Source organism: Tachysurus fulvidraco, chromosome 18 (genome assembly GCF_022655615.1).
Source record: "Tachysurus fulvidraco isolate hzauxx_2018 chromosome 18, HZAU_PFXX_2.0, whole genome shotgun sequence".
Lineage (NCBI taxonomy): Eukaryota > Metazoa > Chordata > Actinopteri > Siluriformes > Bagridae > Tachysurus > Tachysurus fulvidraco.
In genome coordinates, this window is record NC_062535.1 from 16,614,027 (window position 1) to 16,684,873 (window position 70,847).

The following is a 70,847-nucleotide window of genomic DNA, read 5'->3' on the forward strand; positions in this document are numbered from 1 at the left end:
TCTAATTTGGAATGCTTTGTGGTATTTAAGAGGCAAAAAACATGGACAGGAACTAGGACCTAGAGGCCATGCATGTGTGGCGGGAGCGGTGTGGTGTGTTAGGAGGTACGAGTGAGAGCCGTACAGCTTATCACACACAAACCCAAGTTTATCTATTTGGAACCAGTTCGACTACGCCACCTGGGAGGGTTAAACCCAGGAAATAGAAGTAAACCCCAGTGTTTGTTATCAGATCACACAAGTTCGATTCTCTTAAAATAAGTGTAGGCAAGAAACATGGGCATCATAAAAAAAATAAAGTACAACGTTTATTAAATACTTGCAATTAAAATAAAAAAAACTCCCTTAATATGCTCAATCCTAAAGAGCCCTTACTAACGGCTCAAACCAACATTGCAAAAACAACAAAAAGAAAAAGATGTCTTCACTGTTAAAAAGGTGCAGTGACAGACAAATACACAAATAACGACGATCAAATGAAAGAAATAAACAACCACTTTACGCAACTTCTAAACAGACAAAACAAAATATCACAATTAAATACAGGGCTGGGGTTATCCACCGAGGCAATCACCAGGGTTAGTTATCCAACCGCACACTTCCACACACACCTCACCGTGAACTCAGAGCACGCACTCGTACACTTCAAGAATGTCACACAGCACACGTTGGAATAGCACCACCACCAAAAGGTCTTTCACCCGTGGGACCCCCAGCTCCTGAAGGAAATCAAAACCAAAATAAATACATATAAAACAGAAACAGAATGAATGAAAAGCAAATAGAAGTCACGATTCAACGCAACCGAAAACTTTATAAAAAGTTTGAGGGAGACAGGACTCAAAAAGGAGTGGCCACGTCGTTCTTAGGCCGGCCCCAAGAAATACCCGATCGTCCACCCCAAAGTAGACCAGAACAGGTCAGTTAAAACTATCCCAGAATCCAGATGGTAGCAGCAGAAGTCCCTTTAAATGATTGTAGGCCAATATTAGTCACTCGGCGCGCAGTGGAGGAAAACGTAAACTGCAGTGATAATGGCCAGGACGAAAAGAGAATCCTATAACAAATAGTACAAAAACAGAATTAATAGTAATTGCACAATTACACGCCGAAATTCCCTTTAGCAAAACCGACAACTTACCAAGTGCGGATAAAGGAGTTCACGAGGATCAATTCGCCGCTCAGGATACGCAGCCCTCAAATAACCCGCTGTTAAACCGAAGTACAAGGACTGCACATTACTCACGCCACCCGACCCTCATTAAAGCTAGACATGATTTATAATGCAACTTCCTCATACCTGAAAGGTGGGCAGTAAACAGATCTGAACAGCATCCGACAGGGACACACACAGTGATGAAAAGACAGGCTAAGGGTGCAATAAACGAGCCATTAGTGCAACGAGTAAAGATAACTAAAAACGAATTAGCCAACGCTACATGCTAACAGCACATACCTGAAATCGCTAGAGTAAACGAAAACGGGGAGGATACGGACGTGACGCATCCCAGGCTCAAAACCAACCCGCTCTAAATAGTGCCTGCTCGACACTGATTGGTGGTCATGAGTGTCAATCACCACTCGTACCTCGTTCATACGGTCACACATGGTTTACCACCAAGTGCTTTAAACATATATATATATATTAATCAGAATATAAAAATCTCTCTCTCTCTCTCTCTCTCTCTCTCTCTCTCTCTCTCTGTACGTGTGTGCTTTAAAACTCTTTAAAGGAGCATGTGATTGCAACGAAAAAAGGATTCAAGATGCTCAGAATTGAGGCTTGCCCTGCGCTTTGAAGAAATGTTTCCTGCTGCTGAAAACAGACGCTCTGATAGTGTCCCAAAACTTGGACATTTTCTGTCATTTTCTCCTGTTTGTTTCTTCTCTTTGCTCATTGACATTGTTATCGCACCCTTCCATTTTGCAGCCCGCACTAGCACGCACCCTCAAATCAAAAGACCGCTAACTCCTCACGTCTCCTTCTGCTTATATGTAATTGCGTGAGCTTTAAAATTATTTAAAAGAGGCTTCAAACACAGAGGCATTTGCCTCGAACAATTTTTGTAATCGAGTTACTCGGAATCGTTTCAGCCCTAGTTATAATATCCAAAAAACTGCCACACTGGCAAGCTGAATTTTCCTCTTTCATTTACAATTTCCTCTGTCGCTGTGGCTCATTTTCTGCTTATCAGTCGCCAGTTACTGAAAAGAAATCCAGCACCTGCACACAACAACAATATTGTGCAACCAAACATGATACTGTTACATGATTGGCTGTTAGAGTGTCACTCCCCCAGGTTGCTAGATTACCAGAGAGTGAGCTCCTTTGTTAATGCAACCAAACTTGCTTCGCAACTTCTGTTTCCTTTTGACAAAGAATAAAAAATATCATATATATTAATATTATCGATTAAATTTTTTATCACTATCGATCACGTCTCTATCACGATACACTTCGTTATCATTTATCGCCCAGCCCTAAATAAAACCCAGCGGATCATACAGTGAAGCAACTGTAGACAGTATGCCGCGGCGTGTTGCTGGTTGATCTTTGAGGTTAACAGAGAATCTGAATCTGTCAGAATCAATGTGCCAGTGGAGCTCTCTCTAAAGTTGTGTCATCAAAGTTGAGATCAAGCTCCTTCACTACAATGGCTCGCTCAGAAATGGGAATGCTGTTCAGGACATCTTTGTCATTTGAGATAAATTTGTGCAGTCTAAGACCACAGATGTCGAGCTTCTCTTGGTACCTGAACAGCTTCTTTGCTGGCTACACTGGTGACACCGTCATTTACATAAAAGTTTGTTGTGACGAATTTTGAGCCAAGAGGATACATAGCCTCACTCTCCTTAGCAAGATGTTTTAGAGCATAGTTGGCGCATCCAGGTGATGAGCTTGCACCGAAAAGATGGACATTCATGTGGTATTCTTGTGGGTGTGAATTTAAGTTTCCCTTTTTCCACCAGAGAAAACAAAAGGTAGTTCCGGTCTTCTTCTTTCACATGAAATTGGTGAAACATCTTTTCAACATCACACATAAGAGCAATGGGATGTTGTCTGAATCTTACAAGAACACCAGTTAGATTATTAAATAAATCTGGGCCTTGGAACAAGTGATCATTGAGGCTGGTCCCCTGGTACTCAGCAGAACAGTCAAGGCTTCTTCGGATGATACACGCGATGATGTGGCATGTACCACTTCTCACCATCCTTTCCTTTATCTCGAACTTCTTCTGCATCACCTCTCTCAATGACTTCTCCCATAAACTTCAAATAATGTTCCTTACACCTTTCATCTTTTAGCAGCTTTCTTTTGAGATGATCGAGCCTACGATGGCCATCTGCTTATTGTCAGGCAAATGGGGTCTTATTTTGAAAGGGAGAGGCATTTCGTAATGACCTTGGTCGTTCTTCCTTATGCTTTGCTGCAGTTTGGTCAAGAAGAGGATGTCGTCCTGTGACTCAGTTTTGCTATGTTCACCAGCGTCTTTGAAGTCAGACTCCAATACTTTAATAACCTCTGCTGGAGTCACTGGGGGGAGCTCTTTAATGTCGACTCTATGACAGATGGGGTTAGAGCGTTGCGATTCATGGTGTGAACACAGGTGACCAACAATGCTCCATCCCAGGTCTGTGTGGACTGCGTAAGGTTCATCGTCTACTTCCAAAATCACCTGTTTTGGTGCCAAAGCCCTTGGGCAGATGTAGCCGATCAATCTCACAGTCCTGCAGAGGTGGAATTTTGTCCACTATTGTAGACAGATGCTTCCACTGTCGTGCTGTGTCACAAGCAGGGATGTGAGTATGGCTCACTGGAATGGAGTCCTTAGTGTAGGCAGGGGGCAAGCTGAGGACAACATTGGAACTGTAGCCTATTACATTGAGACCCTTTCCCTTTTACACACCCTTTCACTTGGCATGAAAACATCCTTTGCAGTCATGGTTGTCAATTTCAGTCACACAGGACAGGATATCTTGTAGCTTGTTGCTCAGCTCAAGGTCGATAGACACAGTATCACTCTGGGTGTCAAGCAGAGCGTAAACAAGTATTTCAGAGCCTGGATTACTCTCAGTTGATACCCACACTGGCATGATCATGGAAGTATTGGTGGATGGCTCAACATTCTCTACTTTGTGAGATGTACTAGTAGTTATCTCTGTGTCACTTTGGTTTGAGACTGGTGCAGAGTTGACTTTCCTTGTGTAGTTTTCATCATGTAGGCATGTTGGATGTCTACATCTACAGAAGTCACAGGATAAACGGTTAAGGCAATCTCTTGCGCTGTGTCCTGGCTTCATACACCCATAGCAAAGTTTGTTGTCCCTTACATATTTTCTTTTTTCTTCTAATGATTTTTCTGTAAATTTAGAACAGTTGTAAATCTTATGTTTTCTGTCTTTGCAAAAGAGACACACTTTAGAATTACCTTTAGTGGACTTTTGTTCGTTTTCGTCATTTTGGTTGTTTTCTGTAGCGGTCTGAACGTGAAAGACTTTAGCCTTGTTCCTTTTACTGTCCTTTGGGTTCCGTTTTTCAGAAGTGGGGTCAGAGACACGAAGAGTGTGGAATGAGGTGACTGGATTACAAGAAATCTCTGCTTCCATTGACAAAGGTTATGAAATCTACAAACTTTTGAAAGTCATGAGTCTCAATCAATGTCTGTGTGACCTGATGGTTCCACCATGATGCTGCCCAATCTGGTAACTTGCATACAAGCTTTTGATTTTCATCACAATCGTTCAGTATTTCAAGCCCTTTGACATGAGGCATAGCTTGATGACAGGCATTCAGGAAGTCAGAGAATTCTCTGAAACCTTCAGAGTCCTTAGGCTGAATCTTTGGCCATTTGGCTAGTTTTTCTCTGAAAGCCTTTTGTATAGCAAATGGCTGCCCATAACGTTTATTCAACTTGTTCCATGCATCCTTACAGGCCTCATGCCATTCCTGTAGAAGATGCCATCAAGAGACTTGCGAGCTGGCCCACTAACATACCTTTTTAAATAGTGCAGCTTGTCGGCAGAAGGAATTGCTTATCCTCCAAAGAGCGATACAAATGCAGACTTCCACTCAATAAACTGGATAGGATCACCATTGAACACAGGTGGTTCTGTTGTAGGAAGCCTGTTCAGGGTTATGCTATCTTGCATGGCTCCTGTGAGATACAATATATCAGATGTTGGAGGTGAGAATGTTGCTGTGATGTCAGTAGGACGTTGGATGGGAAATGGATCAACATGTTACGGCACCATTATTTCAATATCATGTTCTGCTGCATTTGAGTCTGAAGAATGAGTGCTGCCTTCCTGTGTCATTTCTTTATCATAGGCCTGCAGTCTAGCTCTCGCCACTTTTAGATCCTTCAATTTTTCGAGTTCACACTTGCGAGCTTCGATCTCCTTTATCATTGAGTATTGGGCTTCTTTGGCTGCTAATTCAGCTACTGCATCTGCCCGCTTGGCTGCAATGGAGGAAACTGTAGACTTTGATGATGTGGAACCATAGACAGAAAGAGCAGAATTGTATGAGTAACTCGCAAAGGCTGTGTTTTACATTTTCTCTGTCAAAGTCCTCAAAGCGTGCCATTCTGCCAAAAACAATCTTTGATATCTTTATCTTTTGTTACAGCTTCACAGGTATCAATCCTGTGTCTAGTGTCACTGGATGGAGCAATGTAATCTCTGATTTCCAAGTAAACATTCATGACATCATCCCTTGCCTTCTGCAGTGAATTAATAGTGTTACCTGTTGGCTCTCACTGATGTCTGTTTTAAGCTTTTCCATTGTGTTGCGAGCCAAGTCCTTCCATTGTTCATATAGCTGAGTCAAGCTTCTCTCCTTTTTCATGGTCTCCTCTTTTTTATACAGTATGCATGTATTTTCTCTGTGAGGTTACGTTGTCGATTGGAGCGGTGAAGCTCATCCTCTTCCGTTCCATTATGAGGGGCCTCTAGCTGCTGGTTTGTGTCCTTATTTTCAGAAGCATCCATTTTCTTTACAGGAGTTCCAAAAGTCCTCTTATTCAAGTTCAAGTTCAAGTTTCTTCATTTGTCATTTCGCTATATGTTGAGACATACAGTGGAACGAGATGTCGTGTCTCACAGGTCAAACGGTGCAACATCCATACAGACATTAAACAATTTAAACAAGACATTTATAATTTAAATACGCAAGAGAATATACACTCAAGCAGTAAATATAGGTATGAAGACTCTACATTGCTTCCTTGATATTGTACACGTGCAACAGGAGGCATTCAAGGTCAGCAACTGGTAGCAGACTAGTGCAAGATGTGGTGTGAAACATGAGCAAGTAAACATTTAAACATTTTTGATGTGCCAGTGTGCTAATGCTGAGGTGAGTGTGACTGGTGGCAGTCAGGTGGGTCACGTCATTAAACAGCCTTCAGATGTGTGCAGGATGTATTAGGTGAAGCCGTTGTCCTTCCGGGTAAAGCGTTTACTCTACAGAGTAAGGGCAAGCTCTTACTGTAGCATCCCGAGCTGAACAGATGCACTTTACTCTTGATTACTAATTTATATATTTTATCAAACAAATAAACAGCAATCAAACATGACTGCAATCTGTGTACATATACAGGGCTCTTAAGTTTTGAAGACAGGCAAGCATGACATATCCACCCCCACCCCCCACCCGGGGAGAAAAAAAAACAATGGTGGGAGAGTTGTTGTGTTTGGTAAGGATCACTGACCACAATTTAAACAAATACAAAGTATTAGTTTAATTTCCATTTATTAATTTGTGTGTGTGTGTGTGTGTGTGTGTGTGCGTGTGCGTGTGTGCGTGCGTGTCAGGACATATGTGTTGTGTGTTATGAGTTTGGTGACCTTACAGTGTAGTACAGTAAAGTTATTGACTGTTTTTATAGTATTTATAGAAAATCAGTAATATCAGAATGGCAATCAATACGGCCTCATATTGTAATGTGGTCAGTCAGTCCTCACTACAACAACCTCAAAAATTTGTCATTTTCTCAGAATTTGACATAATTGATATAAAAACCCTGGAAGAAACAGTACAACATCTTAAAGCATCAACTTGCAGCCTTGACACCCTCCCCACATCCTTTCTCAAAAAGGTACTTAACTGCTTAGAAACTGTCCTCTTAAAAATAGTAAATACCTCTCTGCTCACAGGCACTTTTCCAGAGGCCCTAAAAATGGCAGTTGTTAAGCCTCTCCTAAAAAAGAGTAACCTAGACAAAACCATACTTAGCAACTACAGACCAATCTCTAATCTTCCTTTTATAGGCAAGATCATTGAAAAGGTTGTTTTCAATCAGCTGAACAAATTCTTAAACTCAAATGGCTATCTGGACAATTTTCAATCTGGTTTCCGCCAGCATCATAGCACAGAGACAGTGCTCATAAAGATAATACATGATATTCGCTTAAACTCTGATTCGGGTAAAATATCAGTGCTGGTGCTACTAGATCTTAGTGCTGCCTTTGACATGGTAGATCACACCATACTCTTACATAGACTGGAAAAATGGGTAGGGCTTTCTGGGATGGTCCTCAAATGGTTAAATCATACCTAAAAGAGAGAGGTTACTATGTGAACATAGGTAACCATAAATCTGAGTGGACATCCATGACATGTGGAGTCCCACAAGGCTCAATTCTTGCACCGCTTCTCTTTAATTTGTATATGCTCCCAATTGGTCAAATAATGAAAAAGAACCAAATTGCTTACCACAGCTATGCAGATGACACCCAGATATACTTAGCCCTGTCCCCTAATGACTACAGCCCCATTGACTCGCTATGTAAGTGCATTGATGAAATTAACAGTTGGATGCGTCAAAACTTCCTCCAGTTAAACAAAGACAAAACCGAAGTCATTATATTCGGAAATAAAGATGAAACTCTCGAGGTTAACACACAACTTGACTCTAGGGGTCTAAAGACACAAAATAAAGTCAGAAATCTTGGTGTAATTTTAGAGTCTGACTTTAATTTAGTAGTCATGTGAAAGCGATAAGCAAATCAGCGTACTGCCATCTCAGAAATATAGCCAGAATTAGATGTTTTGTCTCAAGACAGGACTTAGAGAAACTTGTTCATGCTTTCATCACCAGCAGGGTGGATTATTGCAATGGACTCTTTACTGGGATCCCAAAAAGACCATTAGACAGCTGCAGCTCATACAGAACGCTGCTGCCAGAATTCTGACCAGAACCAAAAAATCTGAGCACATCACTCCAGTCCTCAGGTCCTTACACTGGCTTCCAGTTACATTTAGAATAGATTTTAAAGTATTGTTACTGGTTTATAAATCACTTCATGGCTTAGGACCGAAATACATTACAGATATGCTAATTGAATATAAACCAAGCAGACTACTCAGATCATGAGGATGAGGTCAGTTAGAGATACCAAGGGTTCACTCAAAACAAGGTGCGTCAGCATTTAGTCATTATGCCACCTATAGGTGGAATCAGCTTCCAGAAGAGATCAGATGTGCTTCAACAGTAGACACTTTTAAATCAAGATTAAAAACACATCTGTTTAACTCTGCATTTACTGAATGCGCGCTGTGCTGCTTCACACTGACTGCACTTTTTATCCAAATCACTTTTACTCCTGTTTTATTCTTTTTAACATATTTTAAACTGTTTTTATTAAAATCCCATTTATTTTCTTTAATTGTTATTTGTTTTTGTTATGATTTTATCGTGTTTCTTATTTTTCATATATATTTCTTTTTCACTTTTATAAATTGTTTTCTAATTTCTATGTAAAGCACTTTGAATGACCTCTGTGTATGAAATGTGCTATACAAATAAACTTGCCTTGCCTATTCACTTTTCGGGTTTTGCACTTTGCAGACGGTCCCTTGGAATCTGTTTCTCAGTTGTCTGCACATAGAGACTTGTGTACTTTGTCCACCGTGGAGGAAAGCCAATTTTGAGAAAAATTTGTTTGTAGCTGCCTCTCTACATTACTACGATAAAAACGAAGTGTTATTTGTGTAGTAACACCCTTTAGTTCAGGAGCTATTGACTCGGGAAAATCGAATCTGTGAATATGAGGCCAACTTTACTTAAGTCACTTTGCATAACAATAATACCGAATTAAGTGTTGATGACTGAAATTCTAACCATGTGTTAACGACCTGTTAAACGTTAGCAAATAGCATCAGCTTGTAATAAAAATAAACACTTTAAAAGTCTCAAAGTTTATCTTAAAGCTGTACCTTGTGCCCTTCATCGGCCAGAACTAAGAGGTAGAACAATATCCTTTAAAATCGTTTGTACAGTGAGCACACAAAAGTTTTTTAATCCGTTTTAATTACTCAAAATGGCGCTTGCCGCTCAGAACCCAGGTTACCGCCCCCATACACAAACAGCGCCGCTAAACTTCCTTTCTCGAACTTCAAAATAAAGGTATATGTGAAAAGAAACTCACATACTCAAATATAACAAATAAAACCACAACGTCCACATAAAATATAGGCGGAAGTATCGTTCAACAAAAAACACATAAATAGTCTCCTTTTCTTTGTCTTTTCTCCAAATTCAACTGAATATTTGTCTTCAAATTATGCAGATGGGGGGGAAGAACCACTTCAACGGAATTTAATGGTCATTTACATAATGCACTCATGCAATGTTAAGTGTAAAAAGGGACCTAACTGTAATGTGTCTGTCTGTGTTTTCCCCTTGTTTCTGTCTGCCGTCTCTCCCTGATGTTTATTGTTTTGCTCCGCCCACTCATTGCTCACCATGGACACTAATCACATTCCATCTCTTCCCCAGGTGTCTTGTCTTTGTCTCTAATCATCTCTGCTTTGTTATTGGCTCCTGTCCACTATATTTACTCTGTCTGTTCACTTCCCTGTTGTTGGTCGTTGTTTGTGTTTGTGTTTGTGTTTGCATTTGGTCTGTGTCGTTCTCTGTTCCTGTTCAGTGTCCCGATCTGTTTTGCCTGCCTACTGTTTGTTTGTGTTTTGTTTATTAAATCCTTAAACTGCATTTGGATCCTCACTCACCTTTGTCTCACCGTGTCACACCGTGACACTAACCAACCAACAAACATAAACTCATAGATGAACACATTACACAATGCTTTAAGTCACCCCTGATTAAATTATCTTCAGTTTCAGTCTCCTCAAAAGGTTTTGGTGAAACAAAACCTTCTTCTTGGAATGCCAAATAACTTGTTTCTTTAACTTTTTCAGTAGCTTTTCTCTTTTTTCTCTATTTTGCATCAATTTGCTTCCTGGAACATCTTGTAAATCCTTAACATCGCAGGTATTTCAGGTATGAAGATCCTGATTATTGGCACGAGAATGCACTGGGTGCACATGCTCAGCCCAGTCAGAATACACAGTACTGCTCTTGACCAGTCAGAACACATTTTGATTATGAAACTAAAAATTAAATAACTAATTAATTTCATTAAAAAAGGACACAACATATCATGCTGATACAGTAATGTTTAATTTTGTTTTGTTTTGTTTTCAGAAGATTATCTGTGAGATTATCAGTTAAACAAACACTTTTGTCAGACATGAGAATGGAGGCATCTTTCTGGAAATATTTCTGGAATGTCACAGAAAGCGTTCCCATCATTTTATACCCTTTCCTCTAAACTAGAATTGCTGCAGAGTCTGGTCTTCAGTATCATCTTGAACCTGGACAGTTTTGGTCAGGGTAATGAAAGACTTAATGTTTGAATTTTATCTCATTTGACAAGAAATAATTTCATTTACTGACCTAAAGTCATGGCTAGAAAAGGTTTTTAAAGACGTTGAGCTTGAGCCTCACTTTCGCTTGATCTCGACCTGCTTTAGACTCAATCTTGACTTTAGAATTGAGCTGCTATTCATTATTTATATTCAAGTATGTGAATATTTTTGAAGCAAGAAAAGTTAGCAGTAAGTAGCAGTATTTTGCTAATCGGTTGAAAGCGTAATCTAAAAGGTTGAGAATATATATAAAGTTCCTTCTTTCTATTCAACGGTCTAGTACAGTGTGTTCTGATCGGTATCAGAACATTCCTTACTGCTCTTAGCCAATCAGAACACACTGTACTGTTCTGAATACTTAACTGATGACTTTAGAAAAAAATTACCTTAGAGTGAAATAATAAAGCAATAGTAGATAATTAATACATACAATATTTATTATTGGTTTATGAAATAAATATTATGTATTAGGTATGTAATAAAATAATTCAAGCCAAATTTAAGATGAAATTAAAGTCCATCATTTTCCTAAAATAATATGATCATTTTTTATATGTATTTTCTGAAAAGCAATTTAATGGTAACTGTCTGATTATTGAAAGTTTTTTCAAGTGAGAACATGCTGAGTGCACAGATTTCAGTAACTCCAGAGACAGTGCAAAACATTCCTGTGAATAATATTTCTAATTTATTCACTAACGGGATTCCATTTTATTATTATTTTGTAAATGACAGCCTTTTATTGGTTTAATGATGTTCTCCAGGTTTTACTTTGTGAAACATCTCACATCCGTTTGTAGACGTAGATGACATTGTTGCAGCTGGGGCAGGTGTGTTTGATGTTCCTGCAGGACGACACGCAAAAAGGAATCAAGCAGAAGGGCCAGATGCTGCGGAAGAAAGAGTGAGAGAAAGTGTGAGATAATGTAATAGTGTGAGGTAGTGTGTGTGTGTGTGTGTGTGTGTGTGTGTGTGTGTGTGTGTGTGTGTGTGTGTGTGTGTGTGTGTGTGTGACTGTGCGAGTGTATGAGAGTCTGAGTGTGTAAGAGTGAGATAGCGTGTGAGTGTGTCTGAGTTTGTGAGATAGACAGAGAGAGAGAGAGAGTATGTGTGTGTGAGTGTGAGATAGTGTATGATCGTGTGAGATAGTAAGAGATAGTGTAAGACTGTAACATCTCACCAAAAGATAAAGAGTACCGCAAAAATGATCCAGGTGAGGAGTCCATTGACGGGTTCAGTCATTGTAACAACCTGCTGCTGGCATAAACGACACCTCGTTTGTGTGGGAGTAGATCTCATAGGAGAAGCAACAACTGCAATCACACACACATACACATTGTGTGTTTGGTTGGTCAGTGTGTTGGGTGTTTGTCCATATACAATTCACTCTACATTATGAGACACTGTAATGAAATTTTGCAGAAATCTTACCCACAGGACCCTGGACAACTCCAGGATTTGAAGCTCGTTCGATGATGACATGTGGAGGTGGAGGTGGAGCTTGTTCAATGTAGACAGGTTGTGAAGGGACATCAATAATATACGCCATGCTGTGTGGAAGACTAACGTGCACTGATTCTGCTTCAGCTGTGGAGAAAGATGAAGGGGAAAAAAAAAAAACAGAAATACTGAAATGCAAACACAGATGTGACGGATCCTAGACAGTGAGATGCAATGATGATGGACCCATTTACAGAACAATTTTACAACAGGCTCACATGTGTGTGTGTATGTGTGTGCATTTGTGTGTGCGTGCGTGAGTGTGTGCGTGAGTGTGTGCGTGTGTTGGTGGTGGGAGGGGGAGAAAGAGAAAGAGATAAAGATAGAGAGTGAGGATAAGGAGAGAAAGAAGGCATGAATGTAAATCTGCAGGTTGTGTGTGTGTGTGTGTGTGTGTGTGTGTGTGTGTGTGTGTGTGTGTGTGTGTGTGTGTGTAGTATCCGTGTGAACATAAGAACACAATGAATGTAACAGGTTACATTCACAAAATGTGGAGACTTCTCAAATAACACACCAATAAACACAATCATATCATCACCTTAATAATAATAATAATAATAATAATAATAATAATAATAATAATAATAATAATAATAATAATAATAATATAGGAGCTGGTCAATAAACAGATAGATAGATGAGCTTAGTAGTTGATCATACAAATTGTAATATTTATTTGTTTGTTTGTTTGTTTGTTTGTTTGTTTATTTTAATGTACTTTTGAGTGGAATAAATCAGAGTGAAATTTGCATATCTGCAAACTCTCGAGTGCTTCTTAATTATTAAGAAGATTTATTCAGATAGCATTTAATAAATAATTTAAAAAATCAAGATCAAATAAAAAACAAAACAATAAAAAAGACACACAGTACTATTAAATGAAACTATTAAAGTCAGTACATGGTTGGTTTGAAGAAGGCAACATACTACTTGCAAAATGAAACTATTAAAGTAAGTACATTCATTACTTCAGTACTAATTTAAAAATGTGCATTTTGCAAGTAGTATGTTGCCTTCTTCAAACCCACACATACACACACACACACACACACATGCACACACACACACACACACACACACACACACTTTCCTACCTTTATGCTCCGTGGCAGTCCTTTCTGAGTGATACTTGCGACTGAACCTGAATACAGACACCAAGCACAGGCCCACAGCTGACTTTAAAGCCACTCCTTCTGATCAGGGATCAGGACCTTTCACACATTCACTGTTTACTGAAACAAAGTTTGTGTGTTTTTTGTTTTGTTTTGTTATTTTAGCTACAATTGTCACAACCTATTTCAGAAGGTTCCTGAGTAATTATACTGTATAATTCTGGACTGTCACTGACACTTTAACTCTGGACTTGCACAGCACAGTGCCACTTTATACACTTTATACACTCCACATACTATTTACCTTACCTTACCTGGACATTCTAAGGACACTTTAACTGGACTTGCACAGTACAGTGCCACTTTATACACACACACACCAGTATGGACACTTTAAGGACAATCTTCAAATACCATACACATTTATATATATATGTATATTATTGTCACAACCAAAGGAGGAAGGAGACAGACCCGTATGCAGGATAGCTTCAAATGAAAGGGGTTTAATAAATAATGAATACAAAGACAAAAAGACAATAACTGAAACAATACAAATGACGACACTTAACAACGACTAGACATGACGAAGGGTAAACGTAACTAATGATTCCGTTTGGTTGCTCAGTGTGTTGTGTGTTTGGTTGGTCAGTGTATTGTGTGGCTGGTTGGTCAGTGTCTTGTGTGTTTGATTGGTCTGTGTATTGTGTGGTTGGTTGGTTTGTTTGGTTGTCAGAGTATTGTGTGGTTGGTGGTCAGTGTATTGTCTGTCTGGTTGGTGAGTGTATTGTGTGGTTGGTTGGTCAGTGTGTTGTGTGTTTGGTTGGTCAGTGTATTGTGTGGTTGGTTGGTCAGTGTATTGTGTGGTTGGTTTGTTTGTTTGGTTGGTCAGTGTGTTGTGTGTTTGGTTGGTCCGTGTGTTGTGTTTTTGGTTGGTCAGTGTGTTATGTGGTTGGTTGGTCAGTGTATTGTGTAGTTGGTTGGTCTGTTTGGTTTTCAGAGTATTGTGTGGTTGGTTGGTCAGTGTGTTGTGTGTTTGGTTGGTCAGTGTATTGTGTGGTTGGTTGGTCAGTGTGTTGTGTGTTTGGTTGGTCAGTGTATTGTGTGGTTGGTTGGTCAGTGTGTTGTGTGTTTGGTTCGTTAGTGTGTTGTGTGATTGGTTGGTTGGTCAGTGTATTGTGTGGTTGGTTGGTCTGTTTGGTTTGTCAGTGTGTTGTGTGGTTGATTTGTCAGTGTGTTGTGTGTTTGGTTGGTCAATGTATTGTGTGGTGGGTTGGTCAGTGCCTTGTGTGCTTGGTTGGTCAGTGTATTGTGTGGTTGGTTGTTCTGTTTGGTTGTCAGAGTATTGTGTGGTTGGTTGGTCAGTGTATTGTGTGGTTGGTTGGTCAGTGTATTGTGTGGTTGGTTGGTCTGTTTGGTTGGTCAGTGTGTTGTGTGTTTTGTTGGTCTGTTTGGTTAATCAGCGTTTGGTTTGTCAGTGTGTTGTGTGTTTGGTTGGTCTGTTTGGCTGGTCAGTGTATTGTGTGTTTGGTTGGTCAGTGTGTTGTGTGGTTGGTTGGTCAGTATATTGTGTGGTTGGTTGGTCTGTTTGGTTGCTCAGTGTGTTGTGTGTTTGGTTGGTCAGTGTAGTGTGTGGCTGGTTGGTCAGTGTCTTGTGTGTTTGATTGGTCTGTGTATTGTGTGGTTGGTTGGTTTGTTTGGTTGTCAGAGTATTGTGGTTGGTGGTCAGTGTATTGTCTGTCTGGTTGGTGAGTGTATTGTGTGGTTGGTTGCTCAGTGTGTTGTGTGTTTGGTTGGTCAGTGTGTTGTGTCTTTGGTTGGTCAGTGTTTTGAGTGTTTAGTTGGTCTGTTTGGTTGGTGAGTGTATTGTGTGTTTGGTTGGTCAGTGTGTTGAGTGTTTGGTTGGTCTCTTTGGTTGGTCAGTGTGTTGAGTGTTAGCTTGGTCTGTTTGGTTGGTCAGTGTATTGTGTGGTTGGTTGGTCAGTGTGTTGTGTGGTTTGTTTGTCAGTGTGTTTGGTTGGTCGGTGTGTTGTGTGTTTGTTTATATACAGTTCACTCTACATTACGAGCCACTCTGTTGAGATTTTGCAGAAATCTTACCCACAGAAGTAGGAGCCTGGACAACAACAGAGGGCGGAGCTTGTTCAATGATGACAGGTGGAGGTGGAGCTTGTCCAATGATGACAGGTTGTGCAGGGGCATCAATAACGAACGCCATGCTGTGTGGAAGAAGAGGTGGAGACTCATGCACTGATACTGATTCAGCTGTGGAGAAAGATAAAGGAAAATCTTTTAAAAAAATGAAAATCTGTCTAAATTTTATAGATTTAAATTGTAAGCACATGATCTGCATTTCGCTCATCACATGTCTCTCTCACTAGTGTCCATGAAGAGATCTAAAGAGATGTAGCAGAGAATTCAAATAGGAGATGCTGTGAACTCAGTTGAGCTGGTGAGGTGACACTTTCAAATCAGTTGATTGATAGAATATTGATAACAGTTACAGTGTGTGTTTGTGTGTGTGTGTGTGTGTGTGTGTGTGTGTGTGTGTGTGTGTGTGTGTGTGTGTGTGTGTGTGTGTGTGTGTGTGTGTGTTTGTGTGTGTGTGAGGTCCCTCTGCTGGCCCAAAGCTGCCATGACGTGAGCTCCATTTATACCGCTGTAACAGTCCATTTCTCATTTTTCCCCATTTTCTCTTCACACTTTTCTTTCCTCTTCCTTTATTGTAAATATCTTATTCATACTTCACTCAGCGCTTTCAGAGAAATTCACTCTGGTGAAATTCAATTAGAGTTTTATTACAATGTAAAAAAAAATAGGAATAAATCAGCAGAAACAACAAGACTTACTTCATAAAAAAAGCAACCAAAAATGATGGAATAACCATTGAGTATTAAATAAGCATGGTAAAGTCAATAACAACTAAAACTAGGACATCTATATGTATATGTCTGTATTTATTTGCCTGAAAATTTGACACAAATGAATGAATATTCTCTGGGTAAATTTAGACTGTCTGATTCTTTACACACACCTGAGATGTGGATGAGGTCTCACACTTGAGAAAAGACCTCACTTCTCACACCTCTGTCATAGAGCTCAGTATCATCCGAGTTTTATTGTGTTCGGTTCATCTGTTTCTTGTTGTGGCATGTGGTATGAGAGTTAAGAGGGGAATTTGACTCTTACTTTCTCTCTCTCTCTCTCTCTCTCTCTCTCTCTCTCTCTCTCTCTCTCTCTCTCTCTCTCTCTCCTCATCTCTCTAACACCATAAAGGTTTTGTCAGTTTCCTGATAGCTTGCTTCGGAAACACATCCAAATATCTGCTCTTGATCTGTCTTCATTATCGAAAACACAGGTACGTGTGTGTGTGTGTGTTGTGTGTGTGTGTGTGTGTGTGTGTGTGTAGTAGTAGTAGTAGTAGTAGTAGTAGTAGTAGTAGTAGTAGTAGTAGTAGTAGTGGTCTATGTTTAACTGGTGCCATGTAGTGAAGTTAGAGTTAAATGTAACTTTATTGGAAGATTTTTATTATAATGAGAGCTTTTTATTAAAGAATTTCCTTAGAGTTATTAATTAAAAATTATTGCTAATGTGATGAAGTTGAGTTCCTGTTATCTTCCCCACACGGAATTAGTCTGAAGGTATTTTATTCCTTTGACACTCCAGCTATTCAGCAGTCTCGCTTTTTTCTCTACTGAGGTTTTTTTTTTTACAAAATGTCATGTTACAGAGAAAATGCAAAGAAATGTAAACTCCTCTATTCTGAAGCTACAGCAGAATTGAGATAATTAGTTTTGGAACGAAAAAATAAAGAACACAAACATACTATAGGCAATTGACAAAGTGAGTATCTGCGTTATCACTAATCTGCACTTAATCTGCATCATTTTAAACGTTTCTCAGCTTTGTCGCAGCACTTAATCTGGTCTCCTGGATGATAGCTGAGACTTGCGACAACATGAGCAACATCGAATGTTGGAGACCAGATTAAGTGCTGCGACAAAGCTGAGAAACGTTTAAAATGATGCAAATACGGAGAAAGTGAAGACAGTAGAACAACACATCGCACAATGCTTCTCTTTTAGCTCTTATGAATGTTATACACAAATCTCCCTCTAGCAGCTAGTTCATCACCGCCACCTGCTGTCATAAAAATGTTATAACTTTACCTCAGCCTGTTTCAAAATTCTGATACTGGAGACTCCTTCCATCCACATCTCCTTACAGAAAGCTTTGACATGTTAACAGTTGCACTCATTTTCCATATCCCAATGAAAAATGTTATTACAGTAGAGTAGGGTAGTAAAGATGTGTTCAAAATAATCAGATTGTTAAACCTCAAGTTCCAAAAGTTCTAGACTGGTAGTGTGGTGCTTATAATCACCAGTCTCCTGAATGTCAACACCATAAGTATGTGTCCTGCTCAGTGTCTTGCAGTGTCTTCTAGGGGTCTGCGCTCAAGACATATTCTGGATTGAGTTATTGGCATTTGTACTCAGACTTGCCTTGATAACGGTCATTGGTATCCCTAAAATGTTCTTGATCTAAAAAGAGAGTTTCTACAAAATATTGTTTGTGGTGTTTTCTGTATTGTCCAGGTTGATTCTGTAAGGTTCTCCATCATTCTCAGAAGAATTTACAAATTTGGTGTGAAATATCTGAAACAAAAGGGCTTGAAAAGGAATTGACAGTTTATGGTTTTGATCTTGACTCTGTTATGAGTCGGTCTGGACTTGATTTTGGCTAGCCCTGGTCTTGGACTTGACAATGGTGGTAATAACAATGTCTAGACAAATGTACATCCATACCAAGTGTGGTTTGGGTAGCATAGATCTAGACATGCTATAAATTCTTAAAAAATTCTAAATGATAACAGACCGGCTTGTTAGGATGGTACTGTCAGAGAGCTCCCTGATTCTCCTCCCGTGCATGCCCACCCGCAAGGAGCTGCTCGCCAGCTTACTAACTACACACACCTGACTCTCGTTACACACTCATCACCCAACCATATATATACCCCTTTCTCACCCTCACTCACCATCCATTATTATCTATGGTTTGGCTGTGCATTCCTTGACACACCCGTGTGTATGTTCAGCTTCGCGCTTCTTAGAAGCGCTCCCCAGGATTTTACACAGACTGCATTTCATTCTAACTCAGAACTTTGTGGGCTTCGCTTCAACGGCGCACCACCGGATTACACAGTTACTGCGAGTTACGTATTTTTCATAATAAACTCTGTTTACTTTCAATCCGGCTTTCAAACCAACCCCAGGGGCCCAACCTGGACTAACTATCGCCTCCAACACCGAACCGATGCAGCTGGACTGTCCCGGAGGGAAAATAACAGCCGTCTGGCTTCTGGCAATTGTCTGTATTGTGGGAACCCGTGCCACTCAATCACCAGATGCCCCACGCGTCTTGCTCGTGCAGCAGTGAGTACAGTAGAGTTTTCTACAGACATATTACTCTGTCCACACTCACTGTGACACTTCTACAGTAACTCCCACTCTCTCTATCTCTCTCTCTGAATGCTCTGGTGGACTCCGGCTCGGCAAAGAACTTCATCTCTCAAGCCTGCCTCAACAGCTTACGGCTCCCCCGAGAGAGGGGTTCCCAGGACTTAGCCGTCCAGATGCCCACTGGGTCTGGGCTAGGTAAAGTACTGTGTGCCGGTAGTGTCTCTACAGGTGGGGCTGTTCCATCGTGAGGAAATCTGGTTCATGGTGCTTCACGATTCAACCATCATGCTCCTGGGACCCCTGCGACGTTCTGCAATGGAGTACACACTGCCTAGAACACTGCCTCTCCCAGCTTCCATCAAGGTTCCCCAGAGCCATGAAAGGCACCACCAGGGTGGAGGAAGCCACGACATCGACACAGGCAGAGATCCCCAAGGAGTACCAGGCCTTCAAGGACGTGTTCTGTGCCCAGGCGGCTACTCGTCTCCCCCCTCACCGGATCGGGGACTGCTGCATCAACCTGCTGCCCAGGGCTAAGCTGCCCAAGGGCCGAGTCTACCTCCTTTCCGTTCCAGAACATTGGGCGATGGAGGAGTACATCCAGCAGGCCCTCCAGCAGGGGTTCATCACCAAATCATCCTCCCCGGCTGCTTCGAGCTTTTTCTTTGTGGGGAGGAAGGATGGGGGCCTGCATTTTTGCATAGTTTACAGACAGCTGAACGCCCAGATCTCTCCTCGCCCTTACCCTCTCCCGCTTTTTCCAGCAGCTCTGAAGGCCCTAAGGGAGGCGTGGGTGTTCACCAAACTCGATCTCCAGAGCACTTATAACCTGGTACGCATCAGGAGGGGTGACGAGTGGAAGACAGCCTTCATCACGCCCTCCGGACACTTCGAACATTGGATCATGCCGTACGGCCTATCCATCGCTCCAGCTGGGTTCCAGGGGTTTATGAACGAAGTGCTTCGACCCTACCTACAAAAGTATGTCATGGTTTACATCGATGACATCTTGATCTACTCAAAGAACCTGGAGGAGCACCACGTACGTGAGGTCCTAGGGGCACTTCGTTCCCTACAGCTCTACCTTAACCTCTCTAAGTGTGAGTTCCACCGGGAGGAGGTGCAGTTTCTGGGCTGCATCATCAGTACACGGTTAATACAGATGGACGAAGGGAAGGTTAAAGCAGTAAGGAACTGGCCCGTCCCAGAGACGATTAAGGAGCTCCAACACTTCTTGGGCTTCGCAAAGTTCTATCATCAGTTCATCCAGGGATACAGCCAGATCACCGCTCCCCTCACTTCTCTCCTCAAGGGTAAGGCGCGAACCCTGAAGTGGACCAAAGAGGCCCAGGGGGGCATTCAATGAGCTCCACCAGCGCTTCTGCTTCACCCCCGTGTTACGTCATCCAGACCCCCGGAGGCCCTTTGTGGTTGAGGTAGATGCCTCCTCGAAGGGGGGGGGGGCTGCTCACTCCCAGCGGTCAGGCACCCTACCACAACTCCAGCCATGCGCCTTCTTCTCACACAAGCTCTTGGCAGCAGAACAAAACTATGACAGAGCACCCGTTTACCGTGATCACCGATGACAAGAATCTCCAGTACCTGCCGGAAACTCAATCCCAGGCAGGCTGGCTGGGCGCTCTTCCGGTTTCACGTCACCTACTGAGCTGGGGCGCTTAAATGGAAAGGCCGACGCCCTGTCCAGGGTGTTCGGGACTGAGGAACACAGCGATCCGGCCCCGTCCTTCCTCCTACGCTCGTCATGGGGCCTATTGTCTGGGACGTGGACAGCAAAATCTGTGCAGCCTCCATCCAGGAGCCCGCCCCCGGAGGGTGCCCCAAGGGACGTGTCTTTGTCCCCACCTCCTGCCATTGTGGGCTAATCCAGTCGGTCCATGAGGGACCGGGCACAGGCCACCCAGAGGAGAAGAGGACAGTTCAGCTCATTCAGGAGTGTTACTGGTGGCCGAGGATGGCAGAGGAGGTTACCCGCTACGTCCAGGAGTGTGCCACCTGTGCCATGGCCAAAGTACCACACCACCTGCCCGTCCGGCAAGTTGGTGCCACTCCCCGTCCCTCAGTGCCCCTGGTCACACCTAGGGATCGACTTCATGACTGACCTGCCATGGTCAGGGGGTAACACGTGCATCTTGGTAGCGGTGGACCGCTTCTCCAAGGCCTGCCACTTTTTGCCTCTGAAGGGCCTGCCCACGGCCCTCGAAACAGCCGAGGCCCTGTTCCACCATGTTTTCAGGAACTTCGGTCTCTCAGAGGAAATAGTTTCAGACCGTGGGCCCCAGTTCTCGTCTCAGGTTTGGCGTGCTTTCTTCCAGCTCCTAGGGGTTTCAGTGAATCTGACGTCAGGTTACCACCTGCTGTCCAATGGCCAGTCGGAACGTGAGATTCAGGAGCTGAACCGGTACTTGAGAACTTACTGCAGCCAGGATCAGGGGGATTGGGCTTGTTTCTTGCCCTGGGAGGAATATGCTCAGAACTCGTTCCGGCAGGACTCCACGGGCCTCACCCCTTTCCAATGCGTTTCAGGATTTCCAGGCAGATCAGTGACGTGTCCTACCAGCTCGAGCTGCCATCAAGGTACCGCATACACCCAACCTTTCATGTGTCCCTGCTGAAACCATATATCTCGCCTATCTCTCGTTCTCCAGGTGGCCCCGCGGCGCTCGTCCAGCCAGAAGTTGTAGCTCAGCCTGGCATCTACACGGTGCAGGAAGTCCTGGACTCCAGATGGCGCGGGCGTCACCTCGAATACCTGGTTGCCTGGAAGGATTTCGGCTTGGAGGATTGGTCTTGGGTGGCCCGGCAGAATGTGCTGGACCATTCCATTTTTATAAGTTCCATGCTGCCGACCCGCGCCGCCCGACACCCAAAGCTAGAGGTCGTCCTCGTCACAGGGTCAGGGTGTCCAGTGCTGCCCCTGGGGGAGGGGGTGGTGTCAGGGAGCTCCCTGATTCTTCTCCTGTGCGTGCCCCGCCCGCAAGGAGCTGCTCGCCGGCTTACTAACTACACTGTAGTGTCTTGTACCAGTCATTTTAGATTTCATGTCCCAGGCACCCTAAATTTCAACATCTGCTCTTCAATTAACCGATGAGCAACCCAGTTTTACACCCACACCTGGCTCCCGAATGTCTGGAGTCTCCACAAAGACCAGATAACCTCATGCGGATCATTGGGGCCAGCAAACAGAACACACACACACACACAACACAATGAGACATTCCGTTTACTAATAAAACCCAAGATAAGGTACTCTAAGGTTCTCATTCTTATAACCCTTTTTGTAATGTTTTTCTTCTTTTAAGGCTTGCCTGACTTAAAATTATTTGCTCCTTAATTTCCTGACAAGGGTGTATTTTATTCATGTGTCAGAAAACAACATTGTATTTTAACATCCGTTATACTCTATCATCATATCATACTGATCATGGCATGTTAATGTATACCTGTTCTAATGCCGTATGACCCTTTAAGGTCTGATGTCAGAATGTATACGAAGCTATTGTTTTCTTTTTACTTCCCTAATGAAAGTGCATCTTGTTCATGTTTCATTTTTGTTTCTTTGCCTTTATCTTTGCCTTGATTAATGATCTATGTATGTAATGTACCGCTGCCTTCATACCGTCATTACCCTTCATGTTTAGTATCCAAATGACCACAAAATTATCGGTTACTCATTTTTCAAGCACTGGTGTATTTTATTTGAGCACGAAAGGCACCATACCATCTTAATACACCCTGGATCAAACTTTAAAGTCATCTAAAAGTTTGATAGCTAAACCACGCCCACAGACACCTGAAACAAAGGGAGTTTTTCCCTTTAAAATCCTGACCGAAGTATTGGTCATCTTCCCAAAGATGGGTGGAGTTCGTGACCTTTAAATTGTCACAAACACCACTAATCCGTGGTCAGACTTTCGGAACAGCTTCAAGACGACTCCATCTTCCTTCAACGAAGTTCCAGCAAGCTTCACTTCCAAAAACAACAACTGCTCTGATCTTCAGGAGAACTTGGAAGAACGTCTGACCCCGCCCTAACTGACTTTTCAGAGATTTCTCTGTTGCATCCGGACTCTTGTGCAGTAAGCCAATGCAAGTAACCGTTTCCTCTACCAACGTAATTTTAAGTAGGAATCTTTCATTGAATCTTAAGGTGAATTTAAGTTTCTGTGACGATTTCCCAGTTAGGGTGTGATTTAATTTTGAAGTCTAAGCTTACCACTCCTTTCCTTCCTTTCTCTAGTTTCTTCTTTCCAGTCTCTTCCTCCCTTTCCCCAATTTTAATTTCTTTTGCTTTATTTTATTTTCATTTTCGTTTTCCCTATTTCTTTTGTTTGTTTGTGTAGTTAGTTTTATGTTGTGTTTGTCTCATTCATTAAATGTCATAATTTTGAGTCACAGGTGATTTGTCTCTGAGTCTCGCTCACAAATTAAGGTACCTGCAATATCTGGTCTGAACTACATGCTCTATTAAGTTAATTTAATTTAAATTACGGTATACAGTAAAAGGAGAGCGAATCTTTCTTGGCCGGGAAGATACCGCCTTCATAGAATTAACAAAGGTACATGGCCTGTTCGCCGGACGAACAGACCAAATAAGCGTAACCTTAATTCCAGTACCGTTAATTTCAACTTAGGTTAAAATATTTAGAAGTCACTATAACACGTTATAGTTGCTTATAAATATTTACCTTGCTTCGCGAGCCAAAATCGCTACAACACACACCTGACTCTCGTTACACACTCATCACCCAACCATATACAGTATATACCCCTCTCTCACCCTCACTCACCGTCCGTTATTATCTATGGTTCGGCTGTGCATTCCTCGACACTCCCGTGTGTATGTTCAGCTTCGCGCTTCTCCTAAGTGCTCCCCAGGATTTTATCTCGCATAACAGGTACCATGTTAGAAATATGTATAAGAAAGAGATAGAATCACCAAAACAGTGTATATAATCTAAATTAAACCCCCTTTTTTTTCTTAAGTTCTTTGCCCATGGAAAACATTCCTGTTCCACCATATCCTGGCCCACCTCTGTCCACCAGTTCTCTACATCCGAGAGCTTACACCCCTCAGACAGCTTTTCACATAGACCCTGTCCTTTTGGAGATAAACCTCAGTCAGTGGGGTTTATAGAGTTCACCATGATCTTCTCATTTCTCTCCTGCCAGACAACCCAAATGCTTGTAAACCACACACTGTCTCACTGTCTCTGTCTATCTATCTTTGGGATTTAGGGTGGTCCCCATAGTCCACTACACTCTCCTGCTCCTCAGTGCCAAAGGTTTGTGTCCTAAAAAGCATGTCCATGACTTGGCACACACTTGGGTTTTTTGTGTGTCAGCTGAGATGTTTTTTAGTTTGCATAGACTTAGATGTACCTTTGTCATTAAATGGAATACTGAGTGAAAATGTTACCAGAAAAATGCTACCAGACCTGTTTTCCAGGTTTCACCATACTCATCTGCACTCTCCTCATCCTCTAAACCCCTGCCAATACCCAGAGTCATTGGGAACATCTGGAAAAAAGCAATCCTGTTTTTTAAGGGGACCTAGTGTTCAGGCATGACAACACCTGGAATGAATGTTTACTGATAGACTAGTAGGTTTGGTCTTGGTGTCTTTTAAGACCACCGAGATAACTCTTCACAGTAATGATGACCTCCACTCTTATGTAAAATAACATTCTGGTATGTTGAGAAGACTCCAGTTCCAATTCATCCCATACGTGTTCAGTGGAGTTGAGTCAGAGTCAGTGCTTGAGTTCTTCCACTCCATCCCTAACCTCCAAACCATGTCTTCATGGAGTTCATGGGGCTTTGTGCACTGGGACATTGTCATGCTGGATTAATGTGAAGCACAAAAGTCTTGTGTTAAAAAGTGAAACTTGTCTCTCTCTACTCTCTCCTAAATTCAGCATATCACAGGGGCAAAGGGCCGGTGCTCACTCACGTGACCTGCTGCTTGAGGTAAACAGGCCTTTAGTTCTTTCTCTAAAGTTCTCTGATGGAATTCACTTCCTTCTGCAAAAATGCTGAGGAACCTGTTCAGCAACATAGCACTGAGGCATCTGACTTTCTGTTTCAATACGGAATCTACCTGTGACCCACCCACTCATCACTACAAACACACACACATACACAAAAGGTTTATCTGTATTATCTTTTAGTCTCGTTATAGCTCTGAGAAGAGTACCGTCAAACTCTCTACTGAACAGAACGTAAAAGCCAGGTAAGTGTGTGTTTGTGTGTGTCTGTGTGTGTTTGTGTGTGTCTGTGTGTAGCTATTTGACAACAAAATTTTCAAGATCAAGATGATTATTAGTGAAGTTTCTGTTAAATGTTTAATGTCTGTTTTTGGTTAAAAAAGTCATTAAGGATGAAATGAAATATAAATTATATATTACACTGGACACAAATTATTTCTTATGTATGTATAAAGATCCAGTATTGATGTTTTGAAAAGGAAAATAATTATTAAAAACATGATGATACATCAGTATAACCATGTAATTCTGGATAGAGTTTACTATAGTGTTACTATAAGGAGTAACAATGCAATATAATTATGCTGCTTTGACAATATTTGTTTTTAAATGTGCAGTAAAATGACGCACTGGTCACCTGATATTATAAAATGAAATTTGTTAGATTCCATTTCAGCAGGATCATGTTCTTTTTTCTTTTGCTAAGGTGAAAGCAAGGGAATGTAGCAGAAATCGGGTTAGCAGTTAGCCAAGCCTTGGCTATGACAGCACAAGCTAACGGCTAACCCGATTTCCACTACATTTACATCCACCTTGCTTTCATTGTATTTTTAAAATGCTTTTATTGCATTTTAATGCTCATATTGCTTTTATTGTATTAAAGGTAGGGCCTCCGATATTTGAGAAATGCTTCTGAAAACTGCTTTAGGCCACCAAACAAAACAAAAATCAAAACAAACGTGTAGCCAATGAGCAGAAAGGGGCGGGTCTTGTCAATATTGGAGTTATTGACTCGGGAAACTCCAATCTGTGAATATGTGGCCAACTTCCTGCTCCTTCAGATCTCTCTAGCGCTGGAAAGCTGATCCTATATTAACATGTCCTACTTCTTGTCCTTATCGTAAGCCTTTCTTCGCTTGCTTTATTTGTTTTTATCCTCCAAGTCAATGTTAAAACCGCTTTCTGCTAATGTCACACATGCGCACTGAACACTCTCTCCGCTCATATTGACAAGACACGCCCCTTTCTGCTCATTGGCTACACGTTTGTTTTTATTTTTTTTTAGCTTGTGGTCCCGACTCAGTTTTCTGAGCATTTCTCAAACATCGGAGACCCTACCTTTAAGTTTTGAAAGAAAAAAAATAATTTATTATTATCCTAATTGGTTGAAATAAAACAAAAAGTATAAACTTCATCTTCCTCCTCCATGTCTTTTTCCTTCCCCAGTACAAAGACATGCACTATGACAAACCGTCCAAAGTGTCCCTTACCCTGTGCCCGAGTCTCCTCAGATAGACTCCAGGCTGCCTGTGTGATGAGTGAGACAAAACTGCGATGAACTACGTAAAAACTGTAATTGAGTGATTTTGTTTGTCTGGCTGTTTTTTACGCTTATCCACAGGCACATCTGCATCCATGTATTCTTATAATTATAAAGTGGTCCATGCCGGCGGGAGTCAGGTGGTAACCCATCACCAGAGGCAAGTAGTGGTCCAACCTGCTCCTCAGCAACCTGTGGTGCTCCAATCTCCAGCTCCAGCTTATCAAGTCATCCAGCCTCCAGCTCCAGCTGTCCAAGTCGTCCAGCCTCCAGCTCCAGCTGTCCAAGTCGTCCAGCCTCCAGCTCCAGCTGTCCAAGTCGTCCAGCCTCCAGCTCCAGCTGTCCAAGTCGTTCAGCCTCCATCTCCAGCTGTCCAAGTCGTCCAGCCTCCAGCTCCAGCTGTTCAAGTCGTCCAGGCTCCAGCTCCAGCTGTCCAAGTCGTCCAGGCTCCAGCTCCAGCTGTTCAAGTCGTCCAGCCTTCAGCTCCAGCTGTTCAAGTCGTCCAGGCTACCGCTCCAGCTGTTCAAGTCGTCCAGCCTCCATCTCCAGCTGTTCATGTCGTCCATTCTCGAGCTCCAGCTTATCAAGTCATCCAGTCTCCAGCTCCAACTGTTCATGTCGTCCAGTCTCCATCTCCAGCTGTTCGATTCATCCAGTCTGCAGCTAATGCCATGGGTGAGTGTAGAAGTGATGGAGCGCTTTTACGTTCATCTTGATTACCAGAGAAGTTTTAATAAACAAAACCTGTAACACACATGACTCATTTTGTGTTCCTCTGATGTTCCTTTACAGTTTACCGTCGTTATTACTGAAGTCATGCTCTGTGCCACTGAACAATCCAGGACGACGTGTACGACCCTCAACGCACTGCTATGAAAACTCCAGTGGGATTATTTTTACGGCGAAATTCTTTCAGGAAATAAATAGCCTGTATTCTTAATCATATCGTATCCATGGTGATTATATACTTGTACATTTACAGCAGCACATGTGCTGCATATGCAAATGATAATAGGGCAGATGTCAGTGGGGCTAATGCTCATTACAATCACTTCTTTTTAAGTTTGATGAATAAATCATGTTAAATTATTAGATTCAAATCTCGTTAAGACTGAGCTTTTGATAACTTTGGGAAGGTCTTCTCAAGGCTTTATTTTATGGTATAAACAGCAGACTGAGGAAACGAGACCGATAAACACAAACCTGTTTCTGATTAAAGGCTGTTACTGGCTGCAGAAAATCCACAATGTGAATGTTATTCAGGACTTAAAGGTGTTATGAAGGTGTCACAAGGCTATTAACATCTTACAAACCCTGACATGAGCAGTAAGACTTTATGAAGTGGAACATGTTATAAAGCATTCATAATGCATTGTATACACACATAATGATTCACGAACAGGCATTTTACACTTCATAGCTATATTTATTATTCTAAATAATTAAAGATTATAACATTTTATAGCACACGTACCAAAAACAAGTTTTCCACTTCTACATTCCACTTCTATAATATTTACATAATGCAGCTTATGAGTTCTTTTAAACACTCGTTTATCGCTGAGCATCAATACATCAGTCTGCAGTTCTGCTCTATATTGATATTGTTGTTTATAATGTGTTATAATGCATTATACTGTTAACACTTCATTTAATGCATTATAAATATGGCTATAAAATCAAATTCCTTTTCATAAATTATTATAACCTTATGTGCCTTATGTCAGCATTATGAACATGTTATGCAGGTTGTAATTACAGGTCATTACACATATAAGCTACACAGCCAGTTGATCATTTTGACACGAGATTGAATATATGTATAAATGTGTATATTTCTGTGTATATTTGTTGTCTTAACTCTCATGTGGTATTAAGATCACAGTGACTTGTTGTTTGTGTCACAGAGACTTTGGTGGTTTGTGTATAACCTTCTATTAATAATTAAAAAATTTTGCTGAATCATGAATCTTTTTTTAAGATGAGTGAAATTTACACTCTGTATGATCCAAAGCATAATAAGTGTGGGAATGACTGCACCGTGGACAATGTTTGACAGTCTGAACAGGTTTGAGCCTCGTAGTTCCAGTAAACAGTAATCAAAATGCCATAGAATACAAAGACAATTTAGATATTTGCATGCTTTCAGTTTGGCATAGTGTGTGACATTTGCACATATTTCATAATAATTAGTCAGAACAGGCTTACGGCACTCAGCCAATCATACCGTACTGTTCTGGACCAATCAGAACACACTATACTGTTCTTCTTCTTCTTCTTCCGTATTTTTCCATTAGGGGTCATCTGTCTCCACCTAACTCTATCCTCGTCATCCTCTACTCTCGCACCAATTACCTTTATGTCCTCATTTAACACATCCATACTGTATATCTCCTCTTTGTCCTTCCTCTTGACCTCTTACCTGCAGCTATATCTCCAACATCCTTCTACCAATTTAACCATCTCCCTCCTCTGTACATGTCCAAACCATCTGAATCTAGACTCTCTGACGTCCCCAAAACAGCCAACCTGAGCTGTCCCTCTGATGTCCTTGTTCCTAATCCTGTCCATCCTTGTCAGTCCTAAAGAGAACCTCAACATCCTCATCTCTGCAACCTCCATCTCTGTCTTTTCCTCACTGCTACAGTCTCTAACCCATACAGCAGAGCTGCTCTCTGTACTGTCTTCTACACCTTTCCATTCATTCTGGCTGACACTCTTCTGTCTCACACACACACACACACACACACACACACACACACACACACACACACACACACACACACACACACCCACACACAAAACACCCCTGACCCTCTTCTATCACACACAACACTCCTGATACTTTTCTCCACCCGCTCGAACGCCCCTGCACACGCCTCTTCACCTCTTTTCCACACTCCCTGTCGCACTGGACAGCTGACCCCAAATACTCCTGCACCTTCTTGACCTCAGTCCCTTGTGACCTCACTGTTCTACTTCCCTCCCTCTTATTCATACACACGCATTCTGTCTTACTACAGCTGACTTTCATTCCTCTTCTTTCCAGAGCAGACCTCCACCATTCCAGGCGTTCCTCCATCTGCCCTCTCCTCTCACTACAGATCATAATGTCATCCACAAACATCATTGTCCTCGGAAATTCCTGTCTGACTTCATCTGTTAATCTGTCCATCACCATAGCAAACAAAAAGGGACTCAAAGCCGATCCTTGTTGTAGAAACACCTCCACCCTGAACTCCTCTTTCTGACCAATAGCACATCTCACTGCTCTCATACGCCACTCCTGACATACTCATACAGTGCCATAGCTCCTCTCTCAGCACCTGTTATACGCTTTTTCTAAATCTAAGATGGAGTGCAGCTTCTTCTGTCCATCTCTGTACTTCTCTATTAACATTCTCAGAACAATGATTGCATCAGTCGTGCTCTTTCTGGGCATGAAGCTGTAGCGTTTGGTACAGGTCATTTTAGATTTCATGTCCCAGGCACCCTAAATTTCAACATCTACTCCTCAATTAACCGATGAGCAACCCAGTTTTACACACACACCTGGCTACAGAATGACTGGAGCCTACACAAAGACCAGATAACCCCATGCGGCTTCTCTTATTAGGGGCCCTCAACACACACACACACACACACACACACACACACACACACACACACACACACACACACACACACACACACAACACAATGAGACATTCCTTTTACTAATAAAACCCAAAAATAAGGTACTCTAAGGTTCTCATTCTTATAACCCTTTTTGTAATGTGTTCTTCTTTTAAGGCTTGCCTGACTTAAAATTATTTGCTCCTTAATTTCCTGACAAGGGTGTACTTTATTCATGTGTCAGAAACAACATTATATTTTAAAATCAGTTACACTCTAATTACTGATCATGGCATGTTAATGTATACCTGTTCTAATGCTGTATGCCCCTTTAAGGTCTAATGTCAGAATGTATACGAAGCTATCATTTTCTTTTTACTTCCCTAATGAAAGTGCATCTTGTTCTATGTTTCATTTTTGTTTCTTTGCCTTTATAAGAACATAATAGCGTATTAACATCAGTTACCCTTCAATTACTGATCTGTGTATGTAATGTACCGTTGCCTTCATACCGTCATTACCCTTCATGTTTAGTATCCAAATGACCAAAAAATTATCAGTTACTCTTTTTTCAAACAATGGTGTATTTTATTTGAGCACGAAAGGTGCCATACCGTCTTAATACACACTGGATCAAACTTTAAAGTCATCTAAAAGTTTGATAGCTAAACCACGCCCACAGACACCTGAAACAAAGGGAGTTTTTCCCCTCCAAAAACTTGACCGAAGTATTGGTCATCTCCCCAAAGATGGGTGGAGTTCACGACCTTTAAATTGTCACAAACACCACTAATCCATGGTCAGACTTTCGGAACAGCTTCAGGACGACTCCATCTTCCTTCAAAGAAGTTCCAGCAAGCTTCACTTCCAAGAACGACAACTGCTCTGAACTTCAGGAGAACTTGGAAGAATGTCTGACCCCACCCTAACTGACTTTTCAGAGATTTCTCTGTTGCATCCTGACTCTTGTGCAGTAAGCCAATGCATGTAACCGTTTCCTTTACCAACCAATTTAGATGCGTAATTTTAAGTAGTAATCTTTCATTGAATCTTAAGGTGAATTTAAGTTTCTGTGACGATTTCCCAGTTAGGGTGTGATTTAATTTTGAAGTCTAAGCTTGCCATTCCTTTCCTTCCTTTCTCTAATTTCTTCTTTCCAGTCTCTTCCTCCCTTTCCCCAATTTTAATTTCTTTTGTTTTATTTTATTTTCATCTTCATTTTCCCTATTTCTTTTGTTTGTTTGTGTAGTTAGTTTTATGTTGTGTTTGTCTCATTCAGTAAATGCCATAATTTTGTGCCAAATAAGTGATTGTCTCTGAGTATCGCTCACAAATTAAGGTACCTGCAACATCTGGTCTGAACTACATGCTCTATTAAGTTAATTTAATTCAAATTACGGTGTAAAGTAAAAGGAAAGCGAATCTTTCTTGGCCGGGAAGATACCTCCTTCATAGAATTAATAAAAGTTACACGGCCTGTTCGGTGGACGAACAGACCAAATAAGTGTAACGTTAATTCCATTACCGTTAATTTCAACTTAGGTTAAAATATTTAGAGTCACTATAACACATTACAATTACTTATAAATATTTACCTTGCTTCGCAAGCCAAAATCGCTACAAAGCCATACTGCTGCACAGAAATATCCACTTTTGTTCTTAGCCTAGCTTCCACCACTCTTTCCCATAGCTACATTTGTCATAAAAACGGGTGTTGTCACAGAGAAAATTCAGACCCAAACATGGGGAAAGCTAAAAAAACACGATTTATTACATAAAACAACACAAAAATTGGGATAAAATGAAACCAAAACTCAAAGAACAGAGACACAAAAAAGAGACCACAAAGACAACACATTGACGAGGGATACAATTAGACACATGAAGAACAGGTGTGCTGAGGCGGAAAGGAACTAGACAAAGGCAAGACAGACATTTTTAAACAAAATTTAAACAAAAACGCATGGGACAAAAGACAACTGCTGGAACGCCCCTAATGTTCCAACAGGCAAAATGTCTGGGTATAATTCCTATAGTACTCCACCTCAAGGCGCAGCACTTGGTATGCAAATCCCACATCATGCCCAAAAGTCCGGGGTAACCATGATCCAGGCAAGATCCAATAGGGGGAAACAAGGCACACGGTGATGTAGTTGCGGGGAGGGAGGCACATGGCAGGAAGATGGGGGAGCGAGGAATGCTGCAAGGCAGATGGGAGAAGCAAGGCACATGGCAAGGCAGGTGGGGGAAGCGAGGAACCCAGCGGCATAGCCAAAGTGGCCAAGCGACATCCACAGCCGAGCAGAAATCCAAGCTGTAGCCAGACCCATGTCCAGGAAGGGAGGGAGGGTGGGAAAAGTCCTCCTCCACCTACATGACACAAGCAAAAAAAATAAATGTCCACACACAAAAATAAATAAACAAATAAATAAAAACAGGAAAGGCAAACCAATACAGGCCTGCAACATCCCCTGTGGACAAGAAGTGAGGCGATGTCCCCCACAGGATGTCACAGGGCACCAAGAAAACAACAAAAAAATCAGCAAATCAGGCAAGAAGTGAGGCGGAATCCTCTGTAGGAAGCAGGAAGCAGAGTGTTATCCCCCACCGGTACAGATGCAAAGCCATGTCCACCAAAAAAATAAATAAAAAAAATAAAACCAAAATTCCAGGGAAAAAAGTTCTAAAAGGGCAGAAAGAATAGACCAAAAAGATGCTCTTCCAATTATTCAGTGCTAAGCTGGAGGCTATCCTACTGGGTCTGTGAGTGGTGGAATCCTTCTGTCAGAAAAACCGGTGAAGTCACGGGTAAAATTCATACCCAAACGCGGGGATAGCTAAAAAACATGATTTGTTAAATAGAACATAACACAAAAACCAGGAAACACTGGGAAAAAGAAAAGAAACCGAAACTCAATGAAACCAGACTGTCATGGATTGACACAGGCGAATGCGGATCCATATGCCAGAGGCCAGAGCAGGACCGGAGACCAGGGTGGTGCTGGAAGCGGAGCCAAAGACCAGAGCAGGACCGGAGATCAGAGTGGTGCTGGAGGCAGAGCCAGAGACCAGAGCAGGACCGGAGACCAGGGTGGTGCCCGAGGCGGAGCCAGAAACCAGAGCAGAACCAGAGACCAGGGTGGTGCCGGAGGCAGAGCCAGAGACCAGAGCAGGACCGGAGACCAGGGTGGTGCCGGAGGCGGAGACCAGAGCAGGACTGGAGACCAGGGTGGTGTTGGAGGTTGAGCCAGGGACCAGAGCAGGACCGGAGACCAGGGTGGTGCCGCAGGCAGAGTTAGAGACCAGAGCAGGACTGGACACCAGGGTGGTGCCGCAGGCCGAGCCGGGGAGCATAACGGAGCTGGCGGCCAGGGTGGTGCTCTTAGCCTGTAAACAGGGACAGGAGGTAGAAGGGCTGGCAAATCCAGCGAAACGAAACACAGGACAGATAAAACAGGAACATTAATAGGTTCAGGCCAGGCAGAGAGTTCAGGGAGTTTGGGTGTCGACCCGGTTGGCCCATCTGGTTCTGTCGACCCAGTCGGTTCTGTCGACCCGGTCGGTTCGGCTGGTTCCGTCGACCCGGTCGGTTTGGCTGGTTCCGTCGACCCGGTTGGCCCATCTGGTCCGTCGACCCGGGCAGTTCGGCTGGTTCCATCGACCCAGTCGGTTCCGTCGACCCGGTCGGTTTGGCAGGTTCCGTCGACCCAGTCGGTTTGGCAGGTTCCATCGACCCGGTCGGTTCTCCAGGTTCCGTTGACCCGGTCGGTTCCGTCGACTCGGCTGGTTCTGGCTACCCGGTTGGTCCAGCTGGTGGCTTAGGGATGCCGGCCGCCCGAGCCGACCTCATCGGGGTATCCGCATGTTTGGAGACCAGCCGGTTATCACGGGCCTCAGCCGAGCTTGCCGGTACGGTAGCCATGAGAAATGGCTCGGTCACAGGTGTGCACGGGACTGGGCTGGACAGAGACACTGTAGGGCATTCGGGCGTCCGTGGCTGGTTCAGCTCTGTAGCCCACGGTAATAACAATAATAACAACACCGTCGCGTCACAGTTTGCATAACAATAATAACAAATTAAGTGTTGATGACTGAAATTGATGACCTGTTAAACGTTAGCAAATAGCTTCAGCTTATAATCAATAAAATAAACACTTCAAACGTCTCAAAGTTTGTCGCATAACATGAAATTACAGCTCTACCTTGTGCCCTTCATCAGCCCGGAGCTAAGAGGTAGAACAATATCCTTTAAACTCGTTTGTACAGGGAGCACACAAAAGTTTTTTAATCCATTTTAATTACTCAAAATGGCGCTTGCCGCTCAGAATGCCAGTTACCGCCCACATACACAAACAGCGCCGCTAAACTTCCTTTCTCAAACTTCAAAATAAAGGCATATGTAAAAAGAAATACACATGCTCAAATAAAACAAATAAAACCACAATGTCCACATAAAATATATCCGGAAGTATCGTTCAACAAAAAACATAATACAAAGCAAATAAAGAGTCTCCTTTTCTTTGTCTTTTCTCCATATTCAATTGAATATTTGTCTTCAAATTATGCAGATGAAGTGAAGGACCACTTTAACGATTGGGGAATTAAATGGTCATTTACACTCCCACCAAATCATGAGTGAATTGTATGATGTTAAGGAATATAAATTACAAATGATTTTCAACAATTTCAGAAAATGGACAAAAGTGTATATACTATAGTAAACAAATTTAAGTAGTATGATGAAAAGGATACACTTGGTTGATCTTGGAAGCAGCTAGATGGTCTCTAGTAACAGGATCAGCTTCTGGACTAGGCGTTCAAAGATAGTAAGCCTGTTGAGTCGACGACCATCCCTTTCCAGTTTTCGGTCACCAAGGCATATCTTAACTTTTCTTACAAGTCCGTCTTTATCTGTAGTAGTCTCTGTAACTCTGGCCAACCGCCACTCATTTCTGGGCAGATCATCAGTCTTTTCCATGACAATATCTCCCTCTCGCAAGTTTCTCTTTGCTGAGTGCCAGCACTGCCTTATGGCAATGTTCGATAGATACTCCTTTTCTTTGTATAGATGTCTTCACTGATAAATTTGCCTGGTGGTGGTAATGCTGGAGCAGACTTCATGGTAAGCAGGTTATTGGGGGTGATATGTGCAAGGCTGTTGGGGTCATTAAGATTGTCAACTGAGAGTGGTCTACTGTTTAAGATGGCCATAGCTTCGTTCAAGAATGCCCGCAGTGATGCATCATACAGTCTGTCAGAAAAGAGTGAGAGCACTAAGCGAAGAACACTCCTTACTGTACTGTACTGATTTGTCTCTCCCATACCCCACCTACATGACTTGAAAGGGGCGCGTTCAGGACAAAGTCACACTGCTTCTCAGCCAGAAACACAGACAGACGATCTGCATCAATTTCCTTTAGTGCATGCCTTAGCTCATTCTTGGCTCCTACAAAGTTTGTGCCTCTGTCACATCTGATTTGACGCATTGCTCCTCATAATGCAATGAAACAGCGCAGGCCATTTGATAAAGGCATCTGTAGACATGTCATTTAGCATTTCTCTATGGATAGCCCTGCAGCTAAAACATGTGAGGAGGAGGCCATAACTTTTATAGTCTTTCCAACTCTGTTTGGTGACAAAGGGACCGAAGCAGTCCATACCACAATATGTGAATGGTGGAGATGGATTTGTACACTCTGATGGGAGATCGGCCAATTTGTTCCTCTGTGGGTCTCCTGAGCTTCCGAAATGTCACACAGAAATGCAAATGGGATGCTAATGCTCTATTCATCCCTGGAATCCAGTAGCCTTGCGATCTGATTTCATTACTTGTGAGACCCTTTCCTTGATGCTTGACATTCTCATGACATTGAGATATGATCAGCTTTGTTATGTGGTGATCTTTGGGGATGATCACTGGGTGTATGACCAAGCTGGGTAGAGGTGCATTGCAAAGCCTTCCTCCCACCTTGAGTACTCCTTCTTCTAGGAAGGCATCAAGGAAGGCATCAAGACGATACAGCTTGCTGCCAAGTGACAGCCATGCCCCCTTTCTTAATAACTTGATATCCTCCGGATAGGCGTTTCTTTGCAGGTCCTTAATGATGATGCGTTTAGCATCGTCTCGTTCAGCTACCATATTGTGACTGCTGGACTTATCCCCTTTTGCTCTGCAAATGAGCCGAGCCACAGCTTGAACAGCTCTCGACCATGAAGTCAGCTTTGACAGGGAGGCTAACTTCTGTTGTTTCTGCACTCAGTATTTGAACCTGTCTCACTTCAGGACCTCCAATCGTTAGTGCTGTATCAATATCTGCAACAAGAGGTATATCCTTCTTCCATAAAAATCTTGGCCCTGTCAACCAATTGGATGAAAGAATCTCGCCAGCACTTAAACCTCTTGACGCACGCATGGTCAGCAGGATTTTCATTAGTGGGAACGTATCTCCACTGTTGAGGAGTAGTGCTAAGATGTATCTTTTGCACTCTGTTTGCCACGTACGTATGAAAGCGCCATGCTTCATTGTTAATATATCCAAAAAACACCTGTGAGTCAGTCCAGAAGTGCTCCTCTACATCTGCATATTCCAGCTCCTGTGTAAGCATATTGCTCATGGCAACTAAGATGACAGCTGCTGTCAGTTCAAGTCTGAGAATAGTCTGGACCTTAGTGGGAGCTGGATTTACCTATGACCAGGGTACAATGGATGTTTCCTTCTTCATTCATGGGTCTTAAATAAGAACACTGGCTGTATCTGCTGTTGCTGGCATCAGAGAAGTGATGAAGTTCTCTTTTGGTGACCTCTGCCTGTAGGCACATAGCAGCGGGGTAGATTGATCCTTTCCAAGTTCACAAGACCCACCTTCCAATGCTCCCACTATGGCTGCAATTCTTTAGGAAGAGGGTCGTCCCAGCCTGGTCCAATTCTGCACATCTCCTGAAGCACTAATTTTCTTTTGAACATGAAATGAGCAATATATGAGCATACAGTGAAGCAACTGTAGACAGTATGTCACGGCGTGTTGCTGGTTGATCTTTGAGGTTAACAGAGAATCTGAATCTGTCAGAATCAATGTGCCAGTGGATCTCTAAAGCTCTCTCTAAAGTTGTGTCATCAAAGTTGAGATCAAGCTCCTTCACTACTCAGGCTTGCTCAGAAATGGGAATGCTGTTCAGGACATCTTTGTTATTTGAGATAAATTTGTGCAGTCTAAGACCACCTGAGGCACACAGCTGTCGAGCTTCTCTTGCTACCTGAACAGCCTCTTCTTTGTTGGCTACACTGGTGATAACGTCATCTACATAAAGGTTTGTCAAATTTTGAGCCAAGAGGATACATAGCCTCACTCTCCTTAGCAAGATGTTTTAGAGCATAGTTGACACATCCAGGTGATGAGCTTGCACCGAAAAGATGGACCTTCATGTGGTATTCTTGTGGGTGTGAATTTAAGTTTCCCTTTTTCCACCGGAGAAAACGAAGATAGTTTCGATCTTATTTCACATGAAATTGGTGTAACATCTTTTCTACATCACACATAAGAGCAACGGGATGTTGTCTGAATCTTTCAAGAATACCAGTTAGATTAATAATTAAAGCTGGGCCTTGGAGCAAGTGATCATTGAGACTGGTCCCCTGGTACTTGGCAGAACAGTCGAAGACGACACGGAGCTTGTCTGGCTTCTTCGGATGATACACCCCATGATGTGGGATGTACCACTTCTCACCATCCTTTCCTTTATCTCGAACTTCTTCTGCATCACCTCTCTCAATGACTTCTCCCATAAACTCCAAATAATGTTCCTTGTAACTTTTATCTTTTAGCAGTTTTCTTTTGAGATGATTGAGCCTTATGATGGTCATCTGCTTATTGTCAGGCAAATAGCGTCTTATTTTAAAAGGGAGAGGCATCTCGTAATGACCTTGGTCATTCTTCCTTATGCTTTGCTGCAGTTTGGTCAAGAAGAGGATGTCGTCCTGTGACACAGTTTTGCTATGTTTACCAGCGTCTTTGAAGTCAGACTCAAATACTTTAAATAACCTCTGCTGGAGTCACTGGGGGGAGCTCTTTAATGTTGACTCTATGACAGATGGTGGTAATGCTTTGTGATTCATGGTGTGAAGACAGGCAACCAACAATGCTCCATCCCAGTTCTGTGTGGACGGCGTAAGATTCATTGTCTACTCCCAAAATCACCTGTTTTGGTACCAAAGCCCTTCTGCAGTTGTAGCCAATCAAGAGACCAATCTCACAATCCTGCAGAGGTGGAATTTTGTCCACTATTGTAGATAGATGCTTCCACTGTCATGCTGTGTCACAAGCAGGAATGTGAGTACGGTTCACTGCAATGGAGTTTTTAGTGTAGGCAGGGGGCAAGCTGAGGAGAATGTTGGAACTGTAGCCTCTTAAATTGAGACCGGACACCCTTTCACTTGGCATGACAACATCCTTTGCAGTCATAGTTGTCAAATTCAGTCTCACAGGACAAGAGTTAGCTTGTAGCTTGTTGCTCAGCTCACGGTCGATAACTGGGTGTCAAGCAAGTATTTACCCACACTGGCATGATCATGGAAGTATTGGTGGATGACTCAACATTCTTTGTGAGATGTACTAATAGTTATCTCTGTGTCACCTTGGTTTGAGACTGGTGCAGAGTTGACTTTCCTTGTGTAGTTTTCTTCATGTAGGCATGTTGGATGTCTACATCTACAGAGGTCACACAGAGGATAAACAGTTAGCACCAAATAGTGCAGCTTGTTGGCAGAAAGAATGTGTTATGTGAGATACAGAGGGGAAGACGGTAGGAAAGCAAACAGAGTTTATTGCCAACAAACATGTAACTCGCAGTAACTTATAGTATCCGGTGGTGCACGGAGGAAGCGCGGCCCACAAAAGTCCTGAGAGAAATGAAAGGAAGACGGCGTAATATCCTGGGGAGCGCTTAGGAGAAGCGCGAAGCTGAACATGCACACTGGAAAAGCAAGGAATGCACAGCCATTGATAATAATGGGCAGGGATTGAGGGTGAGAGAGGGGTATATATAATGGTAGGGTGATGAGTGTGTAACGAGAGTCAGGTGTGAGTGTTTAGTAAGCCGGCGAGCAGCTTCTTGCGGGCGGGGCACACACAGGAGAAGAGACATGGAGCTCCCTGACACCACCCCCTCCCCCAGGGGCGGCACCGGACGCCCTGACCCTGCAACGAGGATGACCCCTAGCCCTGGGCGCCAGGCAGCGTGGGTGGGCAGCATGAAACTCCACCAGCAGAAACGGGTCAAGTACGTCTTGCCTCCCAGTCCACCAGGTATTCGAGGCGGGTGTTGCGGAGAGCCCGGCACGGCCAGGTGTGTGCCAACTCCCAGACCCGGTGGCTCTCCCGGTACCAGGCATCCACCGAGGGTACGTCGCTAGGCTCGTCCGACCATGGTAACAGGGGCGGCTGGAACCCCAGCACGCATTGGAAATGGGTGAGGCCGTGGCATCCTGGTGGAGCGAGTTCTGAGCATATTCTGCCCAGGGCAAGAAACGAGCCCAATACCCCTCATCCTTAAATATCGGTTCAGCTCCTGAACCTTACATTCTGCCTGGCCGTTGGACTGTGGGTGGTACCCTGATGTCAGATTCACTGACACCCCTAAGAGCTGGAAGAAAGCTCACCAAACCTGAGACGTGAACTGGGGCCCACAGTCCGAAACTATCTCCTCCGGTAGACCGAAGTTCCCGAAAACATGGTAGAACAGGGCTGACGGCAGTTTCGCGAGCTGTGGGCAGGCCCTTCAGAGGCACAAAGCGGCAGGCCTTGTAGAAGCGGTCCACCGCTACCAAGATGCATGTATTATCTCCTGACCATGGCAGGTTAGTCACGAAGTCGATCCCATAGGTGTGACCAGGGGCGCTGAGGGACGGAGAGCGGCACCAACTTGCCGACGGGCAGGTGGCGTGGTACCTTTGCCATGGCGCAGGTGGCACACTCCTGGATGTAGCGGGTAACCTCCTCTGCCATCCTCGGCCACCAGTAACGCACCTGAAGGAGCTGGACTGTCCTCCTCTTCCCCGGGTGGCCCGTGCCCGGTCCCTCATGGACCGACTGGATTAACCCATGATGGCAGGAGGTGGGGACAAAGTCACGTCCCTCGGGGCACCCTCCGAGGGCGGGCTCCTGGATGGAGGCAGCCCGGATCTCGTTGTCCACGTCCCAGACAATAGGCCCCACAAAGATCAATCGAGGAAGGATAGGGTCTAGATCGCTGGGTTTCTCAGGCCCAAATACCCGGGACAGGGTGCTGGCCTTACCGTTAAGTGCCCCCGCACGGTAGATAACGTGGAACTGGAACAGAGTGAAGAAAAGGGCCCAGCGAGCCTGCCTGGGATTGAGTCTCCGGGCCTCCCGCAGGTACTGGAGATTCTTGTGGTCAGTGACCACGGTAAATTGGTGCTCTGCGCCCTCTAACCAGTGCCTCCACTTTTCCAGGGCAAGTTTTATCGCCAGTAACTCACGGTTGCTGATGTTGTAGTTCTGTTCCGCCACCGAGAGCTTCTGTGAGAAGAAGGCACATGGATGGAGCTGTGGTGGGTTACCTGACCGCTGAGAGAGGACGGCCCCCACCCCCGTCGAGGAGGCATCTACCTCAACCACAAAGAGCCCTTACCACTGAGGAGAGAAGTGAGGGGAGCGGTGATCTGGCTGTACCCCTGGATGAACCGCCGATAGAAGTTTGCGAAGCCCAGGAAGCGTTGGAGCTCCTTAATCGTCTCTGGGACGGGCCAGTTCCTTACTGCTCTAACCTTTCTCTCATCCATCTGTATTCCCGGTGCACTTATGACATAGTCCAGAAACTGCACCTCCTCACGGTGAAACTCACACTTTGAAAGGTTAAGGTAGAGCTGTTGGGAACGAAGTGCCCCTAGGACCTCATGTACGTGGGTATGGTGCTCCTCCAGGTTCTTGGAGTAGATCAGGATGTCATTGATGTACTCCATGACGAACCTTTGTAGGTAGGGCCGGAGCACTTCGTTCATGAACCACTGGAAAACAGCTGGAGCGATGGATAGGCCATACGGCATGACCCGATATTGGTAGTGTCCGGAGGGCGTGATGAAGGCTGTCTTCCACCAATCTCTCCTCCTGATGCATACCAGGTTATAAGAGTTCCGGAGATCGAGCTTGGTGAACACGCGTGCCTCCCTTAGGGCCTCGAGAGCGGCTGGAACAAGCGGGAGAGGGTAAGGGAGAGGAGAGATCTGGGCATTCAGCTGTCGGTAGTCTATGCAGGGACGCAGGCCCCCGTTCTTCTTCCCCAGAAAAAGCTCGAAGCAGCTGGGGAGGATGACTTGGTGATGAACCCCTGCTGGAGAGCCTGCTGGACGTACTTCTCCATTGCTCGATGTTCTAGAGTGGAAAGGGGGTAGATTCCACCCTTGGGCAGCTTAGCCCCGGGAAGCAGGTCGATGCCGCAGTCACCAGGGGGGAGATGATTGGCCGTCTGAGAACAGAACACGTCCTTGAAGGCCTTGTACTCCTGGGGGATCTCTGCCTGCTTTGACGTCGTGGCTTCTTCTACCCTGGTGGCACCTACCATGGCCTGGGGGACCCTTACGGGAAGCTGGGAGATGCAGTGCTCCAGGCAGTGGGTACTCCAATGCAGAACATCACAAGGGTCCCAGGAGCATGCTGGGGCATGTTGGTTTAGCCAGGGCCTTCCCAGGATCACGCTGATGGTGGAATCGTCGAGCACCATGAACCGGATTTCCTCCCGGTAGAACAGTCCCACCTGTAGAGTCACTACTGGTGCACAGTACCCAAACCCAGCTAACCCACCCAACTAACCCAGCCCCGACCCAGTGGGCGTCCCTGGATGGTCTGGACGGCTAAGTCCTGGGAACCCCTGGCTCGGGGGAGCCGTAAGCTGGTGAGGCAGGCTTCCGAGACGAAGTTCCCTGCCAAGCCGGAGTCCACCAGAGCATCCACAGAAAGAGAGAGAGCGGGAGTTAGAAGTGTCATGATGAGTGTAGACAGAGTAGATATGTTTCTCGGAAACTTTACTGTACTCACCTCTGCTCGAGCTGGGCGCGTGGGACATCTGGCGATGGAGTGACCTGGGTTCTCACAATACAGGCATTTACCAGATGCCAGGCGGCTGTTCTGCTCCCTCCGAGACAGTCTCTGAGAGCCCAGCTGCATAGGTTCGGTGTCGGAGGCGGTAGTAGGTCCTGGTGGGACCCTTGGGGTTGGTGACATGGGGTGCCACGCCGCCAGCCTCTGAGAAAGGCCAATGGATTTCTTAATGAAGGCCTCCAATCCTGTAGTGTCTTCAAATACCACCATAGCTTGTTTAATTTCTGGAGACAGACCCTGCCCCCAGTAGCACAGACTCGTTCCAGCCACTAGATGCCGCCATGGTGCGGAAACGCAAGCTGTATGCAGTGATGTCATCATTTCCCTGACGCAAGCTAAGCAGCTGGTCAGCTGTGGATAAGACCCCGGAAGCGGCACTGAAAACCTCGATAAAGTGCGCAGTGAAATGAGCATATACATTTATCATCGGGCTGGACGAGTCCCACAATGATTGAGCCCAAGCTAGTGCTCTCCTGGACAGGAGTGATATGAGGAACACTACCTTGGACAGCTTGGACGGAAAGCGCGGCGGCTGCCTCACTATATAGAGGTTTACCTGGAGTAGAAAGCCGCGGCACGTTGAAGCTTCTCCCGAAAAAGTTCCCGGAAGTGCCATGGGGCTCCCGGTGATAGCGGGGGAGTCAGGACGAACCATGGTGGATGGAAAGCGCGTCTCGAAGCGCGGTGATGAGATTCCGAACCGGATCAGAGGAGGCGCTGGGTCGGTTCTCCATAACAGGTAAGACGGGAAGTCTCCTCCTGGTAATTCTTCTTCTTTTTAGTGTCCGTTATTCTGTTATGCGAGATACAGAGGCGGAAGACGGTATGAAAGCAAACAGAGTTTATTGCCAACAAACATGTAACTCACAGTAACTTATAGTATCCGGTGGTGCACGGAGGAAGCGCGGCCCACAAAAGTCCTGAGAGAAATGAAAGGCAGACGGCGTAATATCCTGGGGAGCGCTTAGGAAAAGTGCGAAGCTGAACATGCACACTGGAAAAGCAAGGAATGCACTGCCGTACCATTGATAATAACGGACAGGGATTGAGGTTAAAGAGAGGGGTATGTATAATGGTAGGGTGATGAGTGTGTAACGAGAGTCAGGTGTGAGTGTTAAGTAAGCCGGCGAGCAGCTACTTGCGGGCGTGGCACGCACAGGAGAAGAGTCATGGAGCTCCCTGACAGAATGGCTTTCCACCAATTAGCAATACAAATGCAGACTTCTACTTAATAAAATGAATAGGATCACCATTGAATACAGGTGGTTCTGTTGTAGGCAGCCTGTTCAGGGTTATGCTATCTTACATGGCTCATGCGAAACACAATATATGAGATGTTTCAGGTGAGAATGTTGCTGTGATGTCAGTAGGACATTGGATGGGAAGTGGATCGACATGTTGTGGCACCATTATGTTATGTTATATGTTAATATCATGTTGTTCTCCTGCATTTGAGTCTGAAGAATGAGTGCTGCCTTCCTGTGTCATTTCTTTATCATAGGCCTGCAGTCTGGCTCTCACCGCTTTTACATCCTTCTCTGCCTTTAATTTTTCAAGTTCACACTTGCAAGCTTCGATCTCCTTTATCATTGAGTATTCGGCTTCTTTGGCTGCTAATTCAGCTGCTGCATCTGCCCACTTGGCTGCAATGGACGAAACTGTAGACTTTGATGATGTGGGCCGTGAAACCGTCGAACCATAGACAGAACGATCATAATTGTATCTGAGTAACTCGCGAAGGCTGTGTTTTACATTTTCTCTTTCAAAGTCCTCAAGGCGTGCCATTCTGCCAAAAACAATCTTTGATATATCTTTTGTTACAGCTTCACAAGTATCAGTCCTGCGTCTAGTGTCACTGGATGGAGCAATGTAATCTTTGATTTCTAAGTAAACATTCATGATGTCACCCCTTCTGCAGTGAATTAATAAGTGCTACCAGTTGGCTTTCACTGACGTCTGTTTTAACCTTCCTATTTTAACTGTGTCTATTTGACCCGGCTAGAAGAATTTAATGTGTCATAACTTGGGTTTTCTTCCACATATTTGCCTGAAATTTACCAGGATTGTTCCAAATTATGAACTTTGCAAGTAAAATTAATTTTGTCTATTTTCGTTGAACTATGTGTTCAGACCAGTATATACTATGCGTTTTGGATCCTTCTGTGTCATTTTGACCCGGCCACATTTAGTGGGGCAATAGGTCACACTTTTGCCCTTTTCAGCGCAATGAACATACATACAGAAACAAAAATGCACACATAAAATGTCCACTAACACACGCACCCAAAACACACTCACACACCACACACACAAATACGCAAATACACACACAAATCGGGCATTGCATTTCATTAGGCCCCCAGAAAAAAAAGCCAAACATTTGTAAACATTTCCCACCTTTGATATGCCTTTGCCAGAGGGCAAAATATGATCTACCGAAATGATGCTACAAGCATTGTGCATTGCAATTCATTAGGCCTCCAGAAAAAAGTAAAGCTACTCATTTGTAAATATTTCACAGTTGTTATATGCATTTGTCCAGCAAATAAAATCTGATCTACTAACAAGCTTCTCACACACTCACACACACACACACACACACACACACACACACACACACACACACACACACACACACACACACACACAGTCACTGCTCAAAGAATTCAGTTGGCTTCTAGACAAAACAAAGGCTACACATTTGTAAAAGTTTCACACACACACGTGCGCACACACACGTTCATATTTCTATAAAGAAGTTAAAAAATAAAATACATGTGTTTTGCAAATCATATTTGTTTCCTCTCTTATTTATAGATTTAGTTGCATCAGTCAGCTTTGTCCTGGAGATATGCTGAGTAATGTTTGACATTGATCAGTCAGTGGTTATCCAAAATAATATTTAATAATTTCTGCTTATTTTACTCAAAAACATGGCATAATTTCATAAGGTTTATCGTTCATAAATTAAGTATAAAAAAAAGGAGGTAAACTAAGGTTAAAGGAGGTACGTTTTATTCACATGAAAATATGGCATGTTTTTGAGTGTGTGTGTGTGTGTGTGTGTGTGTGTGTGTGTGTGTGTGTGTGTGTGTGTGTGTGTGTGTGTGTGTGTGTGTAGCCTGTTGTTGGTTGATCAGATGACATCAGAGGGGCAAAATAGATATTACAAGTGTAAAATGAATATTACACACAGAATGGTGATAATTGTAGAATTTTTGAATTTTATAAGCACATTCAAGTCAATTTGGCCTGGAAAAAAACAGGTTTTTTGTTTTGTTTTGTTTTTTTTACTAAAAAATGAGGCATTTTTGTATATAAATAAGGTTTATTGTACCAAATATACATTTTTTTTTGGAAAAATATATGTTAACATGTTGGAAACAAGTTAAACTAAAAAGGTGAAAAAAAAGGTTATCATATATACTTCATTTTTTATAAGCAGTCAAAACAGACAAGGTCAAATTGACTCTCCGCTCCTAATTTGTATAGGAAGACAATAGGAGGGTTAAACTCGTTTGTACAGAGAACACACAAGTTTTTTAATCCGTTTTATTTACTCAAAATGGCGCTTGCTGCTCAGAACCCCGGTTACCGCCCCCATACTCAAACAGCGCTGCTAAACTTCCTTTCTCGAACTTCAAAATAAAGGCATATGTGAAAAGAAACTTGCATACTCAAATAAAACAAATAAAACCACAATGTCCACATAAAATATAGGCGTAAGTATCGTTCAACAAAAAACACAATACAAAACAAATAGTCTCCTTTTCTTTGTCTTTTCTCCGTATTCAACTGAATATTTGTGTTTCAATCATGCAGATGGGGGTGAAGAACCACTTCAACTATTGGGGAATTTAATGGTCATTTACATAATGCACTCATACAATGTTAAGTGTAAAAAGGGACCTAACCAACCAACAAGCATAAACTCATAGATGAACACATTACACAACGCTTTAAGTCACCCCTGATTAAATTATCTTCAGTTTCAGTCTCCTCAAAATGTTTTTTTGAAACCTTTCTCTCATTTCTTCTTGGAATGCCAAAGAACTTGTTTCTTTAACTTTTTCAGTAGCTTTTCTCTTTTTCTAAACTATTTTGTATCAATTTGCTTCCTGGAACATCTTGTAGATCCTTAACATTGCAGGTATTTCAAGGTATGAAGTTCTGCTCATTGGCACAAGAATGCACTGGGTGCACATGCTCAGCCCAGTCAGAATACACAGTACTGCTCTTGACCAATCTGAACAAACTGCACTGCTCTCAGCTAATCAGAACACATATTGATTATGAAACTAATTTATTAGTTTCATTAGTTTAACTTATTTTCTACCGCTTATCCGAACTACCTCGGGTCACGGGGAGCCTGTGCCTATCTCAGGTGTCATCGGGCATCGAGGCAGCATACACCCTGGACTGGACTGAGTGCCAACCCATCGCAGGTCTCACACTCACTCATGCAATCACACACTACAGACAATTTTCCAATTGATAAATCAATTAATAAATTAATTAATTTGATTAAAAAAGGACCCAATGTATCATGTTGATAGAGTAATGTTTAATATTGTTTTGTTTTGTTTTCAGAAGATTATCTGTGAGACGTGTATAAGCACATAAATTAAACAACCACTTTTGTCAGACGTGAGAATGAAGTCTGAAATTATTCTAGACATCTTACTGGAAATATTTCTGGAATGTCACAGAACATGTTCCCATCATTTACAACTCTTTCCCCTAAACTAGAATTGTTGTTATACAAAGAAAGTCAGTTCACAAGCACTGAACATCAACAGCACTGCAGGACTGCAGAGTCTGGTCTTCAGTATCAGGGCAATGAAAGACTTAATGTTTGAATGTTATCTCATCTGACAAGAAATAGTTCCATTTACTTACCTAAAGTCATGGCTAGAAAAGGTTTTTAAAGACATTGAGCTTGAGCCTCACTTTCATTTGATCTCGACCTGCTTTAGACTCAATCTTGACTTTAGAATTGAGCTGCTATTCATTATTTATATTCAAGTATGTGAATATTTTTGGAGCCAGAAAAATTAGCAGTAAGTAGCAGTATTTTGCTAATCAGTTGAATGCGTAATCTAAAAGGTTGAGAAATAAATTTATATATATATATAAATATATATAAATAAGTCCCTTCTTTATTTCTATTCAACGGTCTAGTACAGTGTGTTCTGATCGGTGTCAGAACATTCCATTACTGCATTCAGCCAATCAGAACACACTATACAGTTCTGAATCCTTAACTAATTAGTTAAGATGACCTTAGATGAAATAATAAAGCAATAGTAGATAATGAATACATACAATATTTATTATTGGTTTATGTAATAAATATTATGTATTTGGTATGTAATAAAATAATTCAAGCCAAATTTAAGATGAAATTAAAGTCCATCATTTTCCTAAAATAATATGATCATTTTTTTATATGTATTTTCTGAAAAGCAATTTAATGGTAATTGTCTGATTATTGAAAGTTTTTTCAAGTGAGAACATGCTGAGTGCACAGATTTCAGTAACTCCAGAGACAGTGCAAAACATTCCTGTGAATAATATTTCTAATTAATTCACTAATCGCATTCATTCATTCATTCATTCATTTTCTACCGCTTATCTGAACTTCTCGGGTCACGGGGAGCCTGTGCCTATCTCAGGCGTCATCGGGCATCAAGGCAGGATACACCCTGGACAGAGTGCCAACCCATCACAGGGCACACACACACACACTCTCATTCACTCACACACTCACACACTATGGACAATTTTCCAGAGATGCCAATCAACCTACCATGCATGTCTTTGGACCGGGGGAAAAAAAGGAGTACCCGGCGAAAACCCCCGAGGCACGGGGAGAACATGCAAACACCACACACACAACGCAGAGGCGGGAATCAAACCTCCAACCCTGGAGGTGTGAGGCGAACGTGCTAACCACTAAGCCACTGTGTCCCCCTAAACGGATTCCATTTTTTAATTATTATTTTTAAATAACAGCCTTTAATTGGATTAATGATGTTCTCCAGGTTTTACTTTGTGAAACATCTCACATCCGTTTGTAGACGTAGATGACGTTGTTGCAGCTGGGGCAGGTGTGTTTGATGTCCCTGCAGGACGACATGCAAAAAGGAATCAAGCAGAAGGGCCAGATGCTGCGGAAGAAAGAATGAGAGAGATTGTGAGATAATGTAAGATAATGTGAGAGTGTGTGTGTGTGTGTGTGTGTGTGTGTGTGTGTGTGTGTGTGTGTGTGTGTGTGTGTGTGTCTGTGTCTGTGTCTGTGAGAGTGTATGAGAGTCTGAGTATGTGAGTATGTAAGAGCGAGATAGCGTGTGAGTGTGGTCTGAGTTTGTGAGAGACAGAGAGAGAGAGAGAGAGAGAGAGAGAGAGAGAGAGAGAGAGAGAAAATGTGTGTGTGTGAGTGTAAGTGTGTGTGAGTGTGAGATATTGTATGATCGTGTGAGATAGTAAGAGATAGTGTAAGACTGTACCATCTCACCAAAAGACAAGGAGTACCGCAAAAATGATCCAGGTGAGGAGTCCATTGATGGGTTCGGTCATTGTAACAACCTGCTGCTGGCATAAACTACACCTCGTTTGTGTGGGAGTAGATCTCATAGGAGAAGTAATAACTGCAATAACACACACACACACACACACACACACACACACACATTGTGTGTTTGGTTGGTCAGTGTATTGTGTGTTTGGTTGGTCAGTGTGTTGGGTGTTTGTCCATATACAATTCACTCTACATTATGAGCCACTGTATTGAAATTGTGCAGAAATCTTACCCATAGGAGCCTGGACAACTACAGGAGGCGGAGCTTGTTCGATGATGATAGGTGGAGGTGCAGCCTGGTAGACTGCAGGAGGCGGAGCTTGTTCGATGATGACAGGTTGAGGTTCAGCCTGGTAGACTACAGGAGGCGGAGCTTGTTCGATGATGACAGGTTGAGGTTCAGCCTGGTAGACTACAGGAGGCGGAGCTTGTTCGATGATGACAGGTTGAGGTTCAGCCTGGTAGACTACAGGAGGCGGAGCTTGTTCGATGATGACAGGTTGAGGTTCAGCCTGGTAGACTACAGGAGGCGGAGCTTGTTCGATGATGACAGGTTGAGGTTCAGCCTGGTAGACTACAGGAGGCGGAGCTTGTTCCATGAAGACAGGTTGAGGTTCAGCCTGGTAGACTACAGGAGGCGGAGCTTGTTCAATGAAGACAGGTTGAGGTTCAGCCTGGTAGACTACAGGAGGCGGAGCTTGTTCAATGATGGCAGGTGGAGGTTCAGCCTGGTAGACTACAGGAGGCGGAGCTTGTTCAATGATGACAGGTGGAGGTGGAGCTTCTTCAATGTAGACAGGTGGAGGTGGAGCTTGTTCAATGATGACAGGTTGAGATTCAGCCTGGTAGACTACAGGAGGCGGAGCTTGTTCAATGTAGACAGGTGGAGGTGGAGCTTGTTCAATGATGACAGGTGGAGGTGGAGCTTGTTCAATGTAGACAGGTGGAGGTGGAGCTTGTTCAATGTAAACAGGTTTAGGTGGAGCTTGTTCAATGATGACAGGTGGAGGCGGAGCTTGTTCAATGATGGCAGGTGGAGGCGGAGCTTGTTCAATGATGGCAGGTGGAGGTGGAGCTTGTTCAATGTAGACAGGTTGTGAAGGGACATCAATAACGAACGCCATGCTGTGTGGAAGAAGAGGCGGAGACTAATGTGCACTGAATCTGCTTCAGCTGGAGAAAGATGACAGAAAAAAAAAAACAGAAATACTGAAATGCGAACACAGATGTGACGGATCCTAATCAGTGAGATGCTCGGCTGAGATGATGGACACGTTTACAAAACAATTTCACAACATGTCTCACGTGTGTGTGTGTGTGTGTGTGTGTGTGTGTGTGTGTGTGTGTGTGTGTTCCCAGATAGCAATTACGTTTTGGCTACATGTGGGTATTACAGTATCTGGCACATGTGGCGTGGCTGAACAGATATGGGCCAAATTGTGGCCATATTTGTTTTGCCATAACTTTAAAATCGGCATTTAAAATATGTAGCAGTGTTGTAATGTAACGGAGTACAAATACTTCGTTACCGTACTTAAGTAGAAATTTCACGTATCTGTTCTTTACTTCGCTATTTAAATTTGTCAACTTTCACTTTTACTCCGATAAATTTCCTAGATAAAATGTATACTTTTACTCCGTTATATTTCCACTAAGCACCTTCGTTACTCGTTACTACAAAATAAAATCAGAAGAAATGTGTGTGACTGCAATAAGGGAGGTTTGGCGAATCAATGCTCCTAGATTGCATTACGCAGCTCCGCACGCTCTACGGAGAAGCACAGGTACGCGCACCGCGCACGCACAGTCAGAGCTGGAGGAATTTATCAATAACATTAATCGGCGGAAAACCGCAAAGACGGCAACCAAAAGCAGTGAAATTTCACTATTCTTATTACCAGAGTTGTAGCACAAACAAAATATTAATGCAAACAATCCAATCACTGCTAAATAACAATAACATTTATTGATTTGGTCTTTGTCTTGTGAATATTTTGTTTATTAATGACTGCATCGGACACACTGTTTGTAGAGAATACACACATACATGAGCTGATTTGATTCAAGACTGGCATCATTACATCATGCATAAAATTTTGGTGTCCACTTTTGCCATTTTAAATAATACCATAACTTTTGGCTTACTATGTAGTTATATAATATATAATATAAAACTCTTCTTGTTTTAAATTCTCACTGAGAATTTTGTTTTTGTTTTTTGTTTTTGTTTTTTTCTAACAGATTTATTCGGTGAGACTTTTCCCTTCAAATTATTATCATGGATTTTTATTACTCTCAGAGTTGAACCTAACATTAATACATGCTTTAAAACATGAATTTTGGTGAAAAAAAAATAGTCTAAGACTCTTTGAATGTTATTTAACTGAATTCCACTTAAATTATTAAGTACGCCTGAGTAGCTGTAATTATTTATCTTCTTCTTCTTCTTCTTCTTCTTCTTCTTCTTCTTCTTCTTTTTCTACCGCTTATCCGGGGCCGGGTCACTGGGGCAGCAGTCTAAGCAGGGGTGCCCAGACTTCCCTCTCCCCAGACATTTCCTCTAGCTCTTCCGGGGGAATACCGAGGCATTCCCAGGCCAGCCGAGAGACATAGTCCCTGCAGGGTGACCTAGGTCTTCCCCGGGGCCTCCTCCCAGTTGGACATGCCCGGAACACCTCCCCAGGGAGGCGTCCAGGAGGCATCAGATGCCCGAGCCACCTCAGCTGACTCCTCTCGATGTGGAGGAGCAGCGGCTCTACTCTGAGCTCCTCCCGAGTGACCGAGCTCCTCACCCTATCTCTAAGGGAGCGCCCAGCCACCCTGCGGAGGAAACTCATCCGGGATCTCGTATCCGGGATCTTGTCCTTTCGGTCATGACCCAAAGCTCATGACCATAGGTGAGGGTAGGAACGTAGATCGACCGGTAAATAGAGAGCTTCGCCTTGTGGCTCAGCTCTTTCTTCACTACAACAGATCGGTATATCGACCGCATCACTGCAGAAGATACACCAATCCGCCTGTTGATCTCCCGCTCCATCCTTCCCTCACTCGTAAACGAGACCCCAATACTTAAACTCCTCCACTTGAGGCAGGAGCTCTCCACCAACCTGAAAGGGGCAAGCCACCCTTTTCCGACTGAGAACCTTGGCCTCGGACTTGGAGGTGCTGATTCTCATCCCCGCCGCTTCACACTCGGCTGCAAACCGTCCCAGTGCAAGCTGAAGGTCCTGGTTTGAGGAAGCCAGCAGGACAACATCATCTGCAAAAAGCAGAGACGAAATCCTGTGGTCCCCAAACCGGACTCCCTCCGGCCCCATACTGCGCCTAGAAATCCTGTCCATATAAGTAATGAACAGGACCGGTGACAAAGGGCAGCCCTGCCAGAGTCCAACATGCACCAGGAACAAGTCTGACTTACTGCCGGCAATGCGAACCAAACTCCTGCTCCGGTCATATAGGGACCGGACAGCCCTTAACAGAGGGCCCCGGACCCCATACTCCCAGAGCACCCCCCACAGGTCACCATGAGGGACACAGTCGAAAGCCTTCTCCAAATCCACAAAACACATGTGAACTGGTTGGGCAAACTCCCATGAACCCTCCAGCAACCTGGCGAGGGTATAGAGATGGTCCAGTGTTCCACAACCAGGATGAAACCCGCATTGTTCCTCCTGAATCCGAGGTTCGACTATCGGCCGAATTCTCCTCTCCGGTACCCTGGCATAGACTTTTCCAGGGAGGCTGAGGAGTGTGATCCCCCTATAGTTGGAACACACCCTCCGGTCCCCCTTCTTAAACAGAGGACCACCACCCCAGTCTGCCAGTCCAAAGGCACTGTCCCCAACCTCCATGCGATGTTGCAGAGGCGTGACAACCAAGACATCCCCACAACATCCAGAGACTTGAGGTACTCAGGGCAGATCTCATCCACCCCCGGTGCCTTGCCACTGAGGAGCTTCTCAACTACCTCAGTGACCTCAGCTTGGGGAATCGACGAGTCCACAACTGAGCCCCCGCCCTCTGATTCCTCAGTGGAAGACATGTCGGTGGCGTTGAGGAGAACCTCGAAGTATTCCTTCCACCGTCCGAGGATGTCACCAGTCGAAGTCAGCAGATTCCCACTCCCACTGTAAACAGTGTGAGCAGGGCACTGCTTCCCCCTCCTGAGGCGCCGGACGGTTTGCCAGAATTTCTTTGAGGCCAACCGATAGTCCTTCTCCATGGCCTCACCGAACTCCTCCCAAACCCGAGTTTTTGCCTCCATAACCACCCGGGCTGAAGCTCGCTTGGCCCTTCGGTACCTATTAGCTGCCTCCGGAGTCCCCCAAGCCAAACAGGCATTTAAGAATACATTGAAGGATAAATAATTACACAGAAGGAGTGTAATTATTTATCCTTCAATGTATTCTTAAATGTTTACTCTTAAAGCTGTAATTATTTAAACACTTGTCGAAAGTAAATTGTTTTGAGTACATTTGTTGTTGAGTGTTTCATTTACCTTTGAGTTAATAAGACTTTTACATAGTCAGCTGCCTGTGGGGTTAGATTTTAACAGAACTCGCACGGGAGAAAGAGATAGAGTGAGAAGAAGGAGAGAAAGAAGGCATGAATGTAAACCTGCAGGTTGTAAACAGTCTGTGTGTGTATGTGAGAGTGTGTGTGTGTGTATGTGAGATTGTGTGTGTGTGTAGTATCCGTGTGAACAGAAGAACACAATGAATGTAACAGGTTTTATGCATAAAATATACAATATACAAAATGTTGATATAATTCTCAGATAACAGACCATTGAACACAATCATATCATCACCTTGAATAATAATATAGGAGCTGGTGAATATATAGATAGATATGAACTTAGTAGCTGATCATACAAATTAATATTTATTTATTCATTCATTTATTTATTTATCCGTTTAGTTTAATGTACTTTTCTAGCGAAATAAATCAGAGTGAAATTTGTATATTTGCAAATTCAGAAAGAATTTAATAAATAAAATAAAAAAATCAAGATCAAATAAAAAACAAAACAATAAAAAAGACACACAGTAGAACTATTAAAGTCAGTACTTTCATTACTTCATTAATAATTTAAAAATATGTATATTTTCAAGTAGTATGCCTTCTTTAAACCCACACACTCACACACACACACACACACACACACACACACACACAAACACACACAGACACACACACACACACGTTCCTACCTTTATGCTCAGTGGCAGTCCTTTCTGAGTGATACTTGCGACTGAAACTGAATACAGACACCAAGCACAGGCCCACAGCTGACTTTAAAGCCACTCCCTCTGCTCAGGGATCAGGATCTTTCACACCTTCACTGTGTACTGAAACAAATTTTGTGGGTTTTTTCTTTGTTTTATTTAGTTACTTTAGCTACAATCGTCACAACCTTTTTCAGAAGGTTCCTGAGTAATTATAGATCTGTACCCAGTTCATCCTGCACTCACATTTCTACATTAATAATCATTATCAGGGGACTGAGTACTTAATGCTTGGAACCCTGGGGTTTTTCTTCCTCTGCATTTTTATGAAGTTATTTATCTCTGTTAATGTGATCATGCAGCCCAAACTGTAGGTGGTACATTTGGTACACTTGGGCAGTAGGTGGTACTACCACTATCTGCAGACACTAATAGACCTAATGGTGGAAATACAGCAAAGACTTTAACAAGAACATCTTTATTTTAGATATTTTTCAGCATATATTTTTTAAGAATACAATACAACATTTATCTGACTGTATATTACAATCACACCCCCAGTGTCACCCATATGAGGATGAGGTCCCCCTTGAGTCCGGTTCCTCTCAAGGTTTCTTCCTTTACCAATTTAAGGGAGTTTTTCCTTGCCACTGCTGCCTGAGTCACCTCAGACTTGCTCATAGGGGGATAAATACATACACATCGTGAACTATATATAATCTAATAATAATCGTTTTCGATTAAACGATTATTCCGTCAATTCTTTTACTTTTATTATTCGTTATTTCCTTTATCATTAATTTTGTTTACCTTTTGCTCTATGCTTATGCTCTGTAAAGCTGCTTTGAGACAATGTCTATTGTAAAAAGCGCTATACAAATAAACTTGAATTGAATTGAATTGAAGAATAGCACAGATAAAAAAGTAAAGCTTGATTGTCTCTGGTGCTCTCTAGAGGCTGGTTGCTGTACTGAATATTAATCCATTTTGTTTATTAATTTTCCGTTGAAATTAGATGATGTTATGGTTTCAGGGCCTCTTAGTCCAGACAACAAGGTCAAGTTTATTTTCAGATTGCTGGAGATTTAACTAATAAATCTGCTTCAAATTATTTTCCACAAATGAGAGCAAACACAATGAAGAAAGAAAAAATATATTGATTCTGAACTTTTTTAAATGCATAAAATGAAAAAAAAAAAAGAGTAGATCGTCTTGTTTTAATATTTCTACAGCCTTAATTCAAGTTCATAGTGTTCTCCAAGTTCTCCGGCTCTCTTCTGCAGAACATCTCAAATTCGCTTGTTGATCTGGAGGACGTTGTGGCAGTTGGGGCAGCTGTGTTCTATGTCCTTGCAGGATTTCTTGCAAAAAGGAATCAAGCAGAATGGCCAGATGCTGCAGAGAAATGGCAGAGAGAATATGTGTGTGTGTGAGAGAGAGAGAGCATAACTAGCCTGTTAGCTCGGCTACCGCTAGTACAAGCTCTCGCATCTTCCACATTTTCATTTCACAGACTGGAGAGAGAGGCAGAGAGTTGACCTGCTCAGTCCAGTGGCTCGCTCCCACTCTGCTCTCCTCCACGTCCATTTTCATCTTTTAGAAGCAAATGATAGACAATAAATAAATAAATAAATAAATAAATAGGTTAAATAGTCCGCTTCTAGCCGGCTAGCACAACTAGCCTGTTAGCTCGGCTATCGCTAGTTCAATCTGTTGTACTTGCTCTGTTGTACTTGCTCATGTCGGTTACGTCTCTGCCTTTGAGTGCAGGTGAGGACACATTGGAGCTGCACTCGGTAGAACTGGAGCTGGAGGATGTGGAGAAGCAGATCTGCGAACTATAGGTGAAGCAGGCCGAGCTGCAGGAGCGGAAAGCCGTGCTGGAAGCTCCCTGGTCGGTCGCTCACCTGTCTCAGGAAAACCCCCGGGATATAACCACCACTCCCTCCACCTCTACCCCGTGTATCTCTCTGTCCAGGCCCAACACACCCATGAAGTGGCCTGCCCAGGAGCTGTTCCTGGGTGCAGCAGCTGAGGATGCGTGCCGGTCCCCGGCCGAGGACCTCTCCCCCCCACCACCGTCTTCGAGATCCCCACCCGGAACCGCTTCGCCCCCCTTCGTGAGACGGACTGCGACAACGTGATCATCGGAGACTCCATCGTCCGCCACATCCGTGCTACTGTGGCTAAAGGTAAGGCTCGCACTCACTGCGTGCCTGGTGCTCGTGTTCTTGATGTCTCTGCACAGGTACCTAGAGTCGTGAGCAGAAACACCAGAGCTGTGGTTCTTCATGTCGGCTCAAACGACACCAGCCTGAGGCAGTCGGAGATCCTGAAGAAGGACTTCAACACCCTGGTGGAGATGGTTTGCAGCACAGCGCCCACGGCGAGGATCATCGTTTCTGGACCGCTTCCAACGTACCAACGAGGAATTGAATGGTTCAGTAGACTTTTTGCTTTAGACTTCTTGCTAAATGAATGGTTACAGTCATGGTGTCAGGCTCAGAAACTACTCTTTATTGATAATTGGAATGTTTTCTGGGACCGTCCTAGGCTATTCTGTGCTGCCGGCCTGCACCCCAGCAGAGTTGGAGCGGAGATCCTCTCAGACCACATCTCCAGGGCGCTGAACACCTTCTGACTGGTAAACTACTCTTTAAATTTAAATTTCAATAGCCATCCTTCACCCCAGCACATTGACACAAAAAAATGCACACATAGCTCACCCTATAGAAACTGTGTCTGTTCCAAGACTGTATGTCCTTATTAGTTCTACTTGACCTTAGTGCTGCATTCGACACTATAGGCCAAAACATTCTTCTAGATCTCTTACAAAATTACACAGGTATTCATGGACAGGCTTTAAGTTGGTTTGATCCTACCTGTCAGACCGATATCATTATGTAGAATTAAATGGTGAATCCTCCAGTTTATTACCAGTTAATTATGGGGTCCCTCAAGGATCAGTTCTAGGACCTCTGCTTTTCTCGATATACATGCTTCCATTAGGGAACATTATTAGAAGACATGGGGTTAGTTTCCATTGTTACGCTGATGACACACAGTTATATATCTCATTCAAATTAACTCAATGCCTTAGAGAGATAAAAGACTGGATGAGCTGCAACTTTCTGTTGTTAAACTCTGATAAGACAGAAATACTACTTATAGGTCCAAAAACCAGTGCACAGAAACTCTCACAACTTAACTTCCATTTAGAGGGATGTACTGTTACTAGTAGCTCGACAGTGAAAGATCTGGTGTTATATTAGACAGCAACATGTCTTTTAAAAATCATATCGCCCATACTACCAAAACAGCCTTCTTTCTCCTTAGAAATATTGCCAAGCTGAGAAACATCCTGTCTGCCTCTGATGCTGCGAAGCTAGTTCATGCATTCATGACCTCTAGACTGGACTATTGTAATGCATTACTAGGTGGTTGTCCTGCATCTTTAATAAATAGGAGTTTTTCCTTGCCACTGCTGCCTGAGTCACCTCAGACTTGCTAATAGGGGGATAAATATATACACATTGTGATTTATATATATTTAAATCTTGAATTTTTTATTCTGTTAATTCTTTTTCTTTTATTATTTGTTATTTACTCTCTTTGGCTCTCAACGAAGGCGGTTGCATTTTCTCTTTTCTCTCCTCCCCTTACTTTCCCTGCTTTGCTTCGTTCGTCTCGTCTACTGTCTTATACTTTGAGAGACTCTCTCCGCACTGCTCTCCAAACTAAATATCATGGATTTGATAAACTGGTCTCTCAACGCAATTGACACCATCTTCTCGACGAGAAGCTTGGGTTCGGGGGAACATGACTGCCCTGCCGGAACGTTCGCAGCTGGCTATACGATGGACGCGTGGGAGAAGTGGCGGGTCGTGTGTCTGGCACCTCTTTCCGTGGAGGACATTGAAGATATCTACCTATTCAGAACCATGATAACAGGAGTTCTGCTGATTGGATTAGGCATTGCCCTGGATTATCGACAAAATCAGAAAACGGTAAAAGCTTTTTAAAATCTCCCAAGGCTGCCCGTCATGATTGATGCAGTGGGCAGAGCGGTCAGCACTGAGGCTGGGACTAATAACCGCAATATGGATAACATCACGGTAAAGCTCACTGCTTTGGATACTGCTTTGGTTGACATCAGAGAGAAACTCACTGCTTTGGAAAGAAAAATGGAGACCAGAATGGACTAAGAGAGTAGTCGTGTAAATTGGAATGTGTCTACTCGCCCCAAGACCAAACAATCCCAATCTTATCTGCTTTCGGCTCCCCTCAACCAGCACTGGCCTTGGCCAAGGCTGCTGTTGGAACTTCCACAGACACCTGCTGATTGTTGACTCTCTCTAGGACCAAATCAAGGTTGTCTCCATGGCAATTTGCTGTGTATCGCTATGACAATCTTGGCACCAAGATTGGATGCTGGGAGCGACGACTCTCCAGGCCTACACTTTTACACACACACACACACATACACACATATAGAGATATGCACTCAACCCCCCCGCCCCCCACCCCACCCCCATCCCACGACTTCGCCGCTTCGTACCGCCAGTCTGACAAGCGGGTCTGTGACCAGCACCGTAGATAAAGGCTGCAGGACCTGATGGCTGCTTGCCTGTGCTGGATTACCTCCACCCCCCACTCCCCTCCCCTGTTGCAAGTTGTGTGTTTATGGCGTACTGTTTATGTGCTTATGTTGCTGAGGTGTTTTTCCTGTTCCCACACTGTACTTCCTCTGGAGTATAGTCTGGGGGTTGGGGGTCTCCTCCCTTCTCTCATGTTATGCTGTATTTCTTTTCAATTCCCTGTCTTCCTGTCCTGCCCCCCCCCTTGTCATATTGTATGTATTGTATGTTGGACAGGTTGATGGCTAATTTCACGGTACTTGTGACCAGTGACAATAAAGGCTACTACTACTACTACTTATTTCTTTTATTATTCCTTATGTTTACCTTCTGCTCTATGTTTATGTTCTGTAAAGCTGCTTTGAGACAATGTCTATTGTAATAAGCGCTATACAAATAAACTTGAATTGAATTGAATTGAGAGCGAGAGAGAGAGAGAGAGAGAGAGAGAGAGAGAGATCACACCAGAAGAATAAGTGTCCCAAAAACCAACCAACCACACAATACAAAGACCAACGTTGTGGTCGGTGTATTGTGTGGTTGGTTGGTCAGTGTGCTGTGTGTTTGGTTGGTCAGTGTATTGTGTGGTTGGATGGTCTGTTTAGTTGGTCAGTGTGTTGTGTGTTTGGTTGGTCAGTGTATTGTGTGGTTGGATGGTTAGTGTGTTGTGTGTTTGGTTGGTCAATGTGCTGTGTGTTTGGTTGGTCAGTGTGTTGTGTGTTTGGTTGGTCAATGTGTTTTGTGTTTGGTTGGTCTGTTTGGTTGGTCAGTGTGTTGTGTGTTTGGTTGGTCAGTGTGTTGTGTGTTTGATTGGTCAGTGTATTGTGTGTTTGGTTGGTCAGTGTGTTGTATGTGTGGTTGGTCAGTGTATTGTGTGGTTGGTTGTGTAGCGTCTGGAACAGGTCATTTAGTTTTCATGTCCAAGGCACCCTAAACTTCGGCATCTAATCTTCAATCAACCGATGAGCAACCCAGTTTTACACACACACAACTGGCTCCAGAATGACTGGAGCCTACACAAAGACCAGATAACCCCATGCCGCTTCTCTGATTGAACTCATAGGGACCCTCAACCAGAACACACACACACACAACACAATGAGACATTCCTTTTACTAATAAAACAAGAGATAAGATACTCTAAGATTCTTATTCTTTTAACCCTGTTTAACCATACCGTCTTAATACACCTTGGATAAAACTTTAAAGTCATCTAAAAGTTTGATAGCTAAACCACGTCCACAGACACCTGAAACAAAGGGAGTTTTTCCCTCCGAAATCTTGGCCGTAGTATTGGCCATCTCCCCAAAGATGGGTGGAGTTCGCGACCTTTAAATTGTCACAAACACCACTAATCCATGGTCAGACTTTCGGAACAGCTTGGAGACGACTCCATCTTCCTTCAAAGAAGTTCCAGCAAGCTTCACTTCCAAGAAAGACAACTATTCTGATCTTCAGGAGAACTTGGAAGAACATCTGACCCCACCCTACCTGACTTTTCAGAGATTTCTCTGTTGCATCCGGACTCTTGTGCAGTAAGCCAATGCAAGTAACTAACCAGTAACTGACTAACTGGTTGGTCAGTGTATTGTGTGGTTGGTTGGTCTGTTTGGTTGGTCAGTGTATTGTGTGGTTAGTTGGTCAGTGTGTTTTGTTTGTGGTTGGTCAGTGTATTGTGTGGTTGGTTGGTCAGTGTATTGTGTGGTTGGTTGGTCTGTTTGGTTGGTCAGTGTATTGTGTGGTTGGTTGGACAGTGTGTTTTGTTTGTGGTTGGTCAGTGTATTGTGTGGTTGGTTGGTCTGTTTGGTTGGTCAGTGTATTGTGTGGTTGGTTGGTCAGTGTGTTGTGTGTTTGGTTGGTCAGTGTGTTGTGTGTTTGGTTGGTCAGTGTATTGTGTGGTTGGTTGGTCAGTGTGTTTTGTTTGTGGTTGGTCAGTGTATTGTGTGGTTGGTTGGTCTGTTTGGTTGGTCAGTGTTTGTGTGGTTGGTTGGTCAGTGTGTTGTGTGTGTGGTTGGTCAGTGTATTGTGTGGTTGTTTGGTCAGTGTATTGTGTGGTTGTTTGGTCTTTTTTGTTGGTCAGTGTATTGTGTGGTTGGTTGGCCAGTGTGTTGTGTGGTTGGTTGGTTAGTGTATTGTGTGGTTGGTTGGTCTGTTTGGTTGGTCAGTGTGTTGTCTGTTTGGTTGGTCAGTGTGTTGTGTGTTTGGTTGGTCAGTGTATTGTGGGGTTGGTTGGTCAATGTGTTGTGTGGTTGGTTGGTCAGTGTGTTGTGTGGTTGGTAGTTCTGTTTGGTTGGTCAGTGTATTGTGTGGTTGGTTGGTCAGTGTGTTGTGTGGTTGGTTTGTCAGGGTATTGTGTGGTTGGTTTGTCAGGGTGTTGTGTGTTTGGTTGGTCAGGGTGTTGTGTGTTTGGTTGGTCAGGGAATTGTGTGGTTGGTTGGTCAATGTGCTGTGTGGTTGGTTGGTCAGTGTATTGTGTGGTTGGTTGGTCAGTGTATTGTGTGGTTGGTTGGTCTGTTTGGTTGGTCAGTGTATTGTGTGGTTGGTTGGTCAGTGTGTTGTGTGGTTGGTTGGTCAGGGCGTTGTGTGTTTGGTTGGTCAGTGTGTCGTGTGTTTGGTTGGTCAGTGTGTCGTGTGTTTGGTTGGTTAGTGTATTGTGTGTTTGGTTGGTCAGTGTGTTGTGTGGTTGGTTGGTTAGTGTATTGTGTGTTTGGTTGGTCAGTGTATTGTGTGGTTGGTTGGTCAATGTGTTGTGTGGTTGGTTGTTCAGTGTATTGTGTGGTTGGTTGGTTGTGATTCAGCCTGGAAGGCTACAGGAGGCGGCGCTTGTTCAATGATGACTGGTGGATGTGGAGTTTGTTCAATGATGACAGGTTGTGCAGGGGCATCAATATCGAACGCCATGCTGTGTGGAAGAAGAGGCGGCGACTAACGTGCACTGATTCTGCTTCAGCTGTGGAGAAAGAAAATCTAAAAAAAATATTGAAAATCTGTCTAAATTTTATAGATTTAAATTGTAAGCACTTGATCTGCATTTCGCTCATCACATGTCTCTCACACTAGTGTCCATGAAGAGATCTGAAGAGATGTGGCAGAGAATTCAAATGGAAGATGCTGTGAACTCAGATGAGCTGGTGAGGTGACATTTTTAAATCAGTTGATTGATAGAACTTTGATAACGGTTACAGCGTGTGTGTGTGTGTGTGTGTGTGTGTGTGTGTGTGTGTGTGTGTGTGTGTGTGTGTGTGTGTGTGTGTGTGTGTGTGTGAGGTCCCTCTGCTGGCCCACAGCTGCCATGACATGATCTCCATTTAAACCGCTGTAACAGTCCATTTCTCATGTTTCCCCATTTTCTCTTCACACTTTTCTTTCCTCTTCCTTTATTGTAAATATCTTATTCATACTTCACTCAGCGCTTACAGAGAAATTCAATCTGTTGAAATTCAATTAGAGTTTTATTACAATGTAAAAGAAATAGGAATAAATCAGCAGAAACAACAAGACTTACTTCATAAAAAAGCAACCAAAAATGATGGAATAACTGTTGAGTATTAAATAAGCTTGAGAAAGTTAATAACAACTAAAACTAGGACATCTATATGTATATGTCTGTATTTATTTGACACAAATGAATGAATACACTCTGGGTAAATTTAGACTGTCTGATTCTTTACACACACCTAAGATGTGGCTGAGGTCTCACACCTGAGAAAAGACCTCGCTTCTCACACCTCTGTCATAGAGCTCAGTATCATCAGTTTTATTGTGTTCGGTTCATCTGTTTCTTGTTGTGGCATGTGGTATGAGAGTTATGAGGGGAATTTGACTCTTACTTTCTCTCTCTCCCTCTCTCTCTCTCTCTCTCTCTCTCTCTCTCTCTCTCTCTCTGTCTCTCCTCATCTCTCTAACACCATAAAGGTTTTGTCAGTTTCCTGATAGCTTGCCTCGGAAACACATCCAAATATCTGCTCTTGTTCTGTCTTCATTATCAAAAACACAGGTATGTGTGTGTGTGTGTGTGTGTGTGTGTGTGTGTGTGTGTGTGTGTGTGTGTGTGTGTGTGTGTGTGTGTGTGTGTGTGTGTTTATGTTTGTGTATGTGTGTATGTTTCTATGTGTGTGTGTGTGTGTGTGTGTGTGTGTGTGTGTGTGTGTGTGTGTGTGTGTGTGTGTTTGGGTGTGTGTGTGTGTGTGTGTGTGTGTGTGTGTGTGTGTGTGTGTGTGTGTGTGTGTGTGTGTGTGTGTGTGTGTGTGCATTAGTAGTTATAGTAGGTGTGTGGTCTATGTTTAACTGGTGCCATGTAGTGAAGTTAGAGTTAAATGTAGTTTTATTGGAAGATTTTTATTATGAGAGATTTTTATTAAAGAATTTCCTTAAAGTTATTAATTAAAAATGATTGCCAATGTTATTGAAGTTGAGTTCCTGTTACCTTCCCGACACGGAATTACCTTTAACAGCAAGTCTGAAGGTGTTTTATTTTTTTACAAAATGTCATGTTACAGAGAAAATGCATAGAACGTAATGTCTTCAATTCTGAAACTACAGCAGAATTGAGATAATTAGTGTTGGAGCTATAAAATAAAGAACACAACATACTATAGGCAATTGACAAAGTGAGCATCTGCGTTATCACTAATTGTCTCCTGGATGATAGCTGAGACTTGCAACAACATGAGCAACATCGAATGTTGGAGACCAGATTAAATGCTGCGACAAAGCTGAGAAACGTTTAAAATGATGCAAATACGGAGAAAGTGAAGACAGTAGAACAACGCAGCGCACAATGCTTCTCTTTTAGCTCTTATGAATATTCTGATACTGGAGACTCCATCCATTCACATCTCCTTACAGAAGGCTTTGACATGTTAACAGTTGCACTCATTTTCCATATCTCAATGAAAAACGTTATTACAGTAGAGTAGGGTAGTAAATATGTGTTCAAAATAATCAGGTTGTTAAAGATAATCAAACCTCAAGTTCTACCACAGTTATACTGCAGGTCAGATAGAGATAATGGAGATAACTCAACTTTCTTCTCCAGATCTTTGACTATGGAGAAAATCTCTACTCCACCATATCCTGGACCACCTTTAGAGTCCACCAGTTCTGTAAAGCAGAGACCCCAGCCAGCTCCTCGTACACGCTACACCAACGTAGAGGTAAGATCCAGTGACATGAGTTTACAAGGTTCCAACACAATCATCCTTCTTCCTGCCTCCAAGATATCTGCAATACTTTTAAAACCGTGTTTTTTGTGTGTATCTTTCTATATTTGGGATATATTGTGGTGTGGCTTTTACAATCACCAGCAGTCTCCTGGACCTCAGCACAACAGGTACATGTCCAGCACAATTTGGCATGTTTGTACCAGCAGTGGTTTATCTTATTTATTTATTTTTTTTCAAATACAAATCAAAGCAAATGCTAAGTGACAGAATGATACCAGACCTGTTTGTCAGGATGTTACAAAAACACAAAGTTACAAAAGGATATATAATAAAGTCATAGATCATCTATAAAACCAAAGAATGCTGAGCTTCTACATTTTTTCTATCTCCAGATGTTTGCCTGTGGAGAACATCCCTGCTCCACCGTATCCTGGTCCGCCTCTAGACTCTCTGTCATCCAGCGCTGTACAGCAGAGACCCTGCTCTTTTCAGCCACCTCCTCGCACATGCTACACCACTGAAGAGGTAAATCCCAGTAATAGGATTGGGGTTAACAAGGTTTCGACACAAACAACCTTCATCCTCGCTCCATGTCACCTGCAATGCATCTGAAACCATGCTCTTTTTATCTCTCTATCTTTGGGATGTAGTGTGGTGCTTATAATCACCAGTCTCCTGGATGTCAACACCATAGGTATGTGTCCTGCTCAGTGTCTTGCAGTGTCTGCTAGGAGTCTGCGCTCAAGACATTTTCTGGATTGAGTTATCGGCATTTGTACTCAGACTTGCCTTGATAACGGTCACTGGTATCACTAAAATGTTCTTGATCTAAAAAGAGAGTTTCTACAAAATATTGTTTGTGGTGTCTTCTGTATTGTCCAGGCTGATTCTGTAAGGTTCTCCATCATTCTGAGAAGAATTTACAAATTTGGTGTAAAATATCTGAAACAAAAGGGCTTGAAAAGGAATTGACAGTTTATGGTCTTGATCTTCACTCTGTTATGAGTCGGTCTGGACTTGAGTTTGGCTAGTGTGGTATTAACAATAAGCCTAGACACTTGCACATCCATACTGTACCAGGAGTGGTTTGGGTAGCATAGATCTAGACATGCTGTAAATTCTTAAAAAAAAACCTAAATGATCAGACCTGCTTGATAGGATGGTACCATGTCAGAAATACAGTATGTGTAAGAAAGAGACAGAATCACCAACACATATATATATAATCTAAACTAAACCTCCTCTTTTTTTTCTTCTTAAGTTCTTTGCCCATGGAAAACATTCCTGCTCCACCATATCCTGGCCCACCTCTGGACTCCACCAGTTCTCTACAGCCGAGAGCTTACACCCATCAGACACCTTTTCACACAGACCCTGTCCTTTTGGAGGTAAACCTCAGTCAGTGGGGTTTATCGAGTTCACCCTAATCTTCTCATTTCATTTCTGCCAGACAACCCAAATGCTTGTAAACCACACACTGTCTCACTGTCTCTGTCTATCTATCTTTGGGATTTAGGGTGGTCCCCATAGTCCACTGCAGTCTCCTTCTCCTCAGTACCAAAGGTATGTGTCCATGACTTTGCACATGACTTGGCACACACTTGGACAGTTGTGTGTCAGCTGGGATGTTTTTTAGTTTGCATAGACTTAGATGTACCTTTGTCATTAAACGGAATGCTGAGTGAAATGTTACCAGAAAAATTATACCAGACCTGTTTTCCAGGTTTCACCATACTCATCTGCACTCTCCTCATCCTCCAAACCCCTGCCAATACCCGGAGTCATTGGGAACATCTGGAATAAAAGGGAGTACTGTACTGAAGGGAGCTGTCACCGACGAGCAAGCTTACCACACATGCCATGACAAAGCTGAGGTAAAATCCAGCAAGGGCTTGTGGTTGGGGTTGGTTAGTTACAGCTCAGGAATCTTGGGTTGAAATTCTTTCATATTCTCTGGCATCATTTTGTTCTTTCTCTATATGAACTTTAGGGTGTTCCCTGTAAGAACCTGCCTAGCAACCCGACCTTCTATCCTACACCAAATAAACAAAGGTATTTAAATGCTGCTGTGAATTTTACCCATCATATGACTTAAAGAATATGCAAACGTCAAACACATGGTCCTATGCCAAACTGGAAGCATGCAATTGTCTAGACCAGGGGTCGGCAACCTTAAACACTCAAAGAGCCATTTGGACCCGTTTCCCACAGAAAACACAGGGAGCCACAAAACACTTTTGTCATCTAAAATGAAAATAATGCTGCATATATTGTTTTTTACCTTTATGGAAAATATAGAAAAAACTGTAGTGTGTTGCATTTATGAAATCAATGAACTGCTACCGAGTAAACGAAATTTTATTTCTGCAAGCAAAAAAAAAATACTTTGAACAGTTTGAACTAACCTTAAGAAAAAAGATGCTGGGTTGAAGGTTACTTTCAAATAAAATGTTCAATGTCTAATTGAGTCATCTTCATATTCATGGCATGAAGTTTTGAAGACAGGCAAGCGTGACATCTCCAAACCTCCTCGCAACACCAATTTTTTTCATTGGTTGTTGCGTTAAATCTTTCCCAGATAGTGCTATTTTCTGAATGGTTATTGTGTAGCCTCTTTTTTGATTGGCTGATAAGTGTCAGGCTCGACTAAGTACTAAGACGCGCTTGATTCCTGCCCGTTTCCATAGAGACAGCGGTGCGGACTGATAAATTTTAGGCGCTGCGGCTTATTAAATATATGATAAATAGTCAAAAAGTATTTCTTTGTGAGAAACACGATGTGTGGTGGGAGAGCGTGAGAAAAGACCAAAATGCGTGACTGTCACTCTCAATGCATGACACTTCACAGCCCTGCATGACATCAAAATTTGAACTTGCCGGCTGCAGCAAACCAAAAATGTGTCTGCTTCTGTGTGTCGGATTTCGCAAGTCGGCAGTTATGACGCATATTTTGAGTGACAAAAAAATTAAACATGGTATATTTTAATGTTACAAGAGCATCATGATCTTAGAATTTAGAATAAATTTTTTTTTTAAAACTAACTAAATAAAATAAATTTCAATTAAATATTATCTACAGGGAGCCTCAGCAGACAGATGAAAGAGCCACTTGCGGCTCCGGAGCCACGGGTTGCAGAACCCCTGGTCTAGAATGTCTTTGTATTCTATGGCATTTTGATTACTGTTACTGGAACTACGAGGCTCAAACCTGTTCAGTCTGTCAAACATTGTCCATGTGCACAAGTCCGGCTCTATGACGACATGGTTTGACAATACCTCGGTACCTCAGCAAACAGTACAGATTTTGATTTAATTGAAGTAGGAATCCAACTCTGGAAAAAAGTAATCCTGTTTTGTAAGGGGACCAAAAATCCTAGTGTTCAGGCATGAATTGAATACCTGGAATGAACTGAATGAATGTTTACTGATAGACTAGTATTTTTGGTCTTGGTGTCTTTTAAGACCACCGAGATAACTCTTCACAGTAATGATGAGCTCCACTCTTCTGTAAAAAAAAAAACATTCTGGTATGTTGAGAAGATTCCAGTTCCAATTCATCCCATACGTGTTCAGTGGAGTTGAGTCAGAGTCAGTGCTTAAGTTCTTCCACTCCATCCCTAACCTCCACACCATGTCTTCATGGGGCTTTGTGCACTGGAACATTGTCATGCTGGATTAATTTGAAGCACAAAAGTCTTGTGTTAAAAATGTGAAACTTGTCTCTCTCTACACTCTCCTGAATCACTGAAATTCAGCATATCACAGGGGCAAAAGGCCGGCGCTCACTCACGTGACCTGCTGCTTGAGGTAAACAGGGGAATCACCCTTTAGTTACTTCTCTAAAGTTCAATGATGGAATTCACTTCCTTCTGCAAAAAAATGCTGAGGAACCTGTTCAGCAACATACTGTAGCACTAAGGCATCTGACATTCTGTTTCAATACGGAATCTTACCTGTGACCCACCCACTCATCACTACAACACACACATACACACAAGGTTTATCTGTATTATCTTTTAGTCTCGTTATAGCTCTGAGAAGAGTACCGTCGAACTCTCTACTGAACAGAACGTAAAAGTCAGGTAAGTGTGTGTGTGTGTGTGTGTGTGTGTGTGTGTGTGTGTGTGTGTGTGTGTGTGTGTGTGTGTGTGTGTGTGTGTGTGTGTGTGTGTGTGTGTTTGTTAGTGTGTGTTTGTGTGTGTGTTTGTGTGTGTGTGTTTGTGTGTGTTTGTTTGTGTGTGTTTGTGTGTGTGTTTGTGTGTCTGTGTGTGTGTGTGTGTGTGTGTGTGTGTGTGTGTTTGTGTTTGTTTGTGTGTGTCTGTGTGTGTTTGTGTGTGTCTGTGTGTAGCTATTTGACAACAATATTTTCAAGATCAAGACGATTATTATTGACGTTTCTGTTTAATGTTTTTGGTTCATTAAGGATGAAATGAAATATAAATTAAATATTACACTGGACACAAATTATTTCTTATGTATGTATAAAGATCCAGTGGTGATGTTTTGAAAAGGAAAATAATTATTAAAAACATGATGATACAGCAGTATAACCATGTCATTCTGGATAGAGTTTACTATAGTGTTACTATAAGGAGTAACAATGCAATATAATTATGTTGCTTTGACAATATTACAGTATTCTCCCCACTTCCTTCTTTTCAAATATACAGTAAAATGATGCACTGGTCAGCTGATATAAAACAACGTTTGTTAGATTCCGTTCCAGCAGCATCATGCTGATCATGAAGCCAAGCCTTGGCTATGACAGCACAAGCTAACCGCTAACCCGATTTCCGCTACATTCACTTGCTTTCACGTTAGCAAAAGAACAAAAGTCAGCTAGCCAACAATTACATGCTAATGTAGTATTACGTTTTGTGTGCTTGAGCACCACAGACCCACAGATATCAGTTTATTACTTATTCAAAACATCTGGAGTTGTGCAGCACTGAGGTCTTTAAAGGTCAGAAATTCTATTGGATGGTGTTGAATGACAGATCAGGTCATGAAGACCATGAGCAGTGTAAAAGGGATTAGTGAGAACTATAAACATATTATGTTACTACTTTAAATATTTATAAAATGATTATTCAGGTTTTTACAACAGCTCTGATTTGTATGCCTACATTCTGCGAACAAGACATCAAAACAATGCTAACCATATCAAACCTCAGGAAAAAATAAGTCATTTATTATTATCCTAATTGGTTGAAATAAAACAGAAAGTATGAGCTTCATCTTCCTCCTCCATGTCTTTTTCTTTCCTGCAGCGATCCTCCTCCACCATATCCCGGCTTTGCACTCAACCTGCAGTCATCTGACACTCCACAGCAATTCAGACCAGGTCAGTGCTCCAAACTGCTCTGCCCCGACTAAACACTGCCCCGACTAAACACTGCCCCGACTAAGCACTGCCCGACTAAACACTGCCCCGACTAAGCACTGCCCTGACTAAACTCTGCCCCGACTAAGCACTGCCCTGACTAAGCACTGCCCCGACTAAGCACTGCCCCGACTAAACACTGCACCGACTAAGCACTGCCCTGACTAAACACTGCCCCGACTAAACACTGCCCCGACTAAACACTGCCCCGACTAAACACTGCAACGACTAAACACTGCAACGACTAAACACTGCAACGACTAAACACTGCACTATCACATCACTGCAATAGTTAAATAACCCAAGACAAGGGGGCGTGATAAAGACGTGTTCACTGCTACTATGATGACGTGGATCATTTTCCTATAGCAGTAGGTCATATAGAAGGGGTTTAATTCATTCTTATACCATACTGATTAATTAAAGGATTTTGGCATCAAAAAGTTCTCTGGGTTACTTCCCTAGTACAAAGACATGCACTGTGACAAACCGTCCAATGTGTCCCCCACCATGTGCCCCGAGTCCCCTCAGATAGACTCCAGGCTGCCTGTGTAGGATGAGTGCTACAGAACTTTGAGTGATTTTGTTTGTCTGGTTGTTTTTTACGCTTATCCACAGACACATCTCCATCCATGTATTCTTATAATTATAAAGTCGTCCACGCTGGTGGGAGTCAGGTGGTCACCCATCAGCAGAGGCAAGTAGTGGTCCAACCTGCCTCTCAGCCTTCTGTGGTGATCCAATCTCCAGCTCCAGCTTATCAAGTCGTCCAGCCTCCAGCTCCAGCTGTTCAAGTCGTCCAGTCTCCAGCTCCAGCTTATCAAGTCATCCAGTCTCCAGCTCCAGCTTATCAAGTCATCCAGTCTCCAGCTCCAGCTTATCAAGTCATCCAGTCTCCATCTCCAGCTGTTCATGTCGTCCAGTCTCCATCTCCAGCTGTTCATGTCGTCCAGAATCCAGCTCCAGCTGTTCATGTCGTCCAGTCTCCATCTCCAGCTGTTCGATTAATCCAGTCTGCAGCTAATGCCACGGGTGAGTGTAGAGGTGACGGAGCGCTTTTACGTTCATCTCGATTACCAGCGGAGTTTTAATAAACAAAACCTGTAACACACATGACTCATTTTGTGTTCCTCTGATGTTCCTTTACAGTTTATCGTCGTTATTACTGAAGTCATGCTCTGTGCCACTGAACCGATCCAGGACAACGTGTACGACCCTCAACGCACTGCGATGAAATCTCCAGCAGGATTATTTTTACGGCAAAATTCTTTCAGGAAATAAATAGCCTGTATTTCTTAATAATATTTCTTTAATACATTTCTTGGCTTTTTGTATCCATGGTGATATATACTGTATACTTGTACATTTACAGCAGCACACTAAATCATGATGTGTATTACCGCAAAACCTACAGGGTCCACAGTGAGCAGGTTGCTGTCGGGTCAGAGTCGGATATGCAAATGATAATAGGGCAGACGTGGGTTTCAACCTCTTCTTTTTAAGTTTGATGAATAAAGGATGTTAAATTGTACACGGTGTATTACAACAACATTAGATTCAAATCTCGTTAAGACTGAGCTTTTGATAACTTCGGGAAGGTCTTCTCAAGGCTTTGGGATATTTTTATGGTATAAACAGTATAGTGAGGAAACGAGACCGATAAACACAAACCTGTTACTGATTAAAGGCTGTTACTGGCTGCAGAAACTCCACAATGTGAATGTTATTCAGGGCTTGAAGGTGTTATGAAGGTGTCAGGAGGCTATTAACATCTTACAAACCCTGACATAA

At 43.1% G+C, this 70,847-nt stretch overlaps 4 protein-coding genes across 5 annotated transcripts in view; 2 read left to right on the top strand and 2 right to left on the bottom strand.

The window, feature by feature from the left end:
• Positions 1 to 11,429: 11,429 nt before the first annotated feature.
• LOC113663308 (LITAF domain-containing protein-like) lies at positions 11,430 to 13,438 on the bottom strand. The gene is made up of 4 exons (XM_027178522.2): positions 13,310 to 13,438; positions 12,147 to 12,302; positions 11,896 to 12,028; positions 11,430 to 11,605 (listed from the first exon to the last, which is right to left on the bottom strand). Exons 2-4 carry the CDS (start codon positions 12,262 to 12,264, stop codon positions 11,500 to 11,502), a joined length of 357 nt encoding a protein of 118 aa, XP_027034323.2. The 5' UTR covers positions 12,265 to 12,302; positions 13,310 to 13,438; the 3' UTR covers positions 11,430 to 11,499.
• A 3,161-nt stretch (positions 13,439 to 16,599) lies between these two features.
• Positions 16,600 to 28,296, top strand: LOC113663314 (MAGE-like protein 2). The gene is made up of 5 exons (XM_027178526.2): positions 16,600 to 16,685; positions 24,726 to 24,777; positions 24,978 to 25,039; positions 26,416 to 27,009; positions 27,127 to 28,296. The coding sequence occupies exons 4-5, from the start codon at positions 26,430 to 26,432 to the stop codon at positions 27,144 to 27,146; spliced, it is 600 nt and encodes a 199-aa protein (XP_027034327.1). The 5' UTR covers positions 16,600 to 16,685; positions 24,726 to 24,777; positions 24,978 to 25,039; positions 26,416 to 26,429; the 3' UTR covers positions 27,147 to 28,296.
• Positions 28,297 to 47,975: 19,679 nt separating this feature from the next.
• LOC113663316 (extensin-1-like) lies at positions 47,976 to 53,898 on the bottom strand. Its single transcript, XM_047803590.1, has 4 exons — positions 53,857 to 53,898; positions 48,876 to 49,816; positions 48,581 to 48,713; positions 47,976 to 48,233 (listed from the first exon to the last, which is right to left on the bottom strand). The coding sequence occupies exons 2-4, from the start codon at positions 49,765 to 49,767 to the stop codon at positions 48,128 to 48,130; spliced, it is 1,131 nt and encodes a 376-aa protein (XP_047659546.1). The 5' UTR covers positions 49,768 to 49,816; positions 53,857 to 53,898; the 3' UTR covers positions 47,976 to 48,127.
• Positions 53,899 to 62,390: 8,492 nt separating this feature from the next.
• LOC113663301 (extensin-2-like) overlaps positions 62,391 to 70,847 on the top strand; it is a 9,324-nt gene continuing 867 nt past the window's right edge. Inside the window, exons 1-14 of one of the 2 annotated variants that reach the window (XM_027178518.2) lie at positions 62,391 to 62,505; positions 63,547 to 63,664; positions 63,815 to 63,840; positions 64,066 to 64,198; positions 64,324 to 64,367; positions 64,935 to 65,061; positions 65,190 to 65,236; positions 65,397 to 65,547; positions 65,664 to 65,725; positions 67,429 to 67,480; positions 67,694 to 67,755; positions 68,944 to 69,017; positions 69,675 to 70,088; positions 70,206 to 70,847. The exon at positions 70,206 to 70,847 is cut by the window's right edge and continues 867 nt beyond it. In XM_027178518.2, coding sequence (XP_027034319.2) covers positions 63,557 to 63,664; positions 63,815 to 63,840; positions 64,066 to 64,198; positions 64,324 to 64,367; positions 64,935 to 65,061; positions 65,190 to 65,236; positions 65,397 to 65,547; positions 65,664 to 65,725; positions 67,429 to 67,480; positions 67,694 to 67,755; positions 68,944 to 69,017; positions 69,675 to 70,088; positions 70,206 to 70,225 — 1,320 coding nt within the window. In that variant the 5' untranslated portion in view covers positions 62,391 to 62,505; positions 63,547 to 63,556 and the 3' untranslated portion in view covers positions 70,226 to 70,847. The remainder of the gene's footprint in view (positions 62,506 to 63,546; positions 63,665 to 63,814; positions 63,841 to 64,065; positions 64,199 to 64,323; positions 64,368 to 64,934; positions 65,062 to 65,189; positions 65,237 to 65,396; positions 65,548 to 65,663; positions 65,726 to 67,428; positions 67,481 to 67,693; positions 67,756 to 68,943; positions 69,018 to 69,674; positions 70,089 to 70,205) is intronic. The other variant, XM_047803559.1, reaches the window with a different exon arrangement.

What these genes read in the sequence shown, in the direction of transcription:
- LOC113663308 (XM_027178522.2), bottom strand. Translation starts at nt 12,264, where the DNA reads ATGGCGTATATTATTGATGTCCCTTCACAACCTGTCTACATTGAACAA. An exon ending in AGTTGTCCAGGGTCCTGTGG is followed by an intron (nt 12,029 to 12,146) that starts GTAAGATTTCTG and finishes GTGTGATTGCAG; the next exon opens with TTGTTGCTTCTCCTATGAGA. An exon ending in GCGGTACTCTTTATCTTTTG is followed by an intron (nt 11,606 to 11,895) that starts GTGAGATGTTAC and finishes TTTCTTCCGCAG; the next exon opens with CATCTGGCCCTTCTGCTTGA.
- LOC113663314 (XM_027178526.2), top strand. Translation starts at nt 26,430, where the DNA reads ATGTATTCTTATAATTATAAAGTGGTCCATGCCGGCGGGAGTCAGGTG. An exon ending in GTCTGCAGCTAATGCCATGG is followed by an intron (nt 27,010 to 27,126) that starts GTGAGTGTAGAA and finishes GTTCCTTTACAG; the next exon opens with TTTACCGTCGTTATTACTGA.
- LOC113663316 (XM_047803590.1), bottom strand. Translation starts at nt 49,767, where the DNA reads ATGGCGTTCGTTATTGATGTCCCTTCACAACCTGTCTACATTGAACAA. An exon ending in AGTTGTCCAGGCTCCTATGG is followed by an intron (nt 48,714 to 48,875) that starts GTAAGATTTCTG and finishes GTGTTATTGCAG; the next exon opens with TTATTACTTCTCCTATGAGA. An exon ending in GCGGTACTCCTTGTCTTTTG is followed by an intron (nt 48,234 to 48,580) that starts GTGAGATGGTAC and finishes TTTCTTCCGCAG; the next exon opens with CATCTGGCCCTTCTGCTTGA.